Source organism: Microplitis demolitor, chromosome 2 (assembly GCF_026212275.2).
Source record: "Microplitis demolitor isolate Queensland-Clemson2020A chromosome 2, iyMicDemo2.1a, whole genome shotgun sequence".
NCBI classification, from domain to species: Eukaryota; Metazoa; Arthropoda; class Insecta; order Hymenoptera; family Braconidae; genus Microplitis; species Microplitis demolitor.
Genome location: NC_068546.1, coordinates 13,980,752 through 14,052,840, shown reverse-complemented (window position 1 = coordinate 14,052,840; position 72,089 = coordinate 13,980,752). Strand labels below are relative to the sequence as shown.

The window sequence follows — 72,089 nt, the reverse complement described above, 5'->3', positions numbered from 1 at the left end:
CCCGTTCGACGGCTGTGCCGGTCCGTCCGACTGTGTGTCGTTGCACCTTTGTCACCCACTTATTAAACCTAGGTTCGCGACCCTTCGGCTATTTCCGTAAATTTACCTCTTCTATTTAAATTCTAATAGGTTCTGGCAGATGAGCCTCTTAAATTGGCGCTTCCGGGGACACGTTGACAAACTAGATCACGTGTGCTTGTCCACGCAGGGTAATTAACCAACCGCAGAAAAATCAAATATTTAAATTTGAATTATTTAAATTAAATCGAATTTTACCCCGTTACATGCTATAGAAATTATATATAAATCAGGAAGTGACCGTCGTTCACTTGAGACAGAAAAAAATTGAGAATATCGTTGCTCTCTACACTCTTATCGTACATATTTTTTATTCACCCGCGTATGTGTAACTCAAAAATAATCTTAAATAAATATATTGCTTTACTTGTATTGATTAATATTTTAAGAATTGATATTACTAAATTTTCAATTAAATAGGATTCATAAATAAATAAAAAAATGTAATGCTGAATTGAAAAATAAAACATGTGAATAAGTTGTTGCACAAATACATTCATATATTTCATTGTGAAATTCAATATATTTCAGTAAAATCATTTTATTTTATTATTTAAATTTCTCTTAATTGAACTCTGAAGACAGTCGTTATAAAAACTATTGTTTGACACATATAATTCAAACGAGAAATTCGGTATACTTGTTGTGTGAACACTCGCCTTAGGTTATGTTTCTTGTCTCACTGCACTCGTATGAGAAAAATGTATGTACTTGTTCTCGTTGAGAATGCGTCATAACACAAGACTTTTGTCAGCAATACAAGCATACCGCAAACCCTCGTTTTAATCCTATGTATTGAAAATACCTATTTTCACTGATGCCAAATTAAAGTTTTTTTTTATTTTTATTATCACAGAAGACTTAGCACAAACTAAATTTTTTTATTTTCTTTTAATTATATGTATAATAGTTTTATATATTCAGTAGGGTTTTTTCTTTTGGCTGTTTTAAAAAGAGTTTCTATCGATAGAAAAAAAAAATTTTGTCAAAAGGGTGATTCTTCATTTTATTTTAGAAGGTAGCGCTCGCTCTTTGAATTTTTCCATGCTGATAGCATAGGAATTTAATTTTTTTCTATAAAAAATCCTGTAACTTCATTTAATGTTGAGGAAAAAATTGAGTCATAAAAATATTTGTAGGAAATTTTATGCTTTACAAAATTGTTAAAAAGCTCAAAAGCTTAAATACTTACAGTTCAAAAGTTACAGGTATTCAAAGATAATAACTTTTAAAAAACCTACATTCAAACAGTTCTTACACCAAAAATGCTACTCTCACAGAAGTATCAAATAAACGCTTTGTCATGAGTTTTATTTATCACAGAAAGGTTCCAAAAATATCAACGTAAATTTTTTATTTTATGATTAATCAATATGTTTAATAAACATTTTTTCATGGAAATTAGGGTCAATGTACCGTTTGTAGCAACTGCACCATTTGGTAACCGGTCAAAATATCCATCATAAAAATATCCGACGCAAAAATATCTATGAAATATATCCAATGCGATAATATCAATTGAAAAAATCATCTATTTATGCAGAAAAGTAATGTTTCATGGATATTTTTTCCATTGGATATTTTTGCACGGTCGACCTATCAGTCGAGTTGGTCCTGAATCTGTACTTAGTCGTAGCATTAAAGATAAATTGATTAAATGGTTATTGGGCACTAGTAGAACAGGTTTTCCTATTAATAAAACTGTTCTGATACATTCTGTAATACAATTAGTGGAAGCAGAAGGTTTAAGTAATTCTTCAAATAATGTTCCGAAAAGGATATGGTTTGAAGGTTTTCTTAAATGCCATTCACCTGTGGGACAAGAAAGAGTTGAACATCTTTGTCAAACTCGGGCAACTGTCACGGAAAATGTCATACGTTCTTGGTTCTGGGCAGAGGATGATCTGTGTATGATGTAGCTGGAAATGGTAAATAAAATGTTAAGACACTGTTTACTGTTAACGCTGCTGAAGAATTCGCACCATCACTGACAATCTTTAAATATGAACGATTACCTAAAATTTGTGTTGACGTTGCTCCGAAAGATTAAGGAATAGGAAAATCAGAAAACGGGTGGATGACAAATGAGTCTTTTTATGAATATTTTACTAATATTTTTTTATCTATTTCTCCAGGATAGTAAAATTGAACTACCAGTAATTGTATTTTTAGATAGTCATGTTTCTTACATGTCTATCGATTCAAGTAAATTATGTAAAGAAAAGTAAATCATGTTGTGCTGTTTTTCTTCGTAGAGTAAGACCCCAGAGCGATAAAACACAACTTATTTTCTAAAGCATAGAACTTTCGGTTCTAAGTAATCTCTCGTCTACTTTTTAATACTTGTATGCTTATGGAGGTGGCTCAGTGACACCTGCGCAAGTACTAGGTGAGAAAGGTAACTGAAAATCAGAGTTAGTTAACTTAAATTTTAATGACTGATTTTTATATATATTTTGTAGAATATTACTCTGAAGTAATATAAAAAAAGTCAGACGCTTTCCATGGGCCAGAACTATTGTCAGACGGTTTAAAGATCTACAAAAAATAGATGAATTTGAATTATTTTTAAATGTCTGATTTTATATATGTTATTAAGATAAATATTACAAAGTTATATTTAATCAGTCAGACGAATTGTAATGACCAAACATCCCCTAAACACAAAAATGACTCAACTATGAGTATGAGCGCGAGAGCACTATACATGCGTTTCTGAGCGAGTGAGACATCCGAGGCAACTCGGTTCCCCTTCTTAAACTCACAATCTGTTTCAGTCTACTGTTTGTGTATGTGTATTAGGGTGTCCGTTATTTATCAAATTAGATTTGTTTAGTTGGCCATGATATAAATCATTTATTTGTGATCCAAAAATGATAAAAAAAAAATAAAAAAGTTTATTCTAGTCCCGTTTAACCCTGCCTAAGTAATGATACATTCTCATTTTAGTACAATAAAACAAATTTTATTAGTTGCTTAAAAATAAGTGCACAGCTATGACTAATACGTATTTTTGTTTGAAATTTCTCGCTCTTCAAAAAAGGTTTCTTATGTTTTTTCCGTGAGTCCAGCTATTCAAGAGATATTGTAGGTCAAAGTTTAATGTGTTTTTTGAAAAAATTCGCGTTTTTCTTTAAAATTTTATGACTCTCTAACAACTCGACATAAAATTAAGCGTTATAAACTTTCTTATAGGAAATTTAAAACTCTTCAAAAAAGGTTTCTTACACTTTTTTCGTAAATCCAACCATTTGAGTGATATCGAAGCTCAAAATAAAAAGATTTAAAAAATAGTTTTTTTCGATTAAAATTCTATAACTCTTCAACAAACAGATATGAACATAGGATTTCAACAAACTTTTTTTGGAATTTTACCGCTCTACAAAAAAGATCTCTGCATTTTTATTGATAAACTCAACCGTTTGAGAGATACTCAAGCTTCAAGTTGACAGAAAAGTTTCACAAGCCAGCTCAAAATTTTTCTCTGATGACATAAAAAATTTCTTTTATTTCGAGCTCAAACATCTCTTAAACGGTTGAGTTTATTCAAAAAATTGAAGAGACCTTTTTTGTTGAGCGGTAAATTTCCAACAAAAACTTGTTACAAGCCTATGTAAATATCAGTTCGTTGAAGAGTTATGGAATTTTAATCGAAAAACACTATTTTTTAAATCTATCAATTTTGAGCTTTGATATCACTTATATGGTTGGATTTACGAAAAAAGTGTAAGAAACCTTTTTTGAAGAGCTATAAATTTCCTACAAGAAAGTTTATAGTGCTTAATTTTATGTCGAGTTGTTAGAAAGTGCTAAAATTTCGAACAAAACAGCAAATTTTTTTAAACAAATCAAACTTTGACCTCCAATATCTCTGTAACAGTTAAACTCACGAAAAAAACATAAGAGACCATTTTTGAAGAGCGGAAAATTTCCGATAAACTTATGTATTAGTCATTGCTGTGCACGCATTTTTAAGCTAGTAATAAAATTTTTCTCATTGTACTAAAATGAAAATGTATCATTATTTTAGGCAGGGTTAAACGGCATTAGAATGATCTGTTTTAATTTTTTTTTATCACTTTTGGATCACAAATAAATGATTTATACCATGGCAAAGTAAAAAAATCTAATTCGGTAAATAACGGACACCCTAATGTGCATATGCCAGGTGCACACACTGTATAGTATACGGTACAGTTCTATATTTGGGTTTATGAGACCACAAGTTTTTTGTCAGTTATATCGTGTGATTTGTGAGTGATATCAAGTTATTTTCATTAGAAAATATAGAAGAATCCTCGTAACCATCTTTAAAATGTACATTTTGTAAAAAATCTCATGATAAATTAATATTATTTTCATAATAGACATTTAAAAAGTGCCAAAATATTTTAAAACTAAGACGATGATGAAGATGATCAAGAGAAAATCAAATTATTCCATTAATTCATCATAATTAATTATTTTTTTTACTTAAATTATTACAATTGATATCTTTTTTAAAATAAAATAAGAATGATTCTTTTTGAAAGACAATCGCTCTGAAAAAATTCATTTTTCCCCATACCCATGTAAAAAAAATTCATTCTAAAAACGTTCCCGATAGTGAACGTTCAGAAATTGAGACAATTGGGAACTTAAAAATGAACATTTTTGGAACATTGAAAAAATTAGAAGTGTGAGAAATTTTGAACAACGTGGGATTTTTCTCGAAGGGTTTTTACATTTTTTGAGCACAAATAATTTAGAGTGACAATTTTATTGTTTGTAAGAGCTTAAAAAAATACTTACTTCAGGATTATGACGATTAGAATCTCAATATATTGCTCATACCAGAATTTCTTAGGTCTGAGTCTAAAAAAATTTTTTTTTTGTATATTTTTAGCTGTTTTAAAATTAAATATCTGGAAGTGACTATGAACATTGTCTAGATTTTTCCGGATTCTAATCAGAATAGAATCTAATGAGAGATTCTGTCTTACTGAAAAATAGTTCAAAAAATGAATAATGGAAACGAATCATAAATATTTTCTTACTCTTATGAACTTTCTGGCGAATTTGGTGATTCTAATGATCCTACTACTAATTCAAAGCATGTTCAAGGAAAGAGTTTTTAGAACCAATTATGGACATTTTTTGACTCTTGTAAAAACTTTTTTGAAAATATTTCGTATCGTATTATCTTACTGCTGATTCAGAAAATATTCAGAAAAAAAGTTCTTGGAACCATTATGAACATTTTTCGACTCGTGTAAGAACTGTGTAGAAAATTCTTGGTTTCGTATTATCTTACTACTTGTTCAGAAAATGTTCAGAAAAAAAGTTTTTTCAACCAAATCTGAACATTTTCGGACTCTTATAAGAACTTTGTGGAAAATTCTTGGTCTTGTATGATCTTACAGCTTGTTCAGAAAATGTTCAAAACATGTTCCAAAAAAAAGTTTTTCCAACCAATTCTGAATATTTTTTGTCTCGAGAACTTTTTAGAAAATTCGCGGTTTTCTATTATTTTACCACTTGTACAGAAAATCTTCAGAACAAAAGATTTCCGAAAATTTCCGTTTTGTATTATTTTTTTCGTTGTTCAAAATGTCATAATAAATAATATTTTTAATCTAATTTCATTCGAATTACACTCAAAATAATATTTGTAACTTTTATTTATCTCTTTTCATAACATTAAATGTCGTATCATTAGTTATTAAACAATGGTGTTTTTTTGTTTTTTTTTTTTCCCAAGTTTTACTATCCCTTTTCAAGTTATTTTTTTTTGTTAATTAGTTTAAAATTTTCAATGCTGAATTTTTTTCTTGGTCTGTTTTCTTTATTTTCATTTTTTGTTACTTTCTCCTCGTTTTTTTTTGATTGTATTTGTTCAGTTTTGTCTTTTTCTTTATTTTCCGCCTTGATCTGTATGGTGCAGCATAATTTTGTAATCGCCTGTCGATATTGATTCTCATTGAATCGTTTTTTCATGTTGCAGTTTTAATGGACATACTCTAAAGGTATAGAGATCATTAATTAGCGATTGATGTTATGTTTGTACTAAATATTTACACTACTTCATTAAATATACATGGAAAGAATTTCGGGGTGAAAATTATTCCGCTATTTCAAGTTATCCTGGGTCATTAAAAAACATTATAATTTTTTATTTCAGCTTTTAATATTTTTCGTTGAAATATAACAAAAAAAAATGCACATCCGGAAAATTACATATTTTGTGGGAAAAAGTCTCAGCTTTCAGCAGAAAATATTAAATTAGATGTATCAAGTGCCGCACAGTCATAAAAATCGCTTTTCCTACTGTCACGATTGCAGATCGTGATGGGCGTAGGTACGATATTCGTTTAAAATGTAGTGAATAAAAAGGTACTCACATTGATCAAGGACCGATCCTATGACCTGGGCTCACGTGACCAAATGCTCAGTTTATTCTATTTTATGTTTAATTCGCGCCCACACGATATTGTTAAAGACAATATCGATAAAACCCAAAACGATTTTCAATTTATTATGTGGCTAATCGAATTTCACAATTATACGTCGAGCGGTAAACGTAAGATTGTGTACCCCCTACTGTGAACTATCCGTCTGAGCGGCTAGACAGGTAGAAAAATAAGGGATAAAGGAAAGTGGGTTGCCGAAAAGCCTCGTGAAGCTAGTATCTCATTGTTAAAGTAAAATTGTCTGATAAATAATGTTTTTCAAATGTTTTATGTTAACGAGTATTTATTTATTAAGGACTGTATATTCTCAAAATACAAAAGGGTTACATATGGCAAAATATAAAAGTAAATGTTTCATGCATATGGTTTACGAATATTTCAGAGTATATTAAAATAAAAATACCAAACAATGGTTACAATGTTTAAAAACTTACCCTAAACAGGATTTGGTGAGGTGTCAGGACTGTCAGCAGTAACACAGGACACTTATTCACATCGCGTTCTCGCGGTCAATTAATGTGATTCTAATTTATCGAATTATTTATTTATTTAGTATACTTTGTTATATCAATTTCTATGTTTATGCGTTTTTAAATCTCCGTAGGTTAAAGCAAAATGAAGGTCTTCGCGCTTCTCGCGGTAAAATAATTTCAATGTATTCAAATTCTTCGCGTCTTCGCGGTAATATAAAATATAAATTTATAAAATCTTCGCGTATTTTCGCGGTAAAAGTATTTCAAAATATTATTCAAATTCTTCGCTTTTTCGCGGCAAAAGATTATTCAGAATCTTCGCATTTATCGCGGTAAAATATTTTTTGATTTTTCACATTCCTCGTAGTATAATTCAATATAAAAATAAAATGAAATTGGATCAAAATAAGGATCAAAATATCACGTAAATTATTCTCTTGAGACTTAGTAGAAAATGATATACCGATCGTTCGGGTGCTTACGACGGTCAAGGTCCGGTTCGTACGCCCAGCTACCGTTAACCGAATGCTCAATCGAGATATCAATCCTCTAGCCACGAACACCGTCAAGTGTCCGGAGTTCAGTAAGGTTAAGCGTTTGATTCCCAAAAGAACTGATGAGCTAAAGTCCATGGTCTTTTAATATGATCCTCACATATGAAAAGTCGTGGTAATCAGTTTCCCATACGAGAAGACTCGGACTCACCCGAAAGTTCTAGGCCCATGCACACGTGTGATCCCTGGGAAACAGATTTTGACTATTAAGTAAGCTGATGACCTGGCGCCACTCTGTCGCCGAGCATGCTCGTGTAGGAAACCATAAATTTGGAGGTTTCCATTAGCTTTCTCTAATTTCCAAGAATCCCATGCAGGTGCGCATGAGTTGGGTGGTCTATAGTTTTAAGATGAAAAATCAAAGAAAAGACTACCGCTTCTATGCTTACATTAGTTAAATGGAAACGGATACATAAATATTAAAAGTCGTTAAGTGAAAACTGATGAAATCTGTAGAATAAGAGAAACTTATACTACATGTATCCCCTTAGTACCTTTCCTATGTGGGACAGTACGACTTAATTGTCAACGCTCAAGTAGGTAGATTTGTCCAGTACGACTGCTGGCGTCAGTAATTCGGCGTCATAAAAAAAAAGGGTCTAAGTGCATGAGGCTCTCACGTACTAGGTCGACCGATATTCTTTTATGCGATCTACACTACTGATGGTTACTCTGTTAATTATTATATATAAAAAAAATGCTTAAAAAAATTAACGAAAATTTTGAAAACAACAATTTTTTAAAAATTGAAAAAACATAACTCTGAAAAAACTGCGTATTAAGGGCTCCAATTGTAAGAAAATTTTTTTTTTCTTATGTATTAAACGGCTTTACAAAGTTTGTACGAAATCGACTAGGGTCACCCCGTAAAAATAACTTTATTTGGTAGAATGACTCATATGTAAAAAGTGCATAGCCAGAATTGGAGGCATTGGAAAAGTAATAAAAAAGTTTTTCGAACATCATCAAAAACTGATGCAATAGCAAATTTTCACTTCATGAGTAGTAAGACAAGTAATTTCTTTGGTCTAGACTTATACATAGGTATGAAAATTAAAGTTTATTCAAAGAGCTTTCAGACGCATTTAGAAGAAATTCGATAAGTTGTTACATTCAAAAGTTATTGTACAATGAACCAGTTAAATTCAATGATTTTATAAGTGAAAGCATGCGTTAACATAAAATAATTGACCGATTTTACTCATCTTCAAACTTGATCGCGAAAATTGCCTATAGAAATGTGTGTTGAGTTTCACTGATATTAGTTTACAATTGTAGATTATATCATCGTGAGAATTAGTGTTCAATATATATATATATATATATATATATATATATATATATATATATATATATATATATATATATATATATTAGGGTGTGTCAAAAAAATCGACTAATGTTATTTTTTTTTCGAATGGCCGTATAATTCTGTCAAAGAATGTCAAAATAAAGTTTCTGTAAAAATATGTGCTCTTAATATTGATATTTAGAGGTCGCGAATCATAACTTTCCATTTTCCATTTAAATAACATGGGAAAAAAAAATTTAAGCTTAGAATTCCATACTTCGGCAATGGCTAATTGTACAGATGAACTCAGGATATATTTTTGTAGGGAATTGAACGCTCTACAAAAAAAGTCTCTTATCATTTTTTGATAAACTCGTCTGTTGAAAAGTTATTGGAGCTCGAAGTCAAATTTATAGTGAATATCAAGATCTTGTTACTTTTTCGGCAAAATTATCAGACTTGTCACAAAATGCCACGAAATCTTTTTTTTAGAGAATTTTATTCCCTACAAATTATTTTCAACAAACTTTTTCAAAATTCCGCATAACTTTCTAGTTATATCCATTTCAATACTAAGCTCTTAAAAAAATAGTGTTTTGATCGATTTAAAGAGCTTACTATTAAAATGTAAATAACTAGGAAGCTATGCGGAATTTGAGAAAACTATATTCAAGATAATTTGTCGGAAATAAAATTTTCTACAAAGAAAATCTGATGACATTTCGTGATAAAACTAATAGCTTCACCGAAAAATTAAAAAGAACTCGAAATTTACTATAAATTTGATTTCAAGCTCCAATAACTTTTCGACAAATGGATTTATCAAAAAATGATAAGAGACTTTTTTTGTAGAGTGCTTAATACCCTACAAAAATCCTGAGCTCATCTGTACAATGAGCCACTGCCAAGGTATAAAATTCCAAGCTAATAATTTTTCTTTTCCCTTGTTATTTAAATGGAAAACAGAAAATTATGATTCGCGACCTCTAAACATTAAAATTAAGAGCTCATATTTTTACAGAAACTTTATTTTGACATCCTCTGACAGAATTACACGGCTATTCGAAAAAAGCCTTAGTCGATTTTTTTGACACATTCTAATGAATATATATATATATATATATATATATATATATATATATATATATATATATATATATATATATATATATATGTACATATTTTTACATACATGAATATGAGTCATTCTCAGTTAAGACCTAAATTCGACGTCCACGGTGAAAAACCATTTTTTTTTTTAAATTTATTAAAAAAAATAATTATCGTTTAAAAATCGCGCTCATGTAAGTGGTCACTCAAATTAATTTCTTAATTTTATTAAATTCATTCACGATTTCATCTCGAAGTCAGAAAACATCTCTTCCCTGGCTTGTCCCCGGACTGATTCTGTTTATGTATTAGTAATTTAAAGTGCTTAGAAATCAAATAGATTGTTTAAATTATATATTTAAACAAAATAAATTAAATAAATTCTCGTAATCAAGCGAGTAAAATTGCATAATATTTTTTTTTCTTGAAAAAAAATTACGTTCAAGTTTGTTCCCTAAATTTTGCGTCTCGTCTCCTGGTATGTTTATTTTCCTTTAAAATCGGCATTTGTTTACCTCGCGGGAATTGAAGACTTTGAATGAACGTCATTGAGTTTATACTTTGTAGTCAGCACCACTGAAACTCGGTGCGCAATCATTTTGTTATTTATTTTATTACTGACACTCTGTGGATACAGTTGAGATCGAGTGAATGAAGTCTCTCCCCTGGTATGTGTTATTTTAAAAATATTTATCTAAAAATGTTAATCCATCTGTATATTAACTTCTTGTTGTGTATAGATTCTAAGTTTTCTTGGTTGATTGCGTACAATAAAAACATTTGTCATTGCTTCTGTTTTTGTTACTAGAAAGTATCTCCCCTGTGTGTATCTCCCCTGTCATGTACATGACAGGGGAAAGACACGATATCCAGGGGAGATATGAAAACTTCAAACTAGAATTTTTTTTACTGTTTTTTTATTGCTTAAAGGTTTCATATTGTTATTTAATTTAACGTATAAATATATTCACTGTATAGTCCATTGAAAAAACTCGATTATTATGTTTTTCTTTTTCAGAACATGACACTCTGTTTATCAAGTCTTTCCCCTGGATTGAGTATCTCCTCTGGTTTCTTATAAAGCAACATAAAATTAATAAATTGACTGACCACCTTGCAGAAACGTTTAGAATGATTGTTTTGATCGAAACATTGTAAAATTTAATTAAATTTTCAAATTTTTTATCGTGCCGCGTTTTATCGATAAGCGATTTACGTCTTAACTGAGAATGGCCCATATGTATATCTATATATAAATACATACATATATAAATTTCTGAATCAAATGCATTTCCTGACTCAGCTCGTCATGCTAAGTCCGGAGGTAGCATGATTTTTTGAAAATTCCGTCATAAAGACAAACACAATAGTAAGATTTCATTGAAATCTATTTGAAATTACTTTATTGATATCCTGCTATCCTAGGTAATATTTATTCAAAATTCGTTTTCGGTCACATCACATTCTTCTCTACCGACCGCCGGTAACAGATAGAATGCGATCGCTTTTACCGACGGTTGTTACCTTGGGCGCTGACAGATGGTGTTATCGGCGGTGGATGTCAATTTGTGATGTCAGTGGTTGATGTTAACATAAGATATCGGCGGTGGATATCAGAATATAATATCAGCGGTGGATATCAGAATGTACCATTAGCCGTAGATATCAGAATGTCATATCGGCGGCGGACACTAATGATTGATATCGGCAACGGATATACGCACGTTATTGCAATGATAGACTGTTTTACCATCAGTAGATTTGCTGCTCTCATAGATGGCACGCAGTATGCTTGCAGATGATACAGTAGAAAGGAGCAGGGGTGATAAATAGTACGTTTGAGTCTGAAGTTTTATTCACTCTTTACTTCTTCAACGGTTTATATCAATCCTCACACCTTTTTATAAAAAGCTCAACGTAGCAACTGTATGTAAAAAGATCATTAGTGTTATTACATTTAATTATTTTTTGTTCATCATCTCTAATCAAAGCACCTATTATTTCAAGTAAGTTCTAAAAGTTCATAATTTGTTAATTTTTCCTCTAAATTATTTCATAAATTTAAAAATATTTCTGTTTAGAGTCGAAATGGATCTAAAAAAATGAACGAAATTGGTAGCCTCGAGGGACTGTTACCAGTTAAGAGGATGTGTGAATTGGAGTTAGAGAAGAATTATCAAATAATGGACTTAAAGAATGTCAACACCAAATTTGGACCGAAGATCATCGTTAACATCGGTGACGAATTCAATTTTTATCTGCCAAATTGTACGGTGATCCACTTAAACGAAAATAAAGATGAGCTTGATAAGTTGAATGCATTGGCGAAAAATCAGAAGCTCCATCTTCAATATTATGGAACTTAATACAATAAGTTTGAGTTCGTTATTCAATCTTAAATATTATATATTTTAAAAAGAAAGAAACTATGTGAAACAAATAAAATGAATATAACATTTATGGATTCTGTATGAATAAAATTTTCTATACATTGTTATTAATTGTAGGTAAGAATATTTTCTACAAAAGTTGATTATTTTTGAGATAATAAACTGATTAAAAGGTAAGTATGGAATTTCAACTCTTTGAAGTCTTTTCCAGTATTTTTGTGAAATTAAAAAGAACAAAAATTAAAGGAGAATAGAATACATAATTGAAAAATAAATTTTAACAAAAAGGTATGTAATAAACAAATGAATAATATGAAAATATGGTATAGAATCTCTTAGAGATTAAAATGTTTAAATAAAATAGTGGATATTCATAAGTCCACGCTATGTTGCATCTGAAACAAATCATTTAACAGCTTTAATCGAAATATATACATAATTTGTCATCATCTCGAGGTAAATGTATGCGTAAACGTTTGGTATATATACATATATTAGGTGTACAAAAAAGTTCTACCCGTTTTTTGTCAAAAAAAAATATATTTAAAAATTTTAAATAAAATACAAATTTTAATCAAAATAACCACCATCAGCATCTACTACCCTTTGCCAACGCTCAGGCAACTGATGGATCCCACGGCGATAAAAGGCTTGATCTTTTGTCGAAATGAAATCATCTATTGTTTTTTGCATTTCGTTTTCATTTTGTAAGTGTTTGTCAGCCAAGTAATTTTGCAATGAACGGAATAGTTGAAAATCACACGGTGCAAGGTCTGGTGAATACGCCGGGTGCGGTAAAACTTCCCACTGTAAATCATTTATAGTGTGGTGGACGATTGAACTTCTATGAGGCCTGGCGTTATCATGCTGCAGTATCACTGGTCGAGGTTTTTGTCCCGCAAATCGTCTTTTACTGTTGATTTCATCTGCTAATTTTTTTAATTGACAACTGTAGCGTTCTCCAGTAACGGTTTCTCCTGGTTTGAGTAACTCATAACATAGCACGCCCCACTCATCCCACCAAATACAAAGCAATATTTTTTTCCCAAAAACATTACGTTTTGGTGTTGATGTCGTTGGTTGTCCTGGGTCTACCTAATGTTTTCGACGTTTAGGATTCTCATAGTAAACCCACTTTTCGTCCTCTGTTACAAGTTTCCACAAAAAACTTTTTTCTTTATGTCGTGAAAGCGACGACAGGCAGGTGTCAACTCGTCTCTCTCGTTGTTCTGGAGTTAATTCATGAGGTACCCATTTTCCTTCTTTTTGAATCTTACCTAAAGCATGTAATCTTTCAGAAATAGCTTGTTGAGTAACGTTTAACTTTTTCGCAAGTTCTTGCTGTGTTTGTGCAGAATCTTGATTCAGTAATTCTTCCAATTTCTCGTCACTGATTGTTGAAGGTCTTCCAGAGCGTGGTTTATCATTTAAATTAAAATCTCCGTTTGTGAATTTCCGAAACCATCTTCGACAAGTACTGTCATCAATAACACTGTCACCATAAGTTGCACAGATTATTCTTTGAGCTTCAGCAGCACTTTTTCCTTGATGAAATTCATATAAAAGACAATGGCGGATATGCTCATTACTTACTTCCATTTTTAACTTAATAAAAAAATATATATATCGAAGATTAATATATTAAAAGTTTGATGAATTTAAAGAGTACAAACAGCTGTGCATGTACATATACGTATTCATAGCTAACCTATAAATAGCTGTTAGATAACTCCATCTTTGAAAAACGGGTAGAACTTTTTTGTACACCTAATAGTATATTCCGATGCAAGCCTGAGTATTTTCAATTGTTGATATATCAATATCCGAGTAGAGTTAATAGATATATATATATATATATATATATATATATATATATATATATATATATATATATATATATATATTCTTTCTAATAATAATAATGTACATAAAAGTAATTTTCAAATTTTAAATGTATAGAAAACATATTTTTATATTAGCAAATCGCCCCATTTCAGCTGGCGTACTTGTCGAAGTAGTCAACTAAGACCATGAAATCGAAACAATAAATATACAGAAAAAGAATCATATACATTAAGACTTGTAAATTTGTTATTAAAACTTAGAATAATGTAAATTACCTTTAATAAAAAAATCATACGATTTTTAACCACAGCTTCTAAAATCGGATGAAATAAGATAATGAAAATAATCTGTTTTAAAACGTTGAAAATATATGAAAAATAATTATCAGTTTTTATATGTTTATTAAATAAAAATTTTATATATATACATAGGTACAAATACATTTATATTCACCAAAATATCATTCCTCATATGAACATCTTGTTTTATATAACTATTATGATTAAAATTATATTACTTTTCTCGCTTATTAAATAATGTTGTCAATTACATTATTTTTTATTTTTAATATAAGATAATCAATGCGAGCCCAAAATTCATCGTACTGAGGCAAACATTGAATAACATAAGGAAGATGCATTACGTCGTCCGGTAGTGCTTCTCTAGCTTTCGACTTTAATCTGTACGCTCACTTCTTTTCTAATTTAAATACGATGCTTACGAAGATATCTGGCAAACAATTGACCACGTCATGAATTTTTCTAGATCATTCTAAATTCGTCAACGGATCAGCCCGGTCATATATTAAAAAATCCATCATGTTAGTAATTACGTCAGAGACTATGAAAAAATAAAAAATTTAATAAATGACAATCATAATAGAGCTTACTCAGAAGAACATAAATTAAAAAGAACTTACATCAATATCCATACCATTTGATAATAAATTAAAGTATTCTTTTACACTAACAAAATTCATTTTTCTTTAATAGTTTGTTAAATATTTTTAATAGTCCAATGAATAGTATTATGATTTTTTCAAGCACCCACTATTTTTTTTGTTTAAAATCTCTTTATAACAGTACACACTAATTGTGCACTCTAAATAACTAACGAATTAGATAATTTCAACTTAGAAAAAAACATTTTTCTTCACGCAGAATAACTTCTAGTTTTTTTACCGATCTTTCCAATTGCATACAGAACAGAAGAGTGATGCTGAATGACTCCACTCGAATATCTTCTATAGCATCACAACTAAGACCATAAAATCAAAACAATAAATATACAGAGTGATGATTGAAATTAAAAGCATGTTCCTTTATAACGTTAGTTTATTGAGACGTATTTCTTAAATCATTTGTTTATTACATTCTTTACAATTTTTAATCAACTGAACTTCATTAAAAAATTTACCATAGTCTACTACTGTAAGATTATAATGATTATAACAGAGTTTGTATCCGATTATGTCTCTATCATTTTTCATAGCAACCGGTAATTTTTCCCAAACCTTATCGATTTTATCAGAAGCAAATTGTATAATAAAATTTTTCGGCAGCATATTAACATCCTCTGCTTTCATTTTTTCAATATTTCTTTTCAACGGATAAAAAATTTTTATAGACCTTTCTAGTGATGGTTCTCCAATATAATTTTTTATATACCACTTTTTCAGAATTTTGACGTTTTCCAAAGCACAACAACAGTTGCTAGTTAATTTAAAATTTTTATGATCATCACGTATTGATAATTTTTTATTTTTTATTCTAGGGCAAGCCGAATTTTCTAAATTAATAATGGTCTTATTAGGTCCAATAATTTGACGTAGCCAGTTTTCTTTCTCATCGCCTTTTACGTAAATATATTCGTGATTCTTAGTTATATATTTTATTACAGCATCCAAATTATTGTAGGGTAAATCACCAGCATTCCAAGTAATTCCATGATGGTAATGTGTTAGCCAGTCATTTAATCGTTGATGATGTTGAGATAATAATTCCCAAGCGTAAGGTGGTTTAAACAATGCGTGTGATGTTTCTTCAACATTCATTGTATTTTTCAACGTTATAGAAGCGAGTTCTTTTATAATGAAATTATTTTCAGCTCCTCTGAAACCCTGCACGTCTAATAAAATTTCCATTTTTAAAACACCGTACCAAGATTTACAAGAAGAAACTAATCAATTAATGCTAATATTTTGACTAAAATATTATTTTTTATTATATTATGAAAACTTCGCATCCAATCAGATTCTCCAAATTGAAAATATTGTTATTCTCTGCTTAATATCTGTCATCACCTTCGCCCATGACTATTCTTATTTAATTCTCAGAAGAAATAAATATTGCTGCATAGTAGGGGAGAAGGGGATCAATTGAATCACGGGGCAATTGAACCAATAAGCTTAAAAAATCGAAAAAAATAAATAAATGAGTCGTCCTCTCAAAATTGGTTTCAAATATGCGACAGCTCGGTTTGCACAAATTTTCAAATCATTTTGATAATTTAATCTTTCAATATCGAGTTTTCGTGTTTTTTGGTATGTCAAAGTTTGTTTTCAGCTCTCGACAAATTGTTTTATAATATTACAATTATCATGTATAATGACAAAATTTTTATTGTTATGTCTTTTATACATGCATATTATTAAAATTATCTATCGATTCTTTGCAAAATAGTTCTTTTAATAATTTATTTTTCATTATCTACTACAAAATCATCATGTGGGGTCAATTGAACCATCAATGTCGGGGGCGATTGAACCACTGTGAGCACCAGACTTGCGCGCGCATCTCGGCTTACAAATGAAAATATTTACAGGAATGAAAATGTAGCGTTTGTTGTTGTAATGTAACAAAGTAATTTATTTATTTATTCCAGGCTGTGAAAATTATTCGTTAGTCGTGGTAAGTAGTAAAAGATCAAACTATTATTTATAATAAAAAATAATCTTCAATAATTCACTACTTTGCTTACATTTAATTATTTTTACTGCGTTGAGATTATAACCTAACAAGTTACTCATATCAATGTCAAATAAAAATAAGAAAAAAATTTTAATGTGAGTTAATTTCAATATTTGACATCTAAAAAAATTAAATAAAGTTTTATTTTTTTTTATAGATATTAAAATGCCTCGTCGAAGAATAAAAAAGACGCATCGAGGTGAAGTTTCTACTGAAACCTACGAAGCTGCTTGCAAACAAATTGTAGAAAAGAAACAAAAAATAAGATGTGTAGCTAAAATGTTCAATATTTCTTACCCAATGCTACGACGATACTTCATTAAATTTAAAAATGGTGACAATTTAAGTGCTGGCTATCATCCTCATAATAAAGTTTTCTCAACTGCTCAAGAAAATCTACTTGTCAACTACTGTTTATCGTCTGCTCAACTGTATTACGGATTAACTACAATTGATCTCAGAAAGTTAGCTTATGAATTTGCAGTAGCAAATCAAATAAAACATCCTTCATCTTGGGACACAAACAAACAAGCTGGAGTTGATTGGACCAAAAACATAATCAAGAGACATCCAGAAATATCGATAAGAGTACCTGAAGCTACAAGTCTTGCACGTGCGATGAACTTTAACAAGCCCAATGTCACCAAGTTTTTTAATAATTTACAAAATGTTCAAGAGCGTTACAACTTTACTCCAGATAACATATGGAACCTAGATGAATGTGCGTTGACAACGTCTCAAAAGCCCGTAGCTATTATTGCCGCAAAAGGAGTAAAACAAGTTGGATCTATTACTTCTCATGAAAGGGGCACATTGGTAACAATGTGCTTAGCTGTCAGTGCTATCGGTAACCTAGTTCCTCCATTTTTCATTTTCCCAAGAAAAAAATTTTAAAAATCACTTTTTAAATGGTGGACCTACTGGATGCACTGGCACAGCGAATCCATCAGGGTGGATGCAAGAAGCGGATTTCTTGCAATATTTAGAACATTTTGTTAAGCATGCCAAGCCTCCTAAAAAAATCGCGTTCTATTGGTTCTTGATAATCATAGTTCGCACATTTATCTTGCTGCCATAAATTACTGTCGTGATAACTTCATTACCATGCTGTCATTTCCGCCACATACATCTCATAAGCTTCAGCCACTGGATAGAAGTGTATTCGGCCCATTTAAACGCCGTTTTGATAGTGAATCGGATCATTGGTGCAGATTGCATCCTGGAGTGCGTATGACAATTTATGATATACCGAAAGTAGCTGCAGCAGCCATGTCATCAGTAACAATAGATAATGCAACAGCTGGCTTTAAATGTACCGGTATTTACCCCTTAAACCCAGATATTTTCTCCGACAAAGACCGCACCTGCAACAGTTACGGACATGCCTGAATCAAACCGTGCAGTTGAGCGTGCTAACCAATCGGTTGTTCAATCAACAAAAAATTTAGCTTTCAGCCAAAACCATTTCAAGCTGAACGTATTATATCCAAATGATATCAACAATGGTATTCTACACGATAAAACTAATCAAAGAGAAGAAGCTGTTATTCTTGCTCTTTCACTGATACGTCCTTTACCCAAAGCTACACCTAGTCAAAATACTAGAAAGAGTCGTGTACGAGGCAAAACTGCAATATAAACTGATAGTCCTGAAAAATTGGAAATTGGAATGAAACGCAATGATATTAAAAGACCAAAAAAAATTAATTTAACTGAAAAGCCAAAGAAAGTTAGAAAAACTAACAAAAAAAAAAAAATAATTTTGTTGATAAAAGTTTGTGAAAGTGTTGATTATAATAATATATAATATAACAAATTTTATCTAAAATAAGTAATATAAGGTTAAATATTAAATGAATAATAATATCTTTATTAAAAATATTTGTTTGTATGTTAGGCACTGTTGGTTCAATTAACCCCGACTAATGGTCCAATTGTTCCCACGTGGGGGACGATTGAACCATTTGACGCCGTTGTACAATTGAATTTTTATTGAAAAATTTTATTATTTGTTGACTACTTCACATGACAAAAATGATAAAGGATAAAATAAACTATTGTTCCATGAAAAAAAAAATTATTATTTTGTTTTTATTCATCGAAAAAAAAATTCTTAAAGTTTTTTTGGTTCAATTGACCCCCTTCTCCCCTATATGTCATTCGTATTGATAATGTTAATAACGTTATAAATAAAAAATTTTACGTTTTTTAATAACTATAGCCAATGAACTGATAGTTGAATAGATGGCGCGTTCATAATATTACATGACGCAGATGATTTGAATAATAGAAAAAAAATTTATGGTAATGGTCATTTGTTTTTTTTTTTTTTTTTTAATGAACGATTAGTAAGCCTCTGCCTCAGTAGATGGCGTCAAGAACAGCGCGCAAAATCATAAGAATCACATATAGTATTAGAAGATTTTCAAATTGATATCAGTTTCATCATGGATTTTACCAAAGATTTAACACTTACTCAGGCCATAAAAAACTTGATAACGACAGTAGCTGAAGCATATGATGAACTTTGTCACAGCGGTACGGTAAATAATGAAGTATCTTTAAGATGAGCGAACATTCGTATCGACAATATTGATTATTTTAATTCAATATTGTCAGATCCGCGCTCTAGTGTTCACGAGAAACAGTGTGTACGAGCAAAAATTCCACTTTTGTATTGGTACAACGAAAGGTTTCTGCAGTTAAGTGGGCAAGTTATTGGTGGTGATTTGAATAACAGAAATTTAATACAATCGCAGGACTTAGAAAATGCCTTCCGAAATCGTATTAAAACTGGCTGCATAGTAAATCTCGGTCACACTGACTTACATGAATTTTTGAAAGATGCCAAATATATTGTGCTGGATAAAACTCAAATTATTTTAAATAAAGAAGGGAGCCTCAAAGTTAGTACTACACTACTGAGTAATTTCCAAAATATTAAAAGTGATGCGACTATAGAAGAATCAAAATCATTCAAAACCAAAAGTGATAAAATTCTATCCGCAACATTAGTTAATGATTGGTTCGATAATAATGTCTACGACAATCTGCTGAAAAAAACAGAAGAATTCAATGAAAAAGATTCAGGTTGGAGTTTAAATGAAATAATTAATCTAACTATTAACATTTCAAGGTATGTTTTAAACCTATTTGTTTTTTGTTTACAAGATCTTTTTGTCACTGACTTATAATTAAAATATTTTAAGGTACTCGCCTCCGCAAGCTGGTTATTCTACATTCATCAAGCTCCCGAAACATATTCGAGGAAAAAAAACAGTGCTGAATATTAATAATTATGATGAGCATTGTTTTCTGTGGTGTATCAACGCTGCTATATATCCACATACGCCTGCGAATCCAGAAAGAACATCATCTTATCCTCATTTCAGCACAGTGTTAAATTATCGAGGTATTCGATTTCCAATTTAACTAAAAGACATAAGTACTTTCAAAAAACTTAAGAATTTATCAATAAATGCTTATGGTTTAGAGTCAGATTTTGTGAAAAAAAAGTCTAATGATATTGTACCATTATATTTAAGCGATAATATTAATTCAGATAAAACAACGATTCATTTTTTAATGTTGGAAACTAATAATAGTAATGAAATTGATGACAATCCTAGCAATTATAGACCTGTATTTCATTTTGCTTGGATTAAAAATTTTTTACGTTTATTTAAGAGTCAGTTGAGTCAATCTCATGCTAAGTTATTTTTTTGTGATCGTTGCATTTGTCATTTTAAGCATGAAACTGCTTACATGAAGCATCAACTAGATTGTTTCAAGTATAATAAGGTTAGAATGAGATTATCAGAAAATAAAGATAAAATTATGTTATTTAAAAATTATAAATTTAAAGATTCAGTGCCCTTTGTCGTTTATCTGATATTGAGTGTACGCTCAGATCTGAGTCTGATGAAATTCAGAAGCATGTCCCGCACAGTGTAGCCTTTTATATCCACTGTAGTTATGATGATTCATTATTTAAATTTGAAATAAATCGTTCTGCTGATTGCATTAAATGGTTTGTCCAATATTTGGAAATTTTAGGTAGAGAACTTCATAATATTATAAAAAATGATGTTAAAAAAATGAATCGACTTAGTGCTGCGGAAGAAAATTATCATAAAACATCAAAAAACTGTCACATTTGCGGTAAACCGTTTATATCTTTCAATGAAATAAGATGTTATGATCATTGTCATTTTACTGATAAATATCGAGGTCCTGCACACAATTAATGTAGCTTAAACTATAAGCAATCTCACATTACCCCGGTAATATTTCATAATCTATCTGGTTATGATTCACATTTCATAATAAAATCTTTAGTATCAGTTTTCAATGGTGCAATTACAATTTTACCGGTAAATAAAGCAAAATACACATCTTCTACTAAAACTATCGAAAATACAAATACTGAGTTAAGATGTATTGATTCATTTTGTTTCATGGCTTCTAGTATAGAAAAATTAGCATCATATCTTAGTGATGATGATAAAAGTATAACACATCATTTTTATCCCGATTCTGTGAAATTTAAATTAGTTACACGTAAAGGTGTATTCCCATATGAGTATATCGACTCAATAGAAAGACTTGATGATAAGCAATTACCTGAAAAAAAATTATTTTACTCTAAACTTAATGATGAGAGTGTGTCTGATGATGATTATAACCATGCTCAATATGTTTGGAATAAATTCAACATTAAAACACTTGGCGAGTATTGACACTTATATTTAAAAACAGATTTCTTATTATTAGCTGACATATTCGAAAATTTCCGTAAGAGTTGCTATGAAACATATGAGTTAGACCCTTTATATTATTATACTGCTCCGGGACTTGCTTTTGAGGCTATGTTGAAGCACACAGGCGTCGAGTTAGAATTATTGGACGATCCAGATATGATTCTGTTTATAGAAAAAGGTATCAGAGGTGGTGTATCGCAGTATGTAAATCGTTATGCTCGAGCTAACAATCGTTTTATAGGAAATTATTTTAATCCAAATTTAGATGAATCATACTTGATGTATTTCGATGTAAACAATCTGTACGGAGCTGCAATGTGTATGTCTTTACCGCAGGATCATTTGAATGGGTAGAAAATTTTGAATGCACACAAGATAATATTGAAACTCTTTTTAATATCGTGTTGGTAAGGGAGATAAAATGTAAATAAAAAAAAACAAGTAAAGCTACCGCACCGGGCACTCACAAATATCGATTTATTGAGATATGCTAAAGAAATTAAAATTCCGTACTTTCGACCTGTGCGAATTTAGCGTCTCATCGAAGGAATTGCGAAATCAAAATGACCTGAATTGATAGATCTACGTTAGGTCCGTATAGTTCCACCGAAATTATCGTTAGGTCCCCTATAGTTTTTTTATAAATAAGTTTTGAAATTAAAAAAAAAAAAAATTTCAATTTAGCACCTCATTCAGAACGAAACCAATAAATTTGATTATTTTTGCATTTCTTATTGTTAGGTCCATATTGGTCTCTAGTTTTTGCATTGATGTTATTCATTATATTCGTTTTATTAACAATTATAAATAATTTATAATCCGCGCATGCGCTCAACACTATTCAGAGCTTGGCGTAAAATTCATAGTTTACCTGTTTTGTTTCCTATGCATTAAAAAAAAAAAACAAATATATAAACTATTCTCATAAAGCTTAATTAATTATAATCTATAACTACTCCTAATGAGAATGTTACTTGTTGCTTACATGTATATGAGTAAACGCACATCAGACTATTATTAAGTTGACGCGGGAATTTAATATTTTTCAATAATCGATATACCAAAAAATTGCTCTTTAAATGCTCTTTTAGAATCCACAATGGCTCCAATCATGAATTTAATATTTAATTAATTATCAACAATGAAAAATACAAAACTAATTTTTGTGAATAGCTCAATAAATACATTTTATTTTTAATATTCATCGCTGTCTTTAAACTGTTCTCCTTTTTTTTCTATTGAGACCAACGATTTATTTAGCGAAATATTTAGATTTAATGCTAATGAATTAAAATTATAATTACAATGCATAATTTAATTTAACTGTGACGTCACAAGTTGGTAGTCGGCGCAGCGACAGGAGGTGGGGGAGGTCGTGTACATGAGTACGAATATGTCGCTGGGAATTTCGACATGTGTGTAGAGCTTAAACAAGTAGTCTTGTAAACTACAAATATACATAAATATTTAAATAAATAAACATATGTATGTGTTAATACATATAAATTTTTATGTATTATTAAATAAAATTAATATCAATTAATAATTTATAATTATTGATATAAATTACAATGATACTGATAAGGGTACATTCGTATCTTAAAATGGATATTTGGAATATTGCTATTAAAAGAGGTTAGTTTTCATTTTTGATAATTATTTTCTAATATTGAACGTATTAAGATTATTTGCGGTTATTACAAAAAAAAAAAAAAAAAAAAAAACAAAAAAAAAATATCCGTAAACGTAAGGGCATTCTCAGACAGTGCCCTAACTTTTTAAAAATATTCAATGACCTTAAACGGTTAACAGTATTCAAATTTTATTAATTATTTTAACAAGATTGGAGAATTAATTTAAAAAAGGACAACGCAGTAACAATTTCGCTGAGACATAGATTTAAAAAAAAATTATTTACAGTTGATATTATTTAGGAGTTATATAAGCGAAATTTGATAAATAAACTTTAGCCTAAAAAATTTGACATTCCAAATTATAATGTTGACATGAAGATTTCACTGACATTTATTTAACAAATTTCGTTTAACTTCTAATTGATATCAACTATGAATAATTTTTTTGGAATCTATGTCTCGGCGTAATCGTTACTGCGTTAATAACTGAAAACGTGACGAGTTAATGAATTTACTTGGACGATTATGGAACAATAACAACATGGAGTTTGAACGTTACAAGAAAATACATTATTTATTTCGACACCCCATTGTTCAAGAGGATTTAAGTTCATTTCGCCAACCACGTGATCTTGTGATTAAAATTGTTGGAATGCTGATTTTGGATGCTGATAAAGGATTAGTTTTTGATTATAAATTTATACATTACCACCAATCATTGATAATGATAATAAATTATTGTTAGCTGTTTCACATTGATAACGGTTTTTTCGAAATGATTTTCAAATTAATTAAAGTTAATTTAAATAATCGACAAAGCAAATATTTTTTTATTATAAGAGGGAAAAATAATTAAAAAAAAAAAATAAATAACAAAATAGAGTTACAAAAAATGCATTTTTAATTCAATACAGTTTTTTTTCCATTGTGCAATCAATTCAAACACACGATGTTAAATTAGTTTAATGATAATTTTTTTTTAATCGATATATAATTAAATCAATTCTAATTATTTGTCTTTTTACAAATAAATAATAAAAGTCATTTATATTAAATTTTTTTCAATAAATGAACAAATAAAGTATTTTGTACGATCCATTTTTACAAATCTTAAAAACGATTGACTTACGGTTCAAAACTGTATCAAATTTTGATGTTCACAACTCTAAATATTTTTGAAACGAACTTTTTTACTGAGTATTCTATCTTTTAAACTAAAAATTGTCTCGATTTGAAATTGATGATATGTTCCTATTTAATGATTTAATTTTTAAGTTAGACCAAAAAAATTATTAGATTGTTTATTTTAATTTTATATGTTAAATTAATTTTAAATTATTTTTCTTTCATTAAAAATTTGTAATACCATAAAGGTAAACGTAATAATAATGTTCAATACTTGATATAAATTTATGCACTGTTATTAATCGATAAAATAATTAATTTAAAAAAAACTGATTTTTTTGTGTGCTATACATTGAAAATTCATAAAAAAAAAAAATCTGGGCGTCGGTTGACCCTGCGGGCCAGCCCCAAAACTTCCCGCTGTTTTCGACCTCAAAGAGCTCGAAAACATTAGTGTAGATATTTTTTCGAGCTCTTCGAGCTCGAAAATGCTATCACATGCAGTTGTTTTTTTACGATCTTTTCAAGCTCTAACAAGATACCTGTTATGCTGAAGTTTGAAAATTTAAGAATCGAAAATCATCAATGAAGCGGTTTTTAAAATTTAGTTCCTGATTATGTTCAGTAAAATAAGTGTATTGAGGCAGAAATCAATGTCGGGGATCAAAATCAAGATTTCAGTAAGTTTTGACTCATATAAGAAACAATAAAATATGAAATATCCGATAAAAATGTCAAAAATTAAGGTTTATCGATGTTTTTGTTGATAATATGATTTAAACTTAAAACCAAGTTCGATGACATTATATAATCAAAAGAAACCATAAAAAAGATGAGTTGGTATGACATCAGGCACATTTTAGTACGTTATATTATGATTTATCCGGAAAAAAGTAACATAAAATGTTATTTTTTTAACTTTTCAACGCCGATATCTTTTGACTAATCAATCGATTTTGATAGATGACGTGGCAATCGGCGCGTCTGATTGAATTCTAGAGCTGATTAAAATTTGGAATCGATCGTGTCAGTCGTTTCGAAAATATTTAGAAAAAACCGTTTTTACCATTTCTTTCTCCCGCGATAACTCTCGAACGAATTATCCGATTTTGATGTTTGAGGTGGCAATCGACGCGTTTTATTGAGTACTAGAGCTGATTAGATTTTGGCGTCGATCGTATAAGTCGTTTTCGAGAAATCAATAAAAAACTAAAAAAAAAATTTTTTTTTTTTTGTAATTCGCAAATATTTTCGAGTCTATTCGATCAAATAATCTGAAATTTTCAGGAAAGTTGATGGCCAACAAGCTCTTTCGATTGCCACCTCAACCATCCAAATCGATTCATTAGTTCAAAATTACAAAGAGTTTACATACACACACACACACACACACACATACACACGCACACACACACACACACATACACACGCACACACACACACACACACACACACACACACACACACACACACACACACACACACACACACACACACACATACAAACACTCGGACATCATTCTGAAAATAGTCAGAATAGCTTCCTAGGACCTCAAAACGTCGACATCTGATGAAAACTCGATTTTCGAAAATCGGGGCGAAAACAATAACTTCCCGAAATTTTTGAAAATCGTCGATTTTCTTAGCGGGAAGTTAAAAAAATAATAATAATGATAGACAATCTGCCGTAATTTGCATAACACCATACATTTTAAATATTTGAAAATTACTTGTTGTGAATATTCAATAATTTACTTTAAAAGTAATGAATTTTATAATTAGAATGTTTTATAAATTTTTTGAAAAATTACAAATTTTAATAAATTCAATTTATCATTGTTCATTTCATAGAAATTTAATAAAATTTATTAACGATTTTTGGTTAATAATCATTTGAATAATTGATTTTCCATCAATAAAAAATATATTCCTCTTTAAGTCGAGAAGTTAATAATCTTTAAACGAAAAAATAAATAATTTCGTAGTTGTACTCAATTCTTATTATTTCTTTTTTTTTTTTTTTTTTTTTTTTTTTTTTTTTTTGAGTAATCAATCGTATCGATATTAATTGACGTATGTTATGTCCGCCGCTTAAATTTAAATTGATTATCCGGGATTTCTCCCTTTGGTAGCGATAGAAAAATTTAGACGAGCGATTTGGAGGTTGCGGACAACATTAAAGAATACGAGGAAGAGGTATCTTCCTATAATTTATTATTTATGGTGGATCTTTTACTTCGAAGTAAGAACCTAAACGTCTCCGAAGAGACTGGTGATCTTGTGTTGAACCAGTTATCCTATGAAAGAATAGTATGTAAATCTTTCACCTACCTTTCGACGTTTCTTTCTTTTTAGTCACGGTAGGTTAGATCCCTCCAGAACGTTGCGGCTCACTCAGCTTCCTCCTGTAGGATTTGGTTGGATGGGCGCGGCTGGGATAGTCGGATGTAAACTTATGTGCTACTCTCGAATGAAACTCGGAAGGCTGAACTTATGATTTTTGGGTTTTTTTTTTATTACTGACTTAGCTACAATTCACTTGTCCACTGAATCCTTTACACAAATTTTTAACAATTGATATTTTAAGAATATTTATTATTCACGGATAATTTTATAAGATTTTTATTTCACGTTTAATGCGTTCTTTTTACACACCCGAAAAGTGATTTTATGCACAAAATAACTCAGCCCGAGATGGAATCGCAAATACACGTGATTTGCGTCACTATTTCAATCGGACCGGAAGTTTCTATTAATCTTCGAGGATTTTCAATAGATAAAGAGGTCGATTATTGCTTTTTCAACGCCTTAGCGGAATCCTGCAATAATTGACTGCAAAAAGATGTCAATTTTAGAATGCCTTATTGATTATTCAACGCTGACGCGGATTCCTGCAATAAGGTTTAAATAGAAAATATTAAAGATCCTCTTATTGACCTTTCAACGCCTGGGGCGGAATCCTGCAATAAGAGTGCACGAAAGTTCGACGTTCGAATATTCGTGGACCGTAAGTTAGAAGAACCGACTAGCGAAGAGCTATGGGTGCTCAGGCTTTTTATAAACTTTGATTTCGCGATTGATGGGGAATTTTTAATTATTGTCATTGGTGGAAGGTGACGACAGTATATTAATTGTTCGTTCGTCTCATTGCAGTTATCCTCCCACTATTCTTTGTCGCATAAAAAGGTGAAAAAAACTGACGCTGCGTTTTCGCGCGCTTTTGAAAAGAAGAGCTATGTAATAATTATTTTCAAATAATTATTAGAGTAAAAAAAAAAAATTAGTTGGACATAACACGTAAAATTAATTTATTTTTTAAGAATGTACTAAATACTTTCTGATTAAGCAGAAAAATAATAATTTCGAAATTTATGACGAGAAACAAATTTTGCATTTATTTGATATAGACTACATTTTCTTTTACTAATCACCATATTCATTAGAATACTTGCGAAATTCGTGTTAATAATTGTTACTGGTTTTTATTTATTAATTTATTTTTTTTTATTTTCAAGAACAAAATATTCAACTATTGTAAATATAATTAATATTTACTAAATATTTACGTAAAATGTCATCTTTATAATAATACATCAGTATGACGAATTTCTAAATGAGTTAAATAAACCAAATTATGAACAATTGCGTATTAAAGATTTTTTCTGCAAAATATTTATAAACAATTCTGAAACCTAGTAAAGCTACATTGGTCGTGTCTTGTAAATTCATGAAGCATTAGGGTAGAGCTGTATGCTCTTTTTCATTAATTTAGTCAACTCTTTTTCTAAATATTGATAAATATGAAGTAAAAGAATAGTTCCAAAATAGGTTATAAATAACCTATAATTATTGAAAGTTTACCTTAATTACAATGATTTATTTTGATGACAACAACTAGTTAATTATGCTAAAGAACGACATAGACCTGTAACTGCCAGCATTAATTTTTATAAGATACCTCAATAAGTAAAATCTCTGCTGGACAGATTAGAGCATGAGTATTGTCATAATGAAGATTGGTGTTTTGGCGGAGAAAAACGCAGTCAAGTACCAATGTCTATTGGGTAACATCAACAACAAAAAGAAGTTTTTTTTTAAAGCTTGGACTCTGATACGGCGGATCGCAGAAAATTTTTTTAAGTATACAAATAGAAGCTTACAATTTTATGGCTATGAAATCACCAGTAGTGGGCCTGAAAATAAGATTAAAAATATTTTTGAAGAATTATGTCAAGAAAATAAAGCATTAGAACATTGGACGCAACGTAAAAAAAGGCTTAATCATTATCAACAATGCGTTATCTTTGAACGTAGTGCTAATCAAGCTTTAGAATGGATACGTGGAACCAGTGAATTGCACTTTGCTATATATACAAACGTTGGAAAAAATAACTTTTACAGCGATATATTATTATGTAAACTAGGAAAATATGAAGCAATGCCAGAGAATGATGGTCATTGCATAAGAGGAAGGAAAGGTACAAAATTATATATTTAAAATACTTTTCTTTTTTGAAAATAAACAATTAAATTATTTATATTTCTCTAGGTGAAACACATTTATGAATGTCACTTGATGATTTCAGAACTTGGTTTAAGTGAGGGTGATGAGTAAAAATTTACTGTTTAGACTGGCCGTGCATTAACCAGTACCACAACATTCGGATTCCGTGCGAAATTGGTCAACAGACCAAGTAGCGACGTCATGCAGTTCGTTCGGCGATGACTTAGATAATGAAGTTCTTGAAAAGCTTTTTTACAAGCTAAATTCATTAAGCCTGATTTAGTTAATGATGAGAAATTATTTGACAAAGTATCAAATGGTGAAAACACAATAATCGAAGAATTATAAGATAAAATTTCATCAAGTAGCTATCTGTCATCACTGTAAGTTGATAAAATGAATGCTGTGATTGTGAAAAAAGTAAGTATTGTATTAAATAATAAAAAATCGGAAAATTAAATTTAAATTAATCTGAAATATTTATGAAATTTCTAGGTGGTCCTACTAACAGTGCAAATCGTACGAAATATTTTGAGCCGAAAAAAACTACTCAAAATAAAAAAGTATTTAGTATAATTGAGAGTTGGCTTCTTCGTGAGAAAATGTTAAATATTTTCTTGTCGTTGTCAGGGTTTATATTTCATAGCTATGTATTTTATGAAGAATTGAGTGGAGTCGATGATAATTTTAAAATATCGTCATCGATGTTTTCACAGGTCCATTAATAAGGCTAGAGATAGTAATAGAATTCCAGGTAATGCTTTAGGTCTTTCAATACTTGTTGTGAATATATTATTTGCAGCAGTAATATATACTAGACTACTTAACTATATGAGTTTTACAGCAATTATTTGTTGCAGATGGCCAACCAAATGTCTTTCTTAATAGCATCATCTTAATAATATCGAACTCATGAAAACTTATGAAGTTTTTAGATGCCAATGGTATTATTGTTACATTATGGCCAAGTATATGAATAATTGATTTTTTCGACAGCTTGTGTAAAGTTCACAATAATAACAATAACTGTCTCATAATAACATTCGTTTGATGTAATTTATGGATTAAAATAGAAATAAATTAATTATAAGACAAAATATTTTATTTGAAAACATGGACATAATAAAATGATAGACTTTAACAATTCTAAAGTATAGTCAAAAATCGAAATAACAATGTTTGATAAACCTTTGATCGTTACAACGAAGTCGTATATAATAAAACATTGGTTGTTATATTGAATTTTCTCTTATACGAATTAAAAAATTTCACTTAAATAAATACTTATAACATTAGTTATTACTTAATGATGTACAAAAATAATTAATTATTTAATCAACTCTAGTATAAATAGCAGCGTTTGGTACTATTTCTTTCCAATGTGAAACAGGTTGTATTTTTGAAGCAGTATCATCGTGTAATTTCCAATTATTATTATAGCTTTTACAGTATGCTACAAAATGCCTATTATTAATTCCAATAATACCTCTCAACCTATGATTAAAAAAACAAATTATAGCTTTTATATACAATTATATGTAAATTGTAAGCAACGTTGACATAAATGAATAGTTGATACTTACGTATAATTTTTATTATTCAATTGCATAACTGATGGCAAAGTTATTAATTTGCATTGTAAAGGTTTACTTTGGTACATCCTGACATCTAATTCAATACATATGCATTTATTAAATAAAAGAGAACGATCAATCATATTCAGTTTACACTTTGTGCATCGTATTGTACAGTCAAATAAGTAAATTGATTCTTTTAGTTGACTGAATCCGTTTTTCCATATTACTTTGTAGTTCACTTGAAATATTGGAACATTTGTTCGATATCCCCCACATAATTTACAAGTGCACCTAAAACCCGCACTTGAAGGAAAAGATTTTTGCCAAATTTCAGTGATGCTGAACCACATGTTCAATTGTCTGTCATATAAAGGTGATGTTTTACTTTTGTCTTCAATTTTTTCTTCAAACAGTGTAGCTAATAGAGTGGTTCTTTTTTTATATATTGCATCAATTGCTCCTACTTTAGAAAACTGACAAATAAATTTCATTGTTGGATTTGCATTCTTATCCATATACAATAATAATTTTGGATCATCAATTGCAGCCGTTGTAAGTATTTGTATTAGTGAGACAGAAGCGCAAGTATTACTCAGTAAAATAGATATTTTATTTACTGTAAAAGACTTATAGCTATTTTTAAGAAGTTGGTTTTTTGTTGTTTGAGTTTTAGTTGACATACTCGGGCTCGCATTCTGATATTTTATATCTGGTTTAGGTTGAAAGTGGAATCCTTTTTTGTAAGTTGTTAAAGCATCATCTTTCGTAGTTTTAATACTTATTGGATTTTTATTTTTTATTCCATTGACAGTTTGTAACGGCGGGACGAACGAAGGATTTTTCATTTCATTTTCATATGTATCATATTCTTTTGATTGGGATGGTTTTAAATTTTTTGGTAAAACTAGCTCTTTTTTTTTTAATAAAGGTGTAAATGGTAGCTTAACATTCTCTTGGTCATTTAAAGATGTATTGTAATCATGGTCAGAAATTCTACCTTTATTTCTCCAATTATAGTTTGAAATAGTATCAGAATCGTCAAACAAATTATGTGTGTGTTTGGTAACTTTAACGCGATCTGATTTTTTAATCGAATTTTTTTCTTTATTGTCTTCATACGTCATATGAGGCGAAAGCTCTTTATCGGCTTCATAAATTTCATCTTCACTAATAAAAGTGTCTGAAAGTATCCCTTTACTGAAATCTTCTTTCACGTCATCTTTTTTATTACCAGTAGCAGAATTACACTTGTCACGTAGCGATTCAAACATGAATCGATGCGCGCGCTTTTCCATCTCGCCGTGAATTTGACAACCCCTCCTAGCTCAAATCAGGCGCATTTATTTATTAAAATTTATTATTGTTCAAATATATATATTATTTTGATAGATTATTTTAGTATGGTTTAATTATGGATTTATTAATATTAGGTGTACAAAAAAGTTCTACCCGTTTTTCAAAGATGGAGTTATCTAACAGCTATTTATAGGTTAGCTATAAATACGTATATGTACATGCACAGCTGTTTGTACTCTTTAAATTCATCAAACTTTTAATATATTAATCTTCGATATATATATTTTTTTATTAAGTTAAAAATGGAAGTAAGTAATGAGCATATCCGCCATTGTCTTTTATATGAATTTCATCAAGGAAAAAGTGCTGCTGAAGCTCAAAGAATAATCTGTGCAACTTATGTTCTAGGTTTCCACTATATTAAATTGGTGTTAATACCGTACGATGGACGGTGTGGCTCAATAAGTTATAGATGAAATTGAACGGAAAATAGTATAGTGCCGGATAGCTCAACTGGTAGAGCACTCGGCGCGATACCGACATGGTTTGGGTTCGATTCCCAGTTCGGGCTATCTATATTTTACTCAATTTATCTATAAATTGTCTTATTGAGAAGGTTTGCATGTTTTAGGTTTCCACTATATTAAATTGGTGTTAATACCGTACGATGGACGGTGTGGCTCAATAAGTTATAGATGAAATTGAACGGAATATAGTATAGTGCCGGATAGCTCAACTGGTAGAGCACTCGGCGCGATACCGACATGGTCTGGGTTCGATTCCCAGTTCGGGCTATCTATATTTTACTCAATTTATCTATAAATTGTCTTATTGAGAAGGTTTGCATGTTTTAGGTTTCCACTATATTAAATTGGTACCTCATGAATTAACTCCAGAACAACGAGAGAGACGAGTTGACACCTGCCTGTCGTTGCTTTCATGACATAAAAAAAAAAGTTTTTTGTGGAAACTTGTAACAGGGGACGAAAAGTGGGTTTACTATGAGAATCCTAAACGTCGAAAACATTGGGTAGACCCAGGACAACCAACGACATCAACACCAAAACGTAATGTTTTTGGGAAAAAAATATTGCTTTGTATTTGGTGGGATGAGTGGGGCGTGCTATATTATGAGTTACTCAAACCAGGAGAAACCGTTACTGGAGAACGCTACAGTTGTCAATTAAAAACATTAGCAGATGAAATCAACAGTAAAAGACGATTTGCGGGACAAAAACCTCGACCAGTGATACTGCAGCATGATAACGCCAGGCCTCATAGAAGTTCAATCGTCCACCACACTATAAATGATTTACAGTGGGAAGTTTTACCGCACCCGGCGTATTCACCAGACCTTGCACCGTGTGATTTTCACCTATTCCGTTCATTGCAAAATTACTTGGCTGACAAACACTTACAAAATGAAAACGAAATGCAAAAAACAATAGATGATTTCATTTCGACAAAAGATCAAGCCTTTTATCGCCGTGGGATCCATCAGTTGCCTGAGCGTTGGCAAAGGGTAGTAGATGCTGATGGTGGTTATTTTGATTAAAATTTGTATTTTATTTAAAATTTTTAAATATATTTTTTTTTGACAAAAAACGGGTAGAACTTTTCTGTACACCTAATATTATTGTTTATTATGTTTGTATATATGTTTTAATAATTATTTTGAAAATTATGTACTTAATCGATATTTTCATTTCAGTTAGTAGCACACGTGCGCGTATGTTATAGATAAAAATATCGACCGAAGGGAGAGTAAGACGATATAGTGGGGATAAAAATCAATATTTTTATCCAGCCACGTGGTGCACTAAATTAACTATTATTTTATTATTTGAAAGAGATAGTAATGATTATGTTTATGTTTATGGATAGGAAATATTATTCAATTTATTATTATGATATAACTCAGGTCGTGTGACAAGTTTATATGTTTTATTTTAATCGATAATTTCGGGTCCGAGGTCATAGGAGAGGATAACACGTGAGTGATTACCCTCCCTCGGAAAAATCAATGAAAAATATAGTCAGAGAGGACCGGGATTTTGTGAAGGTAGGACGTGTTGTTGTCTGTGATTATTTTTGATAAAATTGTTCTGGCCCAGTTGACGTAATTTTGTACAATTAAATAGTTAAAGTTTATTTAATTTGGATAATTGATATTCTGTTATATAAAGTAAAAATATAGTTCATGTGATATTTATTATCCAAAAGCTCCAGAAGTTAATTGTTATCAACGCCGGTAAGTCAGTTGTATCTTCATTTGTTGCATCGGCTATCGCTGGTCCTTCAGTAGAGTTGATCGCGGTATTTGCTTGATAAATAATTGACACTGAGTTATATTGTTATAATAAGTTGAATTCGTTCGGCGTACGTTCCATGTACGTAGACGCGTCGAGCGAATTCCTTAAAGGATTAGACAAGGATAGCAAGTGTGGCTCCTTGTCTTACACTAGTATTTCATATATTATTTTGAAAGTATAGTTGAATATTTAATATTATTTCTCTGGGTAAAATTTATTTTCTAATTTAATGGTATGCAACCCAGTGTTGCCACATATATGGAATACCCGCGTCTTTCTCTCCCCAGAGTAAATAATTTAAAATAAAGAAAAAGATTATTATTAATTTATTCGTTTACAATTTATATATTATATTGAGTTTGAATATTTGTAACTCGTATTTAAATTTCCCAGTGAATTATTTTATCATATAATTTGAATTGAATGTTATCATTATCATTTGGCTAAATTGGGCATATTATTATTTAATAAAAATTTATTATGAATATATGGGAATTGTAATCATTTGTTGAGTTTATTTAAATATATTTTGAATTGAATAATATAGTAAAAGGAACCCAGTGATAGCCAATATTTATTTGTTTGTTTCCTGGATATATTTGGTAGTAATTATTCCTTGTTATTATTTTTATTCATTATATATTTGTTCTGTTGTCAATCCGCTTGGTGCATACATTCTCGCTCAAGATTTTGTCCCGTGATCTCTCCCCTGATCGTTATTGGTTTTGTCCGTTTTGTAAAAACGGGCTGGCGCCCTCGTGCACTAACCCAGTCTGAGGAGCTGGTCCAGGCACACCTTTAGTTAGTTTATAATTATTTATTATTTTTAGTTATAATTATTATCGTTATTTATAATTTTTTAATACACTTGGGTGACCACATACAACTCCGGGTTTGTTTCACATCTCCGACGTGAAAAAAAAAAAAAAACGGTTTATGTTATACACTCATCATTAAGCTTATTATTATCATCAACGCTAAATTCATCATCTAAACCTCGAATTAATGTTTCCTTAATTTCGGCTTCTTCATAACTAGCTGTAGTATATATTTTATTACATTTATAGTTTTCATCAAAGTTACATTTACCATTTGAATCTTGATTAGACACTTCATTTGCATTGTCATTTTTATCATTAGCAGTACACTTAGTTTTTTTTGAATCGTTGTCAAATTTTAAAATATTATCCAAATCATTTTGTTTCTTGGTTTTAATCAAATTTGAATGTAACTCCGCCGAACTACCATTGTACTCTTGATATTCTGCTTTTAAAAAAACATCAGCGCGCAAAAGGTTATTCCAGTCTTTTAAGCTTCTTTCTTTTTTATCACAAAAAACTGTTCAGTGTAACTGGTCGTGACATGATCAGCTTCATGAGGTAAACAGGATGCTGTCCAAATAGGAAACTCATACGCTCTAACTAAAAACTCCTCAATAAATTCTTTAAAATAATAAGCACTAGCAATCGATCCTAATATGTTGGAGGGAAATGCTGATTTATATATATCGTTAATAAATATTTTCACTGGACTAAGTTGAGTAACATCATCACTGTGATTACCATTTTCTTCTGGATCATTTTTTTCAGGTATTGTATCACCAGCTTCGTGTGATCCTAAATCTTTCACAAGTTCAGTAAGATCTCGTGATGCAATGATTGATTGTAATTTAGGTCTAGCATATTTAACACTTTCATCAGTAACCGTAATAATCGAGTCCTCGCACTCATTTAATGCAACTATACAAATCAGACGAAATATCATCTCAAATTGTTCGACAGTTTGACAATCAATCATGAGAACGATACAATGCATGTAAAATGACTTTACGAGAGAATTTTTTTGATTTTTAAAACATTTCCACCTACTTATCATATGGATGAAATGAGCAACATCCAGACGGATATATGTAGAAATCGCTGGTCTTGTGGAGTGAGAAAAGTCACCGATTGCTCGTAAGAATATGATATCTATATAAACCTTAATAGATTGGTCATTTAATGTAAATGAAAGAGCATTAATTAAAGCTCTAGAGCTGTCGCAGTTAGCCTCTTTTGGTTTCGGTGCCCCCATAGAAAACCACTGTTTTAGCCACCATATTAACATTTGTGTATTTTGACTTTCCGTGAGTAATTGATGGACTGAGTGTGATTTGTTGTTGTAATTTATAACAATAGCATACAAAAATAGATGACCAGATTTACGTCCGTTTGAATGAATTATTGGCTTTATAATACTGCCAGTACCATCAATTGCTATTTTAGAAGACGCATGAGTAAGCTTGCAGTAACGTTTGTATGCAACTAATTGATTAGGAGTGCTGTAGATCACATAAAATTTATCTTTTTTCACATCCTGAATGAATCCTGGATAAAGAGGATTATATCTCATGTTTTCTATGGTGCTAACAACATCACGTCCGTCTCCTAGTTTCACTCTTAATTTTTCATGGAGATATTCATTTTTACATTGCCGTATAATGTTTTGTTTCGGCAATATTGGAGGAAGACGTTTATTATCTTGGCTGTACAATTGCGCCTGACGTTTAGTGTAATTTCCGACTCCTTCACTTAACGCTTTCGCACCAATAATCATTCGTTGAAACTTTCGAGTAGGTCTATGTACATTCTCGTGAGATTCTCCGAAACTATCCTTTGTCCTTATTCGTAGCTGACATGGAAAATCACAAGGTTTTTTGTCCAAATATGCAAAAATGATATTTCCACACAATTTACTTGAACATCGCCCTCGTATAAATAGGTAATGAATGCTACCTTCATTATTATAAATTTTAGCATTCTTAAAAACGAATGCACAAGGCAAGTAAGTGAGAGCATATAATTTTTCTGCCAGCATGCTAGTCCATTTAAAACGTTCTAAAATGTTATATTTTCTTTTCTTATAAATGATTGATTCTTTCTCATGTAATGCCTCGAAGAGTTCTTTTTCAATCGGTAGAAAGATAGTTTCTGTTCCTGAAGCTTACCATTCACTGCCACTTGAATTTGAATCATTTTCATTTTCTGTTTCAGATGTATACGTATCTTCGTCGGTCATATTAAACGAACTTATACCAGCAACACCAACTTCTTCCCGAGCTTTTGACAGTATTTTTCTTCTATCTTCTCTTACTTCTCTGTAGACGTCTCTTGCCGCCCATTTACCATCTAACCGCTGACTCATTTTTATCCATACCTCGGAACTTTTTATTGGAAAATTATTGTCTTTAAAATTACCCAATAATATAAACTCTTTCAATAATTCTACTGCTTCATTCACAGACACTTTTGGTTTTCTTGGCATTTTGTGTAGTCTAAAAAAAAAAAACAAAAAATATTTTTACTAACAATAATTCTACAATAGTTCATTTTTATTTAAAAGATTACCGTAAAAATCTTAATTATTAAGATGAAACTTTAATATAATAGTGCAGGAGAACTTTTAGTAAATTACTTATAAATAATTTATAACGTATACCTACTGAATTTTCGCGACGGAGACGCGAAATCTCTCAATATAGCGTATGAGGTCGCCCACGCGTGATAATAATAGTTATAATAAATAATAATAAACAATATTACATACTGAGATCAAATTAAAATAATATAATAGATTTCAATATTTATCAGAATATAAATATAATTAAATGTCGTGCCTGGACCAGCTCCTCAGGCTGGGTTAGTGCACGCAGGCGCCAGACCGTTTATCCCAAAACGGACAAAATTTAATTCAGGGGAAAATCTGCGAGGGAAAATCCGAGCAAGCGAATTGTGACAAAGTGGACAAACAATTGAAAGAAATAAAATAAATAATAAAAAAAGAAAAATAGTAAATATATAATAAATAATTATATTACAAATAATAAATAAGATCAGAAAGGTGAAATAACGCAGTAGGAAAAGATCCAGGGAAAATAAATATTAAATTTTCCCCGGCAGCTGTTGGTTTCCGAGTTTTAATTTATATAAACAATATAAAATTTATAATTTTACACAATGATAACACTCGGTGCTTATCAAAAATACAATTACTTAAACCCAATAACCCAAATTAAATATAATTTGATTTAATTACAATATTGATTTTAATATTGAATAAAAGAAACACATTATTTCATCTGAATGTATCTAATTAATAAATAATAACAGTCTTTTTACTTTATTTTATCCCTCAACACGTTTGAGAGAGAGAAAGATACGGGATTTTTCCTCACTCACACTCAAAAAGATAAATTTCTCGGTATTAAACAAATTTATAAATTTTAAAATAAAAGGTTAAATTATAATTTTAGTATAAAAATCTTATTAATAATTTTTACCGCTGGGGTACATAAATAAACCAAAATGAAAACAATATAAAGTCACTCAATCATCTTACATAATGATAAATATAAATAATAATTGATAATATCGTACAGATATTTTAAATAAAAATAATAATTATAATAGTTCGGGAATTTTTCACCCGAGTGCTGACATCAGTACTTGAGGAATTTACTCAAGTACTGTATGCGCGCTATAGCTATATATACTATATGTGTATATATAGGTATATCGGCAACGCTTTCCCACGCTGCACAACTCATAGATACATATATGCGCAAAAATATCAGAATAAATCCACCAATAATAAATGACAATAATAATTAATGATAATTATAAACAACGCAAATCATATATCATCCAGTATCAATTATTAATAAATTAATTTCCCTCACCGCGGCGACCAACAACTACCGGGGGAGGTTATCACGTGAGAAAATATGCCGTGAAAGAAATTCAAAGTACTTACTCAAAATTCTCCAATAATAAAAAAAATAATATATATTGCAGCAAATATCAATCTAATTAACCCGGTGAATTAACTCAAATATTTATCTTTATCTTTATCAATAACTGATCAATCCACAATTATACGAATAATAATTTTTAGCGGCTATCCACAATGCTAGTCCGTATCTTTCTAAATTAATTATCTCAACCTCCACCTGTTGGTCGTCGCACACATGGCACCACCGTCGCCCTTAATTACTATTATAATTATTTCTAGTAGCCCTGGGCCTAGTTTTAAATTAGAAATATAAAATATAACAATAATTCTTCAGTACCTGAATGACACAAAATTAATTAATTAAATATATAAACTATTTATGTATAACTTATTCCTATTTTCATTTTACCCGGTAACTGAAATAATAATTGTTCAAAATTTATCAAATTGACGTCGGGAATGTAGCCTAGGTATCGATTTACCGTTACCCGGCGGTCAATATTTTCAACTAAACTGACATCCTTAGTCGGATGACAAGTTTCAATAAATCATACATTAAACAATCGTTGGGGCATAATGCTACGCTGGATTATGCATTCCAACTGTCTCAAAATCATAAACAAAAACTTATATTATACAAAAATCTATTATTTGCATTTTTAAATTATAAATTAAAATCTATTCACACATGTGCTCACTCATACTCAGCGCGCATGCGCTAGCACCGTGCACGGACCGCTGTCTCCATCGACGAAATGGCGGAATGCCCCCGTAACGACTCAAATTCGAATACATAATTAAAGTATTCAACTTACAACTAAATAAAAATTAAATAATTTGAATCGTTACGTGACAAATTTATATAGATACTGTAAACAATTAAGTATGCTTAGCTTATATATTAAATCAAATTTTTAATTTTTAATTTAAAACTTTCAAAAAATCACTTAAAAGAATTTGAAACACAACAAATAACGAAGTTTTTTCAACTAACATGTACATACATTTATTCATATACTGTGTAACACGATCTCTATAGGCAAAGTACCTCGGAGCCAATCGTCATTTGTTATTAAATCCCAGTAACGTCTCACTTTAAAAATATTCAAAAATATTTTTATTTTAAGGGCATTCTCAGTCAGCGCCCCCTTCCACCCACTTTTCAAAAATATTGAATATATTTTAATTGTAACGACCGAATTAGAATTTTATTAATTAATTTAAACACAAATTAAAGCATTAATTAAAAAGAGAACAACGCAGTTACAATTTCGCCAAGATATAGTTTAAAAAAAAAAATTACTCACAGTTGCTATTAATTAGAAATTGAATGGAATTTGTTAAATAAATTTTAGTCTAAAAAATTTGACATTCCAAATTAAAATGTTGACATGAAGATTTTACTGAAATTTGTTTACTAAATTTCGTTCAACTCCTAATTCATAACAACTGTAAATAATTTTTTTTAAAATCTATTTCTCAGCAAAATTTTAACTGCCTTGCCCATTCTTAATTTAATGCTCTAACTTTTTTTTAATTAATTATCAAAATTTCAATTCGGTCATTACATTTGAAAATTACTAAATATTGTTAAAAAGTGAGGGAGGAGCGCTTTCTGAGAGAGGCCTTAAATAAAACTAAAAAATTTGTTAAAAATATTATTAAAATATTAATAATAATAATAATAATTTTTTAAAAAGTTTTTCTCGATTTCTTTCTGTTGCAACATTGAATTGAATTCACTCATAAAAAAAAAATAATAATAATAAATTAATTAATGCTATTAATTTTGGCTATTTTATAAATATTAAATATTTAATTAAATTTTTTAAATTTTAATATTTTTCAAGTATAATAACATAACTAATCAAATAATGAAGATTACAGACTACTTGTACAACTTATATTTAAAATTAAAAAAATCTAGATTTTCCTTATACTTTACATTCTATTGATAGATTTTTGTATTAGGTTCGAAATTTCAAAAATTAAAAAAAATTTCGATCAAGTTGTTTTATTAATTGTAAATAGAATTTTATTTATTTTAAAATAAATTGATAATGATAAAAATTGAAATGCTATTTCATTTAAAATATCATTGATTTTTTATCGTTCTTATGATATCCTTCTAAATATTTCTTAAAATCTACTTATTATATTTTTATATACTAAGTAGCCTACGTATATTGTTATTTTATATTATAAACACGTTTAAGTATTGATTTTAATAATATTACTATTGATAGATGATCGATTGGTGTTTTTTTCTATTTCTATTCAAAATAGAAAATAAAAGATGCTATTTAATATTTTTGAAACAATTTACAAAAAATTTAGTCTTTTTATATAAGACTACCCACTGTATATTGTTAATTTTAATATATATAATAATTTTTTATATATGAAATTTTAGTTAAAACTTTAATTTATGTTACAAAAATATACAAAATTTTTAATTTCAAAATTGCTTGAATAAATAATTTTTATAAAACGTTTGAATTAAAAAAATTTTGTTTGAATTAATCTATGCATATATATAAACCTGTGTTCACATATTGGAACAGAAGTATGCCTTTTTGACATTATAACGGATTCATGTATGATTAAGTATATTTTTGAATATAATTAAAAGAAAATTATAAAATTAATTATCTTCAGAGAAACATTTAATTATTACCTGCAATGTATATAATCATTAACGTTGTTCTCTAAGGGACTAGAGGAAATACTCAGTATCTGAAATATGACACTTTGTAACCAGATTGATATTTAAAAACCATAAGTTTTCATGAGTTCGATATTATTAAGATGATAACCCAAGTAAGGAAGCTATTTGGTTAACCATCTGCAACAAATAATTACTGTAAAACTTATATAGTTGAGTAGTCTAGAATATATTACTGCTACAAATAATATACTCACAACAAGTATTAAAAGACCTAAAGCATTACCTGGAATTCTATTATTATCTCTAGCCTTATTAATGGACCTGCGAAAACATCGATGACGATATTTAAAAATTATCATCGACTGCAACCAATTCTTCATAAAATACATAACTATGAAATATAAGCCCTGACAACGACAAAAAAATATTTAACATTTTCTCACGAAGAAGCCAACTCTCAATTATACTAAATACTTTCTTATTTTGAGTAATTTTTTCGACTTAAAATATTTCGTGCGATTCGCACTGTTAGTAGGACCACCTAGAAATTTCATAAATATTTCAAATTAATTTCAATTTTTTATTTCCGATTTTTTATTATTTAATACAATACTTACTTTTTTTACAATAACGGCATTTATTTTCCTTACTTATCAGATTTTATTTCTTCTTACTGACAAATATTTAACTTACAAAAATACTTCGTTATTAAAATTCTTAATGACTTTTGTTTGTGTACTGAATTCCAGTATTGACAGTAACAACCATTCCATTCCATTATTACACTATCGACAAATTGGCGTATATCGATTTGAGGGATCATCACTGACGAAATGCTCAACCAACCGATTCCAATAACTCCTCTGTTTGGGAAGTATAATGTTGTAACAGTAACCGAAGACGGATCAACGAAGCATTTAACGGTTCGCACTTGAATAAAAATATAGTCTACTGCAGAGTATTAGCAACACGTAACCCAATCGGTGTAAGACCAGTGTTTACAGGTTTACTGATTGGCAAATTTGACTGCGGGCTGGTGGCTGCCAATTCATGTGCTTCATTAACGTCCAATATTTGTTTAATCGGAATAGGCATTAATACAAATATCAGTATTTGAAGCTTTGGTGTGCTGAAGCATCTAACGGTGGTTAGATTACTCGTTTGCTGACTCAAACTTTTTTAGGTGGATTTTTAGGCACGTTGAAGCTAAAGTAAAATTTTTGTAGCAATTCACGTAAACATTTAACTCACAGTTGTTTTGCATTTTATGAATTTGCAGGTAATACGACTCTTATGGCACTGGTTAGTGCCCGACAAGTCTAAACAGTAAATTTTTACTTATCACCCTCAATCACACCAAGTTCTGAAATCATTGAGTGAATCTCATAAATGTATTTCACCTAAGGAAATATAAATAATTTAGTTATTTATTGTAAAAAAAAAAGTATTTTAAATAATAAGTAATTTTGTACCTTTCCTGCAGAATGTGTGAGTCTATCTTTTATTTCACGCTTTTTTAAAAACACTTTGCAAATCTTTGAGCAGAAACCTATACTTAGTAATTCGCTGTACAGGTTTAATAAGATATACAGCTATTAGATGTTTAACACGATGTTTTCTTTGTAAATCTTTAAACCCGATTCCTCCATGAGCCACTAACAATTGATTACTTTCTGGTTTATTATAACAATAAGTAGCGCCCATATCAAATTTAGCTGCCCAAGTGATAAAGCAATGACCAACATCTTCTGGCATTGTTTCATATATTTTCAGTTTGTGTACATATATATTGCTATGAAAGTGATGAATTTCTTCCATATCACAAAATATAATTGATTTACAATAATTCTGATGGGACATTACAACATTCATTTTAGGTTTCTTCTAAGGAACACCGAATATGCGTCTCTAAATTTTTGACATAAGTTCATTCACTTTGTAATAATTCAGCCATAATGAATTTGAAATAAAGTAATATCCACAATATTAGTATTTAAGTGAATAATATATTTTCACTATTACGTGTAAACTAATTATGGAAACATACCAGATTGTTTTTCTAGTGATGAATCTGAATTGCGATCTATTGATAAATCTCTTAGAACATTACCAAATTTTATTCCTTTTTCTTAGGTCATCTTTAACCTGTGTTTTAAAACAACCCATGCGCATACTGAAATGTTTATAACTCTGATAAACCAGCAACAGATTGTTTTATGGCTGTTGCGTAAGCGTGCCCTTTTTTTCATTAAATTGTTGGCCAGTTGTGACAATAATTTTACTCTTCCTCTTCTTTTCTATAAGCACGTAAAAATGTATATTAAATATTATTCTACATTCATATATCAAGTATCAATAATATAAACATAAAATACTGATAAATACTACACAGGATTTTTATTATTATTTTCTTAAAAGTTACTGAATAAACTATACCTAAATAGTTATATTATTAATGTTAATAAATAAAAAACTACAAAATATAAAATAATAACATTTATTTTTACTGCACCTTTGAATTGGTTATATTGTTGAGGAAGCTTTTCATTTTTGAGATGATTTTTTCCAACGTTTGTATATATAGCAAAGTGCAATTCACCAGTTCCACGTATCCATTCTAAAGCTTGATTAGCACTACGTTCAAAGATAACGTATTGTTGATAATGATTAAGCCGTTTTTTACGTTGCATCCAATGTTTTAATGCTTTATTTTCTTGACATAATTCTTCAAAAATATTTTTAATCTTATTTTCAGGCCCACTACTGGTGATTTCATAGCCATAAAATTGTAAGCTTCTATTTGTATACTTAAAAAAATTTTCTGCGATCCGCCGTATCAGAGTCCAAGCTTTAAAAAAAACTTCTTTTTGTTGTTGATGTTACCCAATAGATATTGGTACTTGACTGCGTTTTTCTCCGCCAAAACACCAATCTTCATTATGACAATACTCATGCTCCAAATTGTTCAGCACAGATCTTATTTGTTGAGGTGTGTTATAAAAATTAATGCTGGCAGTTACAGGTCTATATCGTTTTTCAGCACAATTAACTAGTTGTCAACATTTTATCACATTTTTAGCAACTTCACAAATACTGTTAGGATTATAATTCTGACCATCGGTCATATATGAACTCTAGCTTGATCTAAAACTTGAGCAAGTTCTTGATCCAGTGGTAGAACATCAAATAAAAATCTTGCATGTAAGACACTCTACCACTGTGAGCACGATACATCAACAAGAAAATAAAATAAATCATTATAAGTTAGGTAAACTTTCAATAATGATAGGTTATGTATTACCTATTTTAAAACTATTTCTTTACTTACACGATATTTACCAGTATTAAAAAAAAAAAGTTGAGTAAATTAATAATAAAGAGCGTACACAAAAGCGACTTTACGCCACGAACGCATGTAAGTATAGGTTATATTATGGAGTCAAGGAGTGTACAGATGTTTATACACTTCAAAGTCTATGCACTTCATAGTTGTGTGGTTTATATACTGACATGTGTTTATATACATATATATATATATATATATATATATATATATATATATATATATATATATATATATATATATATATATATGTGTGAGCAACAAGGAAGATTCGCTTTGGAAGTAGTTATAGATTATAATTAATTAAGCTTTATGAGAATAGTTTATATATTTATTTTTTTTTAATGCAAAGGAAACAAAACAGGTAAACTATGAAATTCGCGCCAAGCTCTGAATAGAGTTAAGCGCATGCGCGGATTATAAATTATTTATAATTGTTAATAAAACGAATATAATGAATAATATCAATGCAAAAACTAGAGACCAATACGGACCTAATGATAAGGAATGCAAAAATGATCAAATTTATTGGTTTCGTTCTGAATGAGGAGCTAAAATGTAAATTTTTTTTTTGCAAAATTTCAAAACTTATTTATAAAAAAACTATAGGGGACCTAACGATAATTCTGGTGGACCTATACGGACCTAACGTAGACCTATCAATTCAGGTCATTTTGATTTTGCAATTCCTTCGATGAGACGCTAACTTCGCACAGGTGTACTTTCGAGGTGTTTTCATGCGAAATGATTTACCAAAATCAGGTCCTAATAAATACGAAGCAGCTATTGTAATTCTTGATGACAAAAATAGACCTGGAACGCATTGGGTGGCATACAAGAAAAGAGGTAATAGAGTAATTTATTTCGATAGTTTTGGTAATCTGCAATCGCCTAAGGATCTTATGGAATATCTTGGTGTTGGTAGCGTAAAATATAACCACAAAAGATATCAAAAGTTTCATAAAATTATCTGCAGTCATCTTTGTCTTAAGTTTTTAAATGATCAACTATAAATTTATCGTATTCAGAGTACCATACATCAGTCATGGCTGAGTCATTCACATTAACGTTGACGGGTACATCCTCGGTGTTGGAGGCCAATTATTTTTCTCCAATGGAGTTGTCACCGAAAAAAAATTATGTTCTAGGATTTATAGAATTACTAACATTTGATTCAATACCTAACATTGATGAGGGAGCTAACAAATTTTATGTAATCTTACCACCTGTTAAAAAGCAAAGAAAGAAAGATGTGCAGGGTAATAATGTATCAGATGTGGTACCCCGGATAAGGACTGAAAAGGGCTTTGAAATTATAGGTTCAGTTGATGAGAGAGTTGCGGTGATACCTACAGGGAGTTATGAAATTGGTGATATTGAAAAGTATGTACAGAAGATATTACTAAAATTAAATATCACCATAAAAGCAAACAACAATGAATTACGAAATGAAATCAAATGCGATCAGATTGTAAATTTCATACCTAACGATTCTATTTGTCGGCTTTTGGGTCTTACAAATCGTATGCTTGAACCAAACAAAACTCACTTATCAAATTTACCGCGACATTTTTGAAGCTCAACGTTATCAGAGTCGAGTGCAATATCATATCTGGTGGCTATATCAATGAACGTAAAGTTCAGACTATCCATGAATTTTTCTCGGGTGTGCCACCAGGATTCAAGATCGTTGAGTTACCATCACACATCATTTACCTCCCAGTCTCCGTCGATGCTATACATAATTTAAGACTACGGATATCAGATCAGGATGGAAATTTAGTAAACTGTAGAGGTGAAACTATAACTATAAGATTACATGTGAAATCTCTTTAATAATAATAATAATGGGTATTGTATTTGAGACAAAAAGCGGTAGTAGCTATAAAAAGTCATCAACATGGCCAATGAACATCAGTCACCGGAAACTCTACAAACCGCTAACACATCAGAACATTAAATTTCTCCGGAGCCTAGGATTAAAATTACGTGGAAAATTAAAAAAATAAAAATTTACTTTTGTTGTTTCGAGTGTACACGACCATGTCGGCGACGGCGACAATCTTAAACATTCAGAGACCAATTATATTCTATGAATCAGTTGCGCACTATGAATTACATGCACATCAACCGTATGCATCATCAACGTTGAATAACAACGATGAAGTTCGAATTACTATACAAAATTAAAATTTATGCATACTTCCAAGTAAAAGTGCATTACATATAATTGGTAAATTTACGAAGAATGATGGTACTGCAGTTGCTGAAACTACGAGACTAGTTAACATGGGAATTTGTCATATGATTAAAGGATTACGTTTATTTATAAATGGTGTTAAAAATGATCGAAATTCGAATGTTGGCATTACAAGCCTCATGAAAGGATATTTAACATTTAGCCCCAGTGAATTAAGTGTTTTAAAAAATGTAGGTTGGCTGTCTATCGACGATATGCAATTAACCAACGCAGATGGTTATATTGATATTTTGACATCACTGAATTTACTGAGTGGATTTGCTGAAGATTATCAAAAAATTCTTATAAATGTTCAGCTAGAGTTATTTTAAACCATTTTAAATACCAATATCAATGCATACATACAGAATCCGGCAGAAGGAGCCGCAGCTGAAAATGATAAAATTACACTACAAAAAATTGAATGGATAGTTCCATACGTCACATTATCAGATAAAGAAAGAATTCAAGTGTTGAATTATATTACTGGTGATCCATCTATTCCTATTAGTTTTCGAACTTGGGAGTTGTATGAATATTCACTTTCACCTGCAACACCAAGACACATCTGGGCTGTCGAAACATCAACTCAGCTTGAAATACCACGCTATGTGGTGCTTGGTTTCCAATCAGCAAGAAAAAATGATGCGAGAAAAAATGCTTGTCAATTTGACCACTGTAGCATTAGAAATATGAAATTATTTTTAAATTCACAGAGCTATCCTTATGGAGATCTTAATCTAATAATTGATCAAAATCAGTATGCGCTATTGTACAGCATGTATACAAATTTTCAGTCTTCATACTACGAGAAACAATCTGAATCACTGCGAGCGAAGGAAAAATTTTTGGATAACGCGCCACTGTGCGTTATTGGCTGTTCTATGCAAAACGAAGCGATCAAGTCTGGACCGGTAGACATACGTTTAGAATTTGAGTCAGCAGTTCCATTTCGACCTAACACAACTGCTTACTGTCTAGTTATTCAGGATCGGATTATTGAGTATAACCCTATAAGTAGTACTGAAAGAAAATTAATCTAAAAAAAAAAGGTGGTGGAATTTAATTTAACGCCAACGATACATTATATGTCCGCATGGAGTTATGCGTACAAAACAGCTAGAAAAGGTCCATCGGAAACAAGCAGCTCGAGATAGAAAAAGATTCAAACGCAGAATAAATAACTTAAACGATATTATTAAACCTATAATGTTAAAAGAATATAATGATATAATAAAAAATAAATGAAAATGTTTAATAGATGAAAAATGTTTTTGTTTTTTTTATTCAATAGCCTTGAATAATACATTTAGTTTATAAGAATACTATATAATTTTTAATTAATAATCTTGTACAATCCATTTTGTTTATAAGAATATTATATAATTTGTCATATTATTATTTATTAATTTTGACATTTAGGGCAATCTTTTCGGTATGGATAAAGCCATATTCTACCGTTATTCCAATCACCACCAGTCGCTGGGTAATGATCCATTCAAAATGAATAATCTCTTAATTTATTATTGTTCTGTAATTCGAGTGATAATTTATCCCACACATGACGTATTTGAGTCCTTGCAAAACGTAGAAGAAAGTGATAATCAAGACAGGCAATATCATATTTTTGCATTTTTTTCAGATCAGACAATTGATAATAAATTTGTACGGATCTTTCGTACGATGGTTCGCTACCCCAGGAATCCAAAAACCAATGCTTCAATTGTTGTACATTTTGGTAGGCACATGAATGTGTTCTTCGGGGATGAATGCTTTTATGTGAACATTTCCCAATTATCTTGAAGAAGATGAAGGTCACGTACAGAATTTTTAATATAGTCCTGAATCGATTCTTCGCAATAACGTTGTAATAATTCAGCTTCAAACACAGCATATAATGGATGATTTTTTATATATTCCAGTTTGTCTTCACTTAATTGATCCATTTAGAGAGAGAGAGAGAGAGAGCACACACATACACAAGTGATTCGAAAGAATGAGAATAAGCGACTGATAAAGAACTAATAGTCAGCAAAAATGTTCTTTACCCTCACTTAATTGATCGGAAAAACAACTCAAGACTTGTAAGAATGACGTAATATAAGATTTTTATTGCAAAAATTTACATAAAAATGATGCTTCAAATTGATCTCTTTACGTTTTTCCATTAGCAACGGATAAAATGAAGGTTACACTACCGATAAGCCGCAAAACAGACACTTTTCAGGAAGTCAACACCCGGTTGTATATATATATATATATATATATATATATATATATATATATATATATATATATATATATATATATATAATTTATAGTTTACTGACCGATCAGAAAAAGTTGAAACCCTACCTTCCCCGGTCGCCGATAAAACAGCCAATTACGATACCAGCGGTCAAAAATTGTAGTTATCAACTGTCGGAAACAAAAAAGATACGCAAATAGTAGAAAGAAAAAGTTGGAAGAAACAAGATGACACTTTCTCAAGCAAAACACACTTCTTCTCGCTGATACTCATACTAATAGTAGTTTGATCATATATTGATTTCTGCGCAATATAGTTCGCATATGAATTCCAGGATACTCTTCTTACATTATAGCTCCCGTCCATAAATTCTGCGTATAGAAGCTAGAATGGAGAGTATTCTGGAATTCAGATTATTATGCCTGCTTTACCGAGCGATGGTAAATATGAATTCTAACTTATGGACCAATGGTAAATCCGTCTATCATTGCACTAACGTGCGCATATCCTTTGCCGATGTCAATCATTAATGTCTGCCGCCAATATTACATTCTGACATCTACGGCTAATGGTACATTCTGATATTTACCGCTGATGGTACATTCTGATATCCGCCGCTGATATTACATTCTGATATCGGGCGGGTCAACTCCCCCAAAATAACTACTTGAAAATTGTCATTTTCTACACCCTCGCAAAATTATTGGGTAATTTTAATTTCCAGATCTTATTATCGACCAATGTATGAATTTTGAGCTAACTGAACGGTGTAACGATAAGACTCATACTGTGTTAGAAGTACACTGCTTGATGATTCACACCGACAAAATTTCACACGGTTAATTCACGCGCAGGACACTGTGTAAAGTCTTCAAGGACCAATTTAACTCCAAAAATTTTTTAAAGTGTAGAAACTTTTACGATCAAATCGATTCTTGAATTTTCACTAGAGTTTGTTAAAAATTTAAAAATTATTCTCATTATAGAGAGCAATACCCATACAGAAAAAAAAAGAATCATCCCATTATTAGGTAGTGAATGGCTGTCAATTTTCAAGCATCAGCTGAAGATCGGCTAAATATCGGATAATAACGATATGCCAAGCATAACAGTCGCAAGCATTGGGCAATCGTGGCAATCAATCAATCATTAGCCAAAGCTTGGTATCAAGAGAACTCGATCAAACTGTTGGCCAACGAACGGTGGTTAATTGTGCGCCGTTTTTATAAACAAAAAGACGGCTGCCAATTATTCACCATGCACGGGCCAGTATAGTTAGCCATTGACCAATCATTGCAAACCAGGCATCGGCCGATCTATGGGAAAATTTCAAAGTTCGTCGACTTTGTGTAGGTAGTTACCACATAATTTATTTAATTTTCAAATGTGCGGTATTCGATTAAACTCTACTAACCTTTTACTGCATTGAAAACATCCGATGGAATTTTCTTTCTTCCTCCCCAACCAGTAACAGATATATTCTCCAATTGCTGTTTACCAATGATGTGCTTCATCAATCGCGTTGCCATTTTTCTCAGGTTATCTCGACCAGAGCTTGTTATTATTTCTGAATATGATGGGCTAACCCATTTATTACTACAAGGTAGTAATTCAACCTAATATGAAAAAAGTTTATTAATTATAAAATTTTTTTCCCCGATAAGGAACATTTTGATCTAATCATGTATTTTTATTTAACTTTTCACTAAGGAAATTGTAAATTTTCATAAATTCAAGAAGTTATTGTTTTTCCCCTAATTTTCAAAAATCGAGTTTTCATCGGATGTCGACGTTTTGAGGTCCTAGGAAGATATTCTGACTATTTTTTGAATTAAGTCCGCGCGCGCGCGCGCGCGCGCGTGTGTGTGTGTGTGTGTGTGTGTGTGTGTGTGTGTGTGTGTGTGTGTGTGTGTGTGTGTGTGTGTGTGTGTAAACTCGTTGTAACTTTTTAGTAGACAATAAGTAGAGTCGGAAATATTTTCAAATTATAAAAAAAAAAAATTTTTTTCTCAGTTTTTTATTGATTTTTCAAAAACGACTTATACAGTTGACTTTAAAATTTAACCGGCTCCAGAATTCAGTAAAACGCGTCAATTGCTACCTTAGCCATCTCAATTGGTTAATTTCATCGAGAGCTATCGCAAGGGAAAGAAATGGTAAAAATCCGTTGTTTGCAAATATCTTTGAAACGACTCAACTAACTAATCCCTAATTTCTTTTCATGAACATTTTATATATTACGACTAATATTTATAATTATACTAAGGTTAACAATTCAATTTACTTTTACTCTTTTACTCTTCGTGTTACTAGTCTTGTTAATGTTCGATCCTGAAGAAGAGCAGCTCTTTTGAAGACCGTGGAGATTTTTGGCGTGGTCCAGAACATTTTCAAAAAATTTGATATTTTCGGGAGTAACTATTAAGATGTATTAAAATAGGTCAATTTTCAAAAAAAAAAAAAAAAACAAAGTGAAAGAAAAATCGATAAGACAATACATATGTGTGTACACACTAGTATATTTTGTGGTCCAGAAAAAAAAGTTTTTTTGATATAGTCTCGACAGTTTCTTCTAGGCATTAACCCTCCGTCTGTCGCGGGGTCTTGCCACGTATTGTAATTGTAATTGTTTTTAGAATTTTTTTATTAAAATAAAAATTTTGTATTAATTAAAAATACATAAGAAAGAGACGAATTGGATAAATTGGAAATAAGCCACTAGTGGTTACTAGCAACACCGCACAGAAAATTCGAACAAATTCAACGTCCGAATTTACACGCGTCAGTGGTAAATCGCCGCGTTTCTCACGTTTTCCAACAAGAATAATAATTTTTTAAATATTCAAAATGTTGGAAAAATAATTATCATTGATTCATTCGATGCTAAAAACTATAGTAGAAGAAATCTTAAAATTTCAAAAGACTACGGAAGTTATTTTTTTTTTTTTAAATAATCTTTTAATAAAAATTGCGGTGCTGCTTTCATAGCGCGACGGACGAGAGGTTAACAAAATTCACCTAAAAGCGCAGCTCGATATCTCATCTCAAAGTCTTTGGAACACTCAACGATTGTCTTTTTTACTAAATGAATAACACATAAAAAAAATTATATTTTTCATTTTACCCGCATAAAACTCGTAATGAAATTTCATTTTAATTTCAATGTACACAGTCTTGTAGTAAATAAAATTCTCTACAAAAAAGCTCTGATATATTTTTCTTGTAATCTTAACAGATAAAAAGTTATCAGGACTTAAGCGCTCGCAATCAAAATTGTATTCAAATTAATCTGTTTATGTATTTATACTGTTTCCATCAACTACAAATAATGACTTGAGAGTTAAAATAAATACAAATCAATTTAAATATTAGCTCATATTTTTAGTCAGATTTCCATTAATTAAAAAATAAAAAAAATGTATTAAAAAATAAAAAAGATTTATTCATAATCAAAAGTGTAAATTAAAATATTAATTTAAAAATATTGTAATAGATAATTTATGGTCTTCTATGAATTCGTGATTGTTCGAGGAAATAGTTGCGATAGTCAAAGATTATTTTTAGACTGTAAGAAATCATTCCACCCCATACAAAGTTTGGAAACCGGCCCTTGAATGGTCCAGCGCCGGGTGAAGTATGATGATTAACGGCCAGTCATTGACAATTTTTAATGGCCCATGAACGGCTGAATATACAAACGATAAATCCGGCCCATTAATGGCGCTCGACTATCGGCCGATTAATGGCAGCCGGCAATCTGCTAAGCATGTAAATGAATTTAATTAAAATAATATTAATCTATTATCATTATTATAAAAAACTATATGGAAATTCATTACTAAATGCATGTGAATCATTAAGAGTCCTAGAAGATTTTTCTCATATGATGAAAAAGGACCAAAGATTTCCTATTAATTATTCTGGTTACTAATCAGAATTTCATCACATTAAAAATGTATACATTTAAAGTGAAAATAGAAGTAACTAAAAGGGACTTTTGCTTTAAAGAAAAACTGCTACAATTTAGTATATCGTATGATCGAAGCTTGCCCGTTTCGAACAATCTTTGACCATCTTTTTTAGATGTAGTTTTTAATAATAGTAATTCAATATTAATCCTACAGTGGACTTGGGTAACGACTCCACTATTTTTTATATTTGGGCACGTGAGCTACTACATGAAGAGAAATTTATAGAAAACGGTCCTAGTACGTTTATGAAATATTATCCCATACCGTTATGTCAATAATTACTTTGAATTATAGGATACGCCCATACGTTCTGGGAAAAGTTTCCATAACTATGGGAATAAGTCCCATCATTATGGTAACAGTTCCCATATCGCATGGTAATGAAATTATTATAATGATTACCATACTCATAAGAATAGTTTCTATAAGCAAATAGGAACAAACCTTATAACCCATATTGTAACGGCTCCTAAGTGCATACATGGAAATAAACCCTCATAATATGGTAACCGTTCCCATAATATATGTGAAATATATATAACAAAAGATCTCAGATAAGTTCATTGTAAAGTATTAAGATAAGGAAGTTCATTATAAAGTTTCGAAAATAGACAAACTACTATCGACAAATAGATAGAAACAATCAATACCGTCTTATCGACATCTCATTAAATGAAAACAGAAAAAAAAATCGTAATAAAACACAGTCTTACTGAGGGAATACTCAATGCTATAATTTTTATTTTCATTAACTTCATGATCATTATTATAATTAAATTCCATCGATGACAATGACAACATAGATAGTTCAACCGTAGACTCAGAATAGGAACTTGATGGTGATAAATCACAATTGTTCTGAAAAAACTTCATGGAAAAAAAAATATTGTAGCTTACTATTATTTTCAATTTGAAGTCAATTAAAATGGATAAGGAAAATTTTAATAGAATTTTTTTTTTTATTCACTCTGATTGAGTGGTTGAATATGGTTCAATCGGAATTATCAATCAGGGTCAAGCTCAAGGTTATAAGCGTATTCAAGTAAAATGTTACCCTAAGGTGATTCGTTTGGAACGACTATTTTTTTTTTTTTTACACACACTTCAAAACATTACTGTATAGACATTAAAAGAAAAAAAAATTCTCAGCAAGTTTCAGTCTTCAATTTTCATTTTAAGTACTTTACATTTAATTTTAAAGTTTTCTCGTTTAAAATACTCAGGAAAGTTAGGATTTTTATTTTAATTCTCTATAGCTCAGCCGCACTTCAATTGAATGGGTTGCCGTTTGCGGCATAATGAATGGTCGCAGCATAATGAAATGAAAATAAGTATCAAGGTTCTCAAAAGAAGTAAACGCGTAAAAAAAATCAATGATATTATAATAATTTTCCTTAAGGGGCCCACTCTGCCCCCCTTCCATATTTTAAATATGAAAACTTCAAAATCAAATATAAAGTTTTTAAAATTATAATTATGAGCTTAAACTTTCAAAGAATTTTGTTTTTTCAATGTCTACAATAATATTTTGAAGTGGGAGTATAAAAAAATAGACGTTCCAAATGAATCACTCTGATGTTACCCTTTTTTCAATCGTTTCTTTCGATTTCTCGTTAATGGCTTCGTTTTCTATTGGAAAATTAGTTTAACTACTCTCTGAAGATGTATCATCTTCAATAAGTTTATGGCGTTTAAGTTGATGAATTTTTTTCAAAACATCATTCTGAACTCCAGACTTCCACTGTAAAGAAGAAACAGTGTAACTCCACGCAATACAGTGTTTAGGAAATTCGTGTAAAATTTAACGTCGAAAACAATGTCAAAATAACACCGATAGCAGTGTTAAAATTTATCCCAGTGTTAAGAGGTGTTAAACAAAAAAATTATTTTTTTGTGAATTATCAGAGGTAGAATTTTATTTCAAACGCAGAAATTTTTTTTATTGTTCTCGAAATTGAACATACAAGTTTACAAATTTAAGTAGAAATTCAAAAAATATTTGTCCACAATAACATACGTGTTAATAATATTGTATAGAATATGGGTAACAGATTTTAACGATTCAAATCATTTTGCGAACTGAATCAACGAGAACAACAAATTTCATTATAAGATGTTAATTTATTACCTTAAAATCTGTAAATGCTGAATGAAAAACATCAGAATTATCATGAACTAATGATTATATTGTTTCTAAAAATTTTAATTGATAAATGATCAAAAATTTTAGCAATTCGTTCAGTTTAATACAAGTAATACTTCTTACTTCATAAGCAATAAAATCGATGTTATCTCAATGAACGATAATTTAGTAAACTCAACAAAATATTATTATTGATAATTTTTTCTCTTTTATAAATCTTTAAATCCTTAATATAATCAGAACTTCATAATTCGATGAAAGTAAATTTATTCTGCGTGTACACCGTTTTAACAACGATAAAATAACACTGCTACACTAGTGTGGGTTCGTTCTGAGCCAGTTAGAATACTACTAAATATTTAAAATGAAATGTAACTACTAATATTTAATACCTGGTAGAAAAATTAAATATTATTTATACCAGATATAAATAAACCATTCATTTACTGGCTGAACGCACTCACTGAAAAAGTCACCGTATATGAATAAGAGTGAACGAATATATTTATTCATAATGCTACTAGATTTATATGAAAAAGGCCATTCGGCATCCAAAATGGAAGTACATTTGTCTTTATTTATTTAATTATTTAAATCTGTAAGGTAGGCAGTGGCGTTAAAAGATTCATCTAAAGTTTATAAGATCAATTATATTTATGCTTGTCAATTTCGAAAAAATACTTTATGCATACTTTAATGTTGAGATTTTAAAAGTGTTACATGGCAGTAATCAGAATTGGAACAGTTACATGAATTTATTAAAATGTGGAAGAACGAATGCAACAGCTAAATTTCAATAAATAAATAGGTAATTTTCTTTGAATAAAAAAAAATAGTACTGAAATATAAAGCTCATTATATAAGCTACATAAAAATATTAACAAAATTCAACTATTATGAATTACTTGAAAGTTATTCAATAAGAAAGTAAAAAAAAAAAGTTTTTTTTTATTTTTCTGAAAATTTTGAAATTCATCAAAGTACTAGAAAAAATTATAAAAAGAGTAAGCAACATAGCTTAAATTGAAGCAAATCAAATGAACATAAAGATTCAATCACCAAAAATAGATTATCTCTTTAGGATCAAAAGTTATTTAAAGATAAATCAAGAAAATTTGAATTTTTTGAAAAATTAAAAAATCTTAAAACGACTATAACTTTTAACTTTTTGGCCGATTGAGCTCATCTTCGAACTGAACAGAGTTCTTTACCTAAGAAATATGCAAAAAAAATTTCATTAAGATCGGTACCCAATTGTGGATGCTATCGTAGGAGAACCACGCGTTATATCGTATATATATATATATGAGTAGTTCCATAACTTTTCGAATATTTTCTCGGGACGGGTCAATCGATTTTGCTGAAAGCTAAGATTCTTGAAATATCTTATAAAGTATCCCCACAAACCAAATTTCAGCCTTCTAACTCTACTATGTCAGGAGAACGAGCCATTTGAAGGTCCAAAAATCACATTTTTAACCTACGTTTAAAAATTCAATTCTTCAATACTTCAAGCGTGAATCGAATGATTCATGTCAGGTCTTGTTGAGTACATTCTCTTATATGTGAAAAAAAATATCGTAGACTCCTAGACAGTTGAACCTTGTTCTATTATAGAGTTAAAAACAATGAAAATTCCGGTAAAAGTACAATGTTCAAATCGTCACCAATAATTTCAGTTTTGACCGATTCGCTTCTTTGAGATCTCCATAAATTCCTATAGGAATGTTCAATACTTCTTATATCCTTGTAATTAATTTAAGAAATATAATATTAAAAAAAAAAAAATGACAATTGCAATTTTATATTTTAGATTATTAAAATGACTATAACTCGGAAACTATGGACTTTAGCGACGACTCATAGGGCTTTTTTTTGAAGGGAATACAATTTTTGTGTGCAGTCATTGGTTTACGTTCTGCAAGCCAATAAACGTCAATTTCATAGGAAATATGACTTCCTTAGCGGACATCAGTGAAACAGCTGGAATTACAGATAAATTACTATGGGCACTTTTGAAGAAGACCAATTGCCCTACAATTTGCGACGAAAACCGAGTCGATATCATAAAACGCAGCTGAGTATTAGAAAGCTGAAATAAAAGTAATTTAATTTACGTGTATTTTAAATGGGAAATCTTGGAAATCAAATGGACAGTATTTCGGATTAGAATAAAGAGCTCAAATTTGGCAGGAATTTTTGTTTTAGCATAAAAAACAATATTTTGCTTGATGAGCAACAAAAAAAATACTTTCGTCGTTAACGAAGCACCCTAATATGTATATATATATATATATATATATATATATTACGGTGCTTCGTTTGAGATGAATATTTTTTTTTTCCAAGTCTCGTATCAAAATATCATTGTACCCATTGGAAAAAAAATTCTCACTAAAGATGAGCTCTTAATTTTGATTTTAAGTATTCGCTAGATGAATTTGAAATTTTCCCATTTAATTAACACGTAAATTTTGTTTTTTTTTTTTTATTTCAATTATCTATAGCTTCGCGGCATTTCAAGACATTTGATCGGCCATAGCGGAAATCACAGAAGAATATTTTCTCTTTGAAAGTGCTTGTAGCTAATTCATGTTTTGTAACCGGCCTCAACAGTAAAAAATCTTAAAGCCAATTTTTTCTCAAATTTCATGGTTTTTTTTATTTTACTTGCAAACCACCAACTTTAAGACAAAATCTTATCCGACATTTTTGTAAGAATTTTATTGTCTACAAAAAAAGTTATATTAGATAATACCGTAAAACTAGTAGTTTTCGAGATAAATGCAATTAAACATCTCAAAATTTGAAAAATCGCAGTTTCATCCAAGATTTTCGTAGCGTTTAACAAAATCATCGCTGAAACGATATATAATGTATAAAAAGAAAATATGAGAATACATTTAACACATAAATTTGTAAGGATAAAAAGTATGAAACAATTATTTTTTACTGAGAGAGCTAGTAATTGAATGAGCTTCTGATAGTCAAACAACGTCATTTGAGTTAAGTTCAGATGAAGAAAGTGTAATAGGGGAGAATTTCGTATAACATTCCGGGAAAAAATTTTTTCATAAAATTTGATGAAATTTCATGAAGTTTTATAAAATTTGATAAAATTTTAACAAATTTCGAGGAATTATACTAATGAAATTTGGTGAAATTCTGTGAAACTTTATAAAGTCTCATAAAATTTTATGTAATTACATGTAATTTTATGAAATTCTATACAATTTTATAAAAATTTATAAAGTTTTTATAATTGTTATTGAGATCTTAAGTAGTTATTGGTATGAAATTTTACAGATTATTGTAAAATTTTAAAAAGTTTTACAAAATTTTATAGAAGTTTATAAAATTCGAAAAAAACTTATAAAATATTATCAGAAACTGGGAGATAATTCTATAAAATTTCATAAAATTTTGCTACATTTCATATAATTTTGTAAAATTTCATAAAATATTGTGAAATTTCGTGAAAGGCCAGAACTTGGTTTTTGTAACATTTCATGAAGTTTTGCATAATTTCATAAATTTTTGTCAAACTTCATAATGGTTTATAGAATTTCATTAAAATTTACAAAATTTTATATAATTGTTATGAAGATTTCAACGACTTAATGGTATGAAATTTTATATATTTTTATAAAAATTTATGAAATTATATGAGGTCTTATGTAATATTATAAAATTCTATAAAACTTCATGTAATTTTACATAATTAAAGTTTTGGCCTCATACGAAATGTTACAATAGTTTATGAAATTTCATTAAATTATGTTAAATTTTATGAAAATTATATCTTGGTTTCTAATTGATTTTTAAAAATATTTTTACAATTTCATAGTTCAATGAAACTTGTTATGTCCAAATAATTTTTTTTTTTCTAATAATTATTTAAAAATAATTATTACAGAGCTCTTCTTTTCAAAAGCGCGCGAAAACGCAGCGTCAGCTTTTTCCACCTTTTTATGCGACAAAGAATAGTGGGAGGATAACTGCAATAAGGTGAACGAACAATTAATAAACTGTCGTCACCTTCCACCAATAACAATAATTAGAAATTCCCCATCAATCGCTAAATCAAAGTTTATAAAAAGCCTGAGCACCCATAGCTCATGGCTAGTCGGTTCTTCTAACTTACGGTCCGCGAATATTCGAACGTCGAACTTTCGTGCACTCTTATTGCAGGATTCCGCCCCAGGCGTTGAAAAGTCAATAAGAGGATCTTTAATATTTTCCATTTAAACCTTATTGCAGGAATCCGCTTCGGCGTTGAATAATCAATAAGGCATTCTAAAATTGACATCTTTTTGCAGTCAATTATTGCAGGATTCCGTTTAGGCGTTGAAAAAGCAATAATCGACTTCTTTATCTATTAAAAATCCTCACAGATTAATAGAAACTTCCGGTCCGATTGAAATAGTGACGCAAATCACGTGTATTTGCGATTCCATCTCGGGCTGAGTTATTTTGTGCATAAAATCACTTTTCGGGTGTGTAAAAAGGACGCATTAAATATAAAATAAAAACGTTATAAAATTTCCGTGAATAATCAATATTCTTAAAATATCAATTGTTAAAAATTTGTGTAAAGGATTCAGTGTACAAGTGAATTGTAGCTAAATCAGAAATAAAAAACGAAAAACCATAAGTTCAGCCTTTCGAGTTTCATTCGAGAGTAGCACATAAGTTTACATCCTACAACCCTAGCCGCGCCCATCCAACCAAATCCTACAGGAGGAAGCTGAGTGAGCTGCAACGTTCTGGAGGGATCTAACCTGCCGTGACTAGAAAGAAAGAAACATCGAAAGGTAGGTGAAAGATTTACATTCTATTCTTTCATAAGATATCTGGTTCAACACAAGATCACAAGTCTCGTCGGAGATGTTTGGGTTCTTACTTCGAAGTAAAAGATCTACCATAAATAATAAATTATAGGAAGATACCTCTTCCTCGTATTCTTTAATGTTGTCCGCAACCTCCAAATCGCTCGTCTAAATTTTTCTATTGCTACCAAAGGGAAAAATCCCGGATAATTAATTTAAAATTAACCGGCGGACATAACAAACTACATAATTTCATGATATTCTAAGAATTTTTAGAAATCAAAAAATAATTTTTACAATACTCCTTCGGATCTTGGAAGTAAATATATAAATTTTTTATTATATTTTGTATAATTTTATGGAATTTTATAATGTTTTACATAATTTTATAAGATTTCATAAAATTAAAAAAAAATTTATGAAAATTCATACCAATAAATCCTTGGAATCTTGACAACAATTATGTAAAACTTTATGAATTTTTCAGAAATTTTGTCTCCTGTTACAAAATTTTATAAAATTTCATAAAACCACGATATTTTAATAAATTCTATCAAATTTAATAGAATATTATGAGAGACTAAATCGAAAGGACGTAGGTTCGAGCCCAGCAGTCGCCAGGTTTTTTTCGTCAATAAAAATTACAATTAGTCTGTCACCGTAATGCCTTCACCCATTAGATCAATGTGTAAGATCTAATTGCAATTTTTTTTTCAAAACCTAATATTTTTTTCGAAAAATCAATGGTGACTGTAGAATTTTATAAAATTCCATAAAATTTTATAAATTTTCATGAAATTTCATAAGGCCATTTTCAGCATAAAATTTCAGGAAATTTCATTAGTGAAATTTTATGAAATTTTTCAAAATTTCATTAAAACTTTTTTTCCCGGGATTATATATTTTTAATGATATATTAACCAGGATATATTATGTATTTTTTTGGCCATAATTTTATAAAAAAGTAATGACATCTTAGATAAAACAGCGATTTTTCAAATTTTGAGATATTTAATTGGATTTATCTCGAAAACTACTAGTTTTACGGTATTGTCTTACACTAACTTTTTTTGTAGACAATAAAATTCCCTATGAAAAAGTCAAATACAATTTTGTCGTAAAGTTGGTGGCTTGCAAGTAAAATAAAATAGACCATGAAATTCGAGAAAAAATTGGCTTTAAAATTTTTTATTGTTAAGGCCGGTTACAAAACATGAATTAGCTACAAGCACTTTCAAAGAGAAAATCTTCCTTGTGATTTCCGCTTATGGCCAATCAAATGTCTCGAAATGCCGCGAAGCTATAGATAATTGAAATAAAAAAAATTAAAATTTACGTGTTAATTAAATGGGAAAATTTCAAATTCATTTAGCGAGTACTTAAAATTAAAATTAAGAGCTCATCTTTAGTGAGAATTTTTTTTCAATGGGTACAATGATATTTTGATACGGGACTTGGAAAAAAAAAATAGTCATCTCAAACGAAGCACCCTAATATTATATATATATAAATTAGGGTGTTTCAGAAAAATTTTTTTTTTCTTATGGTCTCAAAAGTTAGTCTTAGGTATAAAAAAAATCCTCCCAAGAGAGCAGCTCGAAATCTTAATTCTACTAAGAGATCAACGAGTACTTATTTTTCCATTCAAATTGCATGTAAAAATTTTTTTTTTTGTTTTTTAAAAATAATAGTATTAAAAAATTTTTTTTTCTGAAAATCGAAGCACATAGTCTTGTAGGAAATTAAATCCTCTACAAAAAAGCTCCTGATTGTTTTCTCCGGAGAACTAACAGAAAAAAGTTATGAAGCTTTAAACTATATTAAATAGTATAACTTCATGTTTTCATTATATTTAACAGTTTTTTAATAGAAATTAAGGTTCTTTCATTTGAACTAATATTATCTGTCAATTTTTTTTTTTTTTGAACACATGGGAAAAATTTTCCTTACTTTTAAAACAGTACTTTTTTTTTAATTTAAAAATACAGAAAGAAAACAAATTCTAATTCTTAAAAAAAATATTTTTCTTTCAAAATTAATACGGAAAATAAGTAAGATTTCAGAAATCTTTTTAAAACACTTTACTGATTATACATAGCATATAGATTCACCATATAAACATTTACACGTAATAAAATCCGGAAATTATCTTTACGTTAAGTTTCTCAATTCACTATTGTTTCAAGCTTTATAATTCTTTTTCTGTTAGTTGTACGAAGAAAACACTCGAGGGCTTTTTTGTAGAGAATTGAATTCGCTACAAGACCACGTACTTTGATTTTCGAAAAAAAATTTTTTGAATACTTTTATATACAAAAAATAAAAAAAAAATTTTTTTACACGTAATTTAAATGAGAAAATTAATATTGGTTGAACTCTTAGCAGGATCGAGCTCTCAAGCTACTCTTTTGGGAGGATTTTTCTAATACCTAAGACTAACTTTTAAGACCATAAGACTTTAAAAAAAACAAAAGAAATGTTTGCTTTGAAACACCCTAATATATATATATATATATATATATATATAAATTTTTTTACCAATAGTATTTTTGGAACCTACTTCACTCAAATAGATAGAAAATGTTAAAATTTTTGTAAAGTTGCGTCATGAGGACAAATACAACAGTTAGATTTTTATAAAATCTACTAATAACAATAAATAAATCAAAAAAATTCATTTAACTTCGAAAAATACACGAAAATACTTCTAATATACTAACTGTTTTGCGAGAATCCTGATGACATTCACTGAAAAAATTAAATGATTGGAGTTATCATCAAGTGATGGTGAAATTGTTACCATCAATCTGATAGTCATAAATATCATCTAGATGATTTTGTGAATCATCTAGATGGTTGTGTAAATCATCTAGATCGTAATTGTTACCATCTGGATGATAATTGTGTAACAGGGAACTTTGAATTTTCCGCGCTTAATTACCGTGATTTTCTATCATGTGCGCGGTCGATATAATCTATTACTGCCCCAGGGTTATCCGGGGTAGAGTGCGACTGTCGTCCCGAGCGGAAATCGTAGGGGCTTGTCTGTCAGTCCCACTTAGCGATAAGTAGGGGTAGCTAATTTTCCGGAAGTAGCCGAATTCGGTCGAGTGGGTGTACAGTGATAAGTGAAGAGACAACCCAAACTGAGACACACAACCGGACAAGACGCCGAACCACCAAGACGCTTCCATCACACAGGTAATTAATTAATTCTGAACTTGGATTCTTTAGTGGAACCAAGCGATAATTACATTAAATATTATTGATACCAGGCCGTTAGCCGGTACCTTTTATATCACTGTATTAATTATCTGGAAAAGCAGGTGAAGGAGCCAACACCAACTAAATTAAAAGTGAGGCGAGAATTAACTAGAGAAAAGACACGAGAGACAAGCAGGAGAACGCGACGAACGAGAAGGAAAAGGATCTAAAGAGAGACGAAACAAAGAGAACCGCATCAGAAAATAATCAGGTATTAATTAAATTAATTATTTTAGGCCAAAGCCGAAATATTAATTTAATTTAAAAATACTTAGTCGTTCGTCGAGGTATCCGCGTCTAGGCCCATATTTAATTAATTAGTTGTAAAATTAATTTATTAATAAAATTAAGCCAGACGGTTGTCTAACCGGGTCCAGGCCCAATTGCCGGGTCCAGGGCGTTGTCTTGAAATTCCAGGCCGTCGCCGGAGTTATTGCGTCGTAGAAATTTCTAGGCCGATGAGCCAGAATTTTCCATAGTTTAGTCCGCGTTGTTACAAATTAATTTATTAATTAAAATAATTAAATTAACCAAATTAAATATTAATTAAAATAATTACTCGGACCAGACTAATAATTAAAGTAAATTAGTAATAAATAAAATTAGTTAATAAAATTATTATGAAATATTCTCGGCATAAGAAAATCTGAAAACAAAAGTCGGGAAAGTTGAGTCAGGATTAGAAAGGAGACTTTACTAACTAAAACAAAAAACATTAATTCTAGTAAATTCGGATCAGTATTATATTGAAGAAATAATGTTAGTTATTGGAAATGAATTAATTGAAATTAATTAATTAATTAATAATCATAATTCTTCTCATAAATTAATTAATTAATTTATAATTGTGTGGCGGGAAAACCCATTTTAAAGTCAGTGTGTGTGAGAAAAGTCCAGGGGACTTGAGTGCAGTATGTGTGGGAAATAAGTTTTAAAATGTGTAAATTAGTCAATAATTAATTCGGGAGGTAACCGATTTTAATCATAAGTCCAAAGGTAGTTGGCAATGATTTTAACTGAGTGTGAGTGTGTGTGTGATGCCAAGGTAGTGGCTACGTAGTTAAGTAAAGTAAGTCCAAAGGTAATTGGCAGAAGTTATAAGGTCAAAAAGGTTAATAGTTATAAGGTTAATAGTTATAAGGTTATAAGGTCAAAGGTTATAAGGTCTAAAGGTTTAAGGTCTAAAGGTTTAATAGTTATAAGGTATAAGTTATAAGGTCTAAAGTTATAAGGTCATAAGTATAAAATTATAAGGTTTTAATTGAAAGGTTGTGAATTAAATAAAAGGTAATACTATTGTAATAACTAAATCTAAGTTATTTATAAAATTATCCTTCCTTTTCCTACTCTTACAATTAACTTTTACACCGACCCTGAGTATTAAGAACCGGTTCTGGAAGACCGTTAATCCTTCCAGTGGCGCCCTTAAAAAGGTAATTTAAGGACGACCAGAGTAACAGCCTAGCCCTGTTATAATTGTTACGATCATGGATGTTAACTCGAGTTAATTAGGATTATTATTCTAAATAGTTATATTTATTATTTCTGATGATAACAGTTACCATCAGAAATTGTTATAGTTACCATTTAAGGTAAATAAAATTTAAACACTAGCGCCATGGTCAAAAACGTAAATATACGTTACTTTCTTTTCTACGCGGCTTTTCAATAGTGTAAACAACTTTTAAAAAGCGTTTGTTGATTCATGCACATACATGTAAGTATTTTCAACTATTCAAAATTTTTTTAATTAAAAGTAAGTACTAACAATAATTAAAAGTTCCAAATATTTCAATTCAGTAATGAATTTAAATATTAAGTTAATTATTTATTAACTTTAGAAAATATTTATTAAATAACCTTTAAATGAATACGATAATAGACAGTTTTTATTTTCAATATTTAGAATAATAATTATATAACTTTGTTAACAATTTTTAGAGCGGTCTGATTATAATTGATAAATTTAATAAAATATGAATTCGAAAAAGATATTGAATGATTTTGAAAAATATGATGAACCAGCTGCTAAAGTCATTGGAGGAAGCAATGTTAAATTCAAAATGATTACTTTTATTTTAATTAATAACTCATTTGAAATATTTTTGTTTGCAGGTTCGAAAAATATGCCAACCAAGTACTACATCCGAACAACGTCTTGAGCGTACTGACAGTTTTAAATTTAAAAATATATCGGAGTCATTGGATGAAATTTCTAATAAAAATAAACCTGTCGAAAATGATAACGTTTTAGGTCTTTTAGACAATGTATTAAAAGAGATTGATTTAAGCTCCAATCAAAACATTGATAACGTGAGTTTCTCTAATTTTAACTGTTGTCATTTTATTTAAATTTTTATAAAATTAATTTCTTTACAAAATTAATTTGTATGTTTGTACTTATTTTGTAGCATAATAATCAAGACCACAGTCGCAATTTACCATCCGTACATGCTTCATCATCAATTACGGTATTTTTTTCTACTATTTTTTATACTCATTGGCTTTTTAGACGTGTTATATTCATAATCATAACTAATTTTTTAGAAACTGGAAGAAGTACATGGGTCATTTTCCGAAGGCAAACAAATTTTCCGTTACTATAAACAACACCAGTGTTTTGATGAAGCTCATCGAAAAAGATTAGTTAATCTCATCGTTCAATACGAAATTGATCAAGCGACTGTTGGACTTTCGTTAAAAGGAGATGATAAATTAAAAGAGTTTGTGTATGTATGTTATAAATAATTGTTTTTTTTTTTTTTTTGTTATTCTAGTATAACTACTGAGCAATTCGAAGGATATGCCAATTTGATTGCATCGCTTTTCCCCAGTGAAGTTACTGAAACATACTATATACCGGCATATTATAAAAATAAAAAACGAATATTGACCACTGGAAGACTGTGGCATTGCTATAATAATACTAAAGGTCGTCTAAGATCCGACTATTTGTTGGAAAGAAAAATTATCAGCAATGAAAATATCCCAAATAAAAAAGCTATAAATTATGGTAACTATATTGAATTTGCCATTTTTAGAATTTATGTTTTTAAATTTATTTTAAATCAATAAAACTTTTGAGTTAAAATTATAAATGAAATAAATACAACTATATCTTATAATTCAATTTTAATTTTTTATAGACATAAACATCAAACTTCAGCGATTAAGAGCCGGAATAACGCTCACAACCGAGGAAATAATATTAATTTGGAGAGACACTTTTGAAGTTCGACGAGACACATACAAAAATACAAACCAAACGCCTTTCTCCTACTTTGAAGAATATAAGTATTTAAAAACAGAGGATGGCCAGCACCTGGTAACTTTACAAGATAATTAATGACTAATTCATTAATGATTATCATTTATTTATTGATTATCATTTTAAATTACAGATAAGATCTGATTTTTACAAATTATTTCCCAAAAATAGTGAGTTATTTAAAGAGCGTTTTCCTCTCGCAAAGGAGAGATTGATTCAGCTCTTGACAAACGCTAAAAATATTAAAGGCAAAGATCAAGGCTATTTAGCTAATGTTTCAAAATTAGATTTAGGTATTCACATTAATTATTTACAAGTTATCTCGATTTTAAGTTCTTAAAGGATATTTGAATTTTTGTGGTTCGCTTTTTTATGAAATTTTAATTGTTTGTTTAGATCATCAGATTGCTGTATTATATTTATTGCCTTACATTATTCCGGCTGGAAGAAAAAGCAAGCCAAAAAAGGCTGAAATTCAGGGCGATTCCGAAGCCACTGAAGATGCAGAATCAAGAACAGAACCAGTTAAACGTATTAGTGTTCGTCAAAATGCATTTAATGTTATAGTTCCGATAAGTCTAGTTAATTTCACAAGTAAACTCTAAAAACTATTAATTTTCTCATATACTACTTCATATTTTTAGACTAACAAGACAATAGAAAATGAACACAAAAAAATTGTGCAACTATTAAAGAAAAAGAAAGAGTCCCTACAACCCACAATATTTGTCAAGGGTAGCATTATAGATATTCAATCTGTAAAAGTTTTTATCGACGACACATCATATTCCGTCTCATTATATTGTGAAGCTGTCGATTTGTGTTTTAAATTATTTTTTGTACTCGATTGTACTTATCCTTTTGAAGCTGCTAGTTTGTGGAATTTCATTCAGTCGACGTTCTATGACGTTGAGGGAACCAAGCTAGGACCTGCTGTACGTGCAATCGATGGGGATTTAAAAAGAACGTTTGCTAAAAACTAAATTTCATAATTTAATTTAAATAATTTTTGTTGTTAATTAATTCAAAAGTTTTACTATATTATCATTTGCTTAATTATAACTAAGATTAGTTACGTGTATCAATTGATATATTCATAATTCAAAATATCAAACAAGCCAAAAGTTAAAATTGGAAAAAAATTTTCATAGATAAAAATTAAACGCTTATTAAAAATTAATTTAAAAAATGGATATTAATTCAACATTCCCAAGTGTTTTGTCTAAAGAAAGAATTATGTTACTTCAAAATGATATTGCAGAACAGGCACAATTATATATTTCTAGTCTTTTGGAAATGCATGATATTCCGAGAAACAAAATCCAAACAATAATTTCTTCAACCGCAGATTTGATAATGAAAGTTTTTCAGAGCTCACTTAATGATATTCAGACGGTTTTAAATTCAAAAAAGGACGTAGAAATTATAAAATATGATATGGACAAAATTTTGAAAATAATTTCTACTCCATTTACGAAAATGGATTCTGAATGGAGACAATTCAAAATTTTTAAATACAATAACACATTAATTATGCCAGAATCATTTGAAATTGGTGAACGATACGAATCCAAAAACATTGAAGGTATTAACGAGTTAGTGCCTATTAAAATATATGCCGAAAAAGTACCTTTACCAGAAATTTTGAAAAATTTTTTTGAATCTCCAAATATGTTACGAGAAACAATTGAATATATGCGAAGTTTAGAATCTGAAACAGAAATAATAAGCAATTTCATCCAGGGCTTACTATGGAAAAAGCAACATTTATCATTTTCCAAGAAAATTGTTTTCCCCTTGTTTCTTTATTTTGACGAGTTTGAAAGAAATAACCCACTAGGAAGCCACAGAGGTATTAGTAAATGTGGTGGTGTATATATTAATTTACCTAATATCCCTCCACAATACCAATCTAAATTAGAGAATATATTTCTTTATATGTTGTTCAATCCTTTGGACAGACATGCGATTACTGATGACGTTTTTTTTGAAAAAATAATAAAAGAATTAAATGAGTTAAGTAAGGATGGAGTCACGATCCAATTACCTTCTTGCTCAATTAAGTTGTATTTTCAATTGTCGTTAATACTAGGAGATAATTTAGGAGTCCACTCACTTCTTGGATTTACTGCATGTTTTAATGTTACGTATTTTTGTAGATTTTGTAAAGTCAAGACATCTGATATTGCAAATATCACTCACAAGAATCAATGCGAGCTCCGTGATCTTAATAATTATCAAACTGATCTCTTGTTGAATAATTTTTCTGAAAGTGGCATTAAAAAAGAGTCTGCTTTTCATAAAGTGACTGGATTTCATGTTATTAAAAATTTATCCGTAGATCCAATGCATGACTTCTTGGAAGGCATTTGTCCTCGTGATATAGCTTTGATTTTACATCATTTCATATATAAAGAAAAATTTTTTACCATTGAGCAGTTGAATAATCACATCCAAGGATTTAATTACGGAAGTAGTTATAATAATCAGAATCAACCACCCGAAATTCTTCCTAGCCATCTTACAAAAACCAAGAGTTTGGTAATGTCATCCGGAGAAATGTTGACTTTTACTCGCAATATGTGTACAATTCTGGGTGATTTTGTTGTGACGAAAACAAGTATTGGAACCTTTTAAAATACTTCAAAATTATAATTGAAATTATCACTAGCAAAAAAGTGTCTAAAGGTTATCCTAATTATTTGAGCTCAAACATAACGAGCTACCTGAAATTACACGAAGAACTTTTTCCTGGTGAAACGATCCCAAAACATCATATGACTGTGCATTATTAAAGGATATTTGAACAAAATGGATTGATTTCGCAAACTTCCTCCATTAGAGACGAAAGTGAAACATCAAGAAAACAAAACAATAGCAAATAGTTAAAAAAATCAAGTAAATGTTAATCATACCATCGCGATGCCCAGTCAATTGCGTTTAAATCATCGTTTCACCATTGGATGTCAATCTAAATTTCCAAGCGAGACTGGTTATCAAAGAAATGTTGACATTAATGATGTTCTTGTCAGCATCGGATGTCATGAACCTTTACCATTGGAAATAGATGAATTTGTTCAAGATATTAAGTGGATAAGTTTTCGAAATCACAGGATAACAATTGATGCAATTATAATGAAACCATCAGAAGAACCATTATTTTACAAGGTTAAAAAAATACTAAATGTTAATAATAACCAAATTTTATAGATTACTCAGTACTTGGATAATTCTTATTTTGACGAGCATACTCAATCATTCAAAGTTATTGACAGAAGCTCTGTCACTTGGAATTTTTTATTGTACGCTGATCTAGACGACTGTACAGTAACGTATTTCAACATTTTAAGCAATAAAATGTACATTACTAAATTATGGATTTGAATAAAAAATATTTGTTTAAAATTTAAAAGTGAAATTCAAATAAGGCTAATACACCAATAATTTTAATGTTTGTATTTTAACTTTTAAAAAATTGTCATTTTCTTGTAAAAAATTTATAAATAATACTTGAGTATGTTCCTCATTATATTTGTACTCGAAAATTTACAATTTCGCAAATCTAGGCAGCCCATTTACTCCCCCCCCCTTCCCTACCTAACACTTTTCATGTCAAAAATTTTGGGGGAACCATTTTGGCTGTGACCCATTTGGCCCTCCCCCACCCCAAACACTTTTTATGCTAAAAATTTTGGGGGGCCCATTTTGCCCTCCCTTCCCCTATTTGACGAAATTGAATTTTCGATCAATTTTTTCATTGCAATCGATAATAATAATTACCATCCCTGATAGTAACTGTTATCATTCCGATGGTAATTTTGACCATCCTGATAATAACTGTTATTATCTTGATGGTAATTTTAACCATCCTGATGAGAACTGTTATCATCTAATGATTGTTAATCCTATTAAAAAAAATTATAACACTAACGATCTTTTCATTTAAAATCGTTCTTATCATCCTAGATGATTGGGGCTAAAAATTTAGGATAATAAACACAATCATTTAATTTTCTCAGTGTTGAGTAGTTTCAGTTTCGTAGGTAATATATCCCTGATTAAAAACTCCTATTGAATACGATTGAATCTGATTGAAACTCAATCAGAATTCTATCAGTTTCAATCGTAAACGAATTTTCAATCAGAAATGTTCGGAAGCGTTCGAGGTCTCCAATTGAATTTCAATCAGATTCAATCGGAAAAAAATATTTTTTATTTTCTGATTGAATCTGATTGAAATATTTTAATCAGAAAATAATAATTTTAATTTTCGATTATTTTCCGATTGAATCTGATTAAATCCGACTGAAATATTTCATTCAGTTTCAATCAGATTCAATCAGAAAATAATAATTTTTTTAAAATTATTTTCCGATTGAAATCAATTAAAACTAATTGAAAAAAAAAACAATCGGATTTAATCAGATTTAATCTGAAGGTAATAATTTATTTTTCGATTCAATCCCGATTGAATCTGATTAAATCCGATTGATTTTTTTTCAATCAGTTGTAAGCAGATTCAATTGCAAAATAGTCATTTTTTCACGATTATTTTCCGATAGAACCCGATAGAAGATTCTCAATCAGTTTTAATCGGATTCAATTGGAAAATAATATTTTATTTCACAATTATTTCCCGATTGAATCCGACAGAAAATTTTCAATCAGTTTTAATCGGATACAATGAGTGAATAATATTTTATTTTCAAAATTATTTATCATGTTTTTATTAACTCGCTTTCATGTATGTCTGTCCGGGTGCGCGGAGAAAAATGTTGGCTTGAGACCTAGCATTTTTTATTATGCCGTCGACCAACCTTGAAACAGGGAATGAAGCATCAAAAAAATTATTATACTCATACGAAAATTTATTATGATGTATCACAATACTTACTAAGCGCGAGAGACTTATCGATAAACTTTAATAACAATTACTTTCATACATTATAATTCTGATGCGGCGTAACAATTTTTCGTAT

General features: G+C 29.8%; 3 protein-coding genes across 5 annotated transcripts; 1 reads left to right on the top strand and 2 right to left on the bottom strand.

Annotated features, from left to right (window-relative positions):
- Positions 1-30,413: 30,413 nt before the first annotated feature.
- Positions 30,414-32,054, bottom strand: LOC103572471 (uncharacterized). The gene is made up of 2 exons (XM_008551100.3): positions 30,766-32,054; positions 30,414-30,676 (listed from the first exon to the last, which is right to left on the bottom strand). Exons 1-2 carry the CDS (start codon positions 32,052-32,054, stop codon positions 30,514-30,516), a joined length of 1,452 nt encoding a protein of 483 aa, XP_008549322.2. The 3' UTR covers positions 30,414-30,513.
- A 3,257-nt stretch (positions 32,055-35,311) lies between these two features.
- LOC103572472 (uncharacterized) lies at positions 35,312-45,111 on the bottom strand. Of its 3 annotated transcripts, none has more exons than XM_008551102.3 (6): positions 44,318-45,111; positions 43,278-44,102; positions 42,423-43,205; positions 42,060-42,346; positions 41,815-41,982; positions 35,312-37,680 (listed from the first exon to the last, which is right to left on the bottom strand). In XM_008551102.3, exon 6 carries the CDS (start codon positions 37,221-37,223, stop codon positions 35,676-35,678), a length of 1,548 nt encoding a protein of 515 aa, XP_008549324.1. In that variant the 5' UTR covers positions 37,224-37,680; positions 41,815-41,982; positions 42,060-42,346; positions 42,423-43,205; positions 43,278-44,102; positions 44,318-45,111; the 3' UTR covers positions 35,312-35,675. The 3 variants fall into 3 exon arrangements, with proteins under 3 accessions (XP_008549324.1, XP_008549323.1, XP_014298083.1); XM_008551101.3 differs by having other exon boundaries at positions 42,089-42,346; XM_014442597.2 differs by lacking the exons at positions 41,815-41,982; positions 42,060-42,346; positions 42,423-43,205; positions 43,278-44,102; positions 44,318-45,111 and adding an exon at positions 39,159-39,302.
- A 774-nt stretch (positions 45,112-45,885) lies between these two features.
- Positions 45,886-68,210, top strand: LOC103572474 (uncharacterized). The gene is made up of 14 exons (XM_053737016.1): positions 45,886-45,994; positions 46,177-46,619; positions 47,396-47,698; positions 47,756-48,001; positions 48,104-48,301; positions 63,955-64,053; positions 65,958-66,155; positions 66,254-66,313; positions 66,390-66,571; positions 66,677-66,855; positions 66,989-67,167; positions 67,244-67,403; positions 67,507-67,649; positions 67,755-68,210. The coding sequence occupies exons 1-14, from the start codon at positions 45,886-45,888 to the stop codon at positions 68,091-68,093; spliced, it is 2,838 nt and encodes a 945-aa protein (XP_053592991.1). The 3' UTR covers positions 68,094-68,210.
- The last annotated feature ends 3,879 nt before the right edge of the window (positions 68,211-72,089 follow it).

Coding starts and splice junctions, on each gene's coding strand:
- LOC103572471 (XM_008551100.3), bottom strand. CDS start 32,054: ATGGAAAAGCGCGCGCATCGATTCATGTTTGAATCGCTACGTGACAAG. Junction 30,677..30,765: donor TTGAATAATAAAAATTATAC/GTAAGTATCAAC, acceptor TTTTAATCATAG/GTTGAGAGGTATTATTGGAA.
- LOC103572474 (XM_053737016.1), top strand. CDS start 45,886: ATGCGAAATGATTTACCAAAATCAGGTCCTAATAAATACGAAGCAGCT. Junction 66,572..66,676: donor GATAAATTAAAAGAGTTTGT/GTATGTATGTTA, acceptor GCTTTTCCCCAG/TGAAGTTACTGAAACATACT. Junction 67,168..67,243: donor CAGAGGATGGCCAGCACCTG/GTAACTTTACAA, acceptor TTTAAATTACAG/ATAAGATCTGATTTTTACAA.
- LOC103572472 (XM_008551102.3), bottom strand. CDS start 37,223: ATGCTGGCAGAAAAATTATATGCTCTCACTTACTTGCCTTGTGCATTC.